We start from the raw sequence: 61,674 nt of genomic DNA on the forward strand, positions 1-61,674 counted from the left end.
AGGCACAGGCTAGACCCTCTCCAGAGAAGCTGAATTCTGCATTTAGATTCTCAGTGTGGGGGGTTGTCCTTCACAAACAAGCTCAGTGAGACATGAGAAATTGCCCAGCCTCTCTGCAGCAAAAGGAAAAAGGGACAAAGGAAATCAAGCCTGACGAACCCTGCTGACAGTCCCTGCTGAAATGCCTTCCTGGGAGCCCACAGAGCCCCTGGAGATGCTGCTGCCCCCAACAAAAATGCTGCCGAAATAGAAAAACACAACCAAAGCAGGTCCAGTGAGTGTGCAGCTGGTTAATCCCAGGGAGATGCACTGGACCTGCTGGGACACTGGAGGTGGCTTTTTGCCTGTGTAGTGTCATGGGGGAAACATCCAGCCCTTCATGCATTTGCCTTGAGCATCTGATATACTTGGAGAGCAGTTGCTGGGACAAGGACAAACTCGCCAGGTGCTCGCCCACTTCCTCAGGGAGGTGTTTGGCCAGTGGTGATCCCTGTCCTGCAACAGCAAGGTGAATAGGTGGGGGATGCTCAGGTGTGTCCACACAAGCTGCAGAGCTTCTCCAGGTGGAGGTAATCTCATTACCCCTCAGTCCTGCCCTTTCCTGGCTTTGTCATCTGCTGTATCTCAGCCTTTAAAGCATCAGTTCTGGGCGCACTAAATAACCACAACCCACAGGGCTGCATGAAAGATCAGCTTGGCCAAAGCAGTGCCATTTATTTCATTTACAAAACCCCTTCCAGGAGGCCAACACACCCCAGGTTTGCTGGCTGCAACTGGACCCCCCTCAGCCCCGTGGGGGACAGGCACTTCAGCCAGCAGCAAGGACAGATAGCATCCATCCCCGGACTTGGAGAGCTCCCACCTCTCCTGGCAATAGGACAAACACAGTGCTCTGGGCACAGCTGAGAGCCAAGCATGACGAAGTTCAGCTACGCAAGGACTTGGCATATCAGGTCCATGCCACAAAATTCACATTTTGTGCAGCCAGGGGAGCCCTGGGGCAAGAGGCACCAGGTACAGAAGGTCTGCTGCACCATGGAGAGCAGCTACCTGCCCTTGAGTTGATGGCAGTGCTCCTTCAGAAGTGTCGTAACAAGGCCACACCGGGAAGCAGAAGTGAAACTCATTCTCTCTCAGATTAGTCACCCGGAAGTGTCCAGTCCATCCTTTTTATCTGCAGGGAGCAGAGGGAGAGCAGCCCCCACAGAAATTAAATCAACCTGAGACAGGCTCTGTGTCCACCTCCATCCTTTCCAGCTCCTCAGGGAGTTTGTTTAGACAATACCCACATCCAAAATGGGCATTGCTAATGGAGAGAATCCACCCAGAAAAGTAGCTCCAGCCTGAGGAGCATCTCCTTGCAAAGAGAGAAAACCTGGATTAAACAAAGGACACTGGACCATATCCATCCTGGATTCTGCTCTCCTAATACCCATGACTACAACAATCAGCAAGAGTCAGATGGGACTTTGTTGGCACGCTGCATTTTCTTGTTGGTCTTCAGATCTGCAGCATTCAGACATCTGTTGAAGTGTTGTGAAATAACAGAGGTGCTGAAGGAGGGAAATGTCTTTGTGGGGATGAAATGTACCTGGCAGTCCAGAGCTAACCTTGGCTCTGGGGGTTCTCTTCTGTTCCCAGTGAGGTGTTGTTGAGATTTCCCAGGCAATGGCCCTTGCCACACAGTCAGGATCTCTGGTAAAGCTTCATGATATTCTCATCATGAAGCCTTTTCCACACCTGCTTCTCCAGGTTGAAGTCATGGTTAATGTAGAAAATCAGACGCTTCCACTCCTTGTCATAGTAGTGATCCGAGTACTTCTCGTGCCCCTCCGTGATGTAGCCATAGGCACTGACCTGGGAAAGACGCAGGGGTACCAGGGATAGAGGGAACAGGTGAAAGACAGGACACAGCTCCCAACCAGGGAGTGAGCACAGGACAGAGATGCCAGTTGGGGCTTCTCTGGTGGCGCTGTGTGGGGGTCCAGAAGGACCAGACTGTGAGCACTGGCTCCAGAGATGCTGCTGTCCCCTCACTGCCTTCCTGGGAGATCACATGCTCTAGGTCACAGCAGGCTTCACCACCCCTGTGGGAGCTACTTTGGGGCTGTTTCTCATCTTCAGTCTGCTCCTCCACAGCTGACAGAAGCCCATATACTCTCGAGGCAGATAGCAGCCACCCCTGCTCTCCTCTGTCCCACGTTCCCACTTCCAGACAGCTCTGGGTGCAAGAATCACCCTGCCCTTACCCGGTCACAGAGGTGGAGGGCAGTCAGCAGCAGGAAGGCCCCTGTTGTGGGTCTGTACAGCCTCCAGTAGTGCTTTTCCAAATTTTTAGACTTTAAAAACCTGCAGCAGGAGAGAAGAAAGCACTGAGGAGTTGCTGGCTGTGGTGTTTCAAGCAGGGCACACCTTATCCCCCTGTGGCCCATGTGGCAACTTCCTTCCTTGCAGCAGCTTGGGGCCATATGAGGCATTTCAGAGAAGCCACGAGTATGCCCAGAACTCTCCACCACCTGCACTGCGACCTAAGCCCAGCTCTGCCCCAGCTTTGTGGAAGTGGCAGGTCTTGAGGCAGTGGGGATAAAGAGGGGATGGATTAAAGGATCTCGTAGGTTAAAGCCCACTACTGTTAATTCTGTCCTTTGCTTTGCAGTGCAGAGGTGGCTTTGAAGCTCCCTGGTATATCCTGCTCCCCCATCCACATCTAGGAGTGAAACGAGACATAGGGAAGGTGCAGAGGAGCATCACAAAACCTGCCAGGAGCTGCACTGTGTTATGCCAGGAGTTGTTAGGAAAGTAGGAGTAAACACTGGGAAAAAATAGCATGGAGTCCTCTTGGCCTTGGAAAGGACCCAAGTCAGAGGGGGGACGGCAGAGCGGGCAGGGAGTGCCGGCCATCTGGCTCCAGGGAAGGCAGCAGCTCTCAAGGAGACTGAAGGGTAAAGGCAGCCAAAGCAGGGCACAACAGGAGCTCTTGTTCCTCCATCTCTTGGTCATGTGTGGCCCACGATGGGCAGATCTCGTGGTGACCGTGGCTATCAGGCTTGTGAAAAGGGTTGGAGAGGCACGGAAGAGCAGCAGCCAGGCTAGGCAAAGGGGATGCTGAAGAAGGGCCCATTGTTGCACTTGACAGCACAACCAACTTCCTGAGTCTAGAAGCAATCTCTGGAGAGAAGGTCTGTTACAGAGCCTTCCTCCAAGGCTAATGGGGAACATGAAAGGCTGGTCCTGAACTAGAGATCGACTATTCTGGCACTTCAGCAACATTCTTCCTACACCTAAAGTTGCAACTGGCCCTGGCTCTCTTTTGGATGCAGAAAACCAAACTGTCTGATGGCAGTTGCTTCTCCAGCTCACAGATTCTGGATGTTTACCCACCACTAGCATCCCACTGCAGCACCACAGAGAGTTTCAGCCGAGATCATGCTGCTGACGCCTATCCCCAGGCTGCTGGTGTGGCTGAACTGTGGTTACAAGGGAGGAAGCTGGGAGGAGAGGCCAGAGACAGAGAGAGATGGTGCTGGCCAGGAAAAACAAGCCCATTAGAGCACAAAACCTCAGCTCACCTGTTTTTCATGTATCTGAGGAAATCAGGGTGAACCACCAGGTATTTGTCCATTGTGAAATCTGTATCGAATTTCTGCCGGGGCTTCTGCCTAAGGACAGGAATGAGGAGACTCAGGACAAGCTCCTACACCTCATCACAGCTGGAAAGGATCAGCCCTGATGCACTTGGTGTACTTGGTGCTAAGAGAAGAACCACAAACACTGTGAAGATATTCTGTAACATTTCCCACATCATGACAAAGCCTCCATAGCCTGTGTGCATTGCAGAGGAAGAGATCAGGGAGGAGAGGCAACAATAGGAGACAGGAATATCAAAAGCATGTGTTTGTATAGGTAAAAATTGGTGAAACCAGGCCTTCATCCATGAGCAGGCAACACCAGACCAGCCAGCAGCATGTCTTCATCCCCAAAAGCCACAAAGCTTTCTCTAAGCTCTGGCCACACATCATTGAAATCAGCTACCTCTGGGAAGGAGGTGTATTGACTACAGCAGTGCTCAGAGCTGCGGAGGAAATGAGAGATTGCATGCAAGTTTGTCAGGGGAGGGAGGCTTTACCCTGCCTTTACCCTGGCCTGGTGCTCCTCAAGGCTAAGCACTGTGGACAGGAAAAGAGCACAACAGAGAGTTCCTCACTGGAGGAGTAGAGGGGACTATAGTTGGTTTTACCCGCTGAGGTTCAAGAATCCTTTCCTCATGTCCTTGTTGAACAGAAGAGCATCCAGCCACTCATAGTCTCTCGCTCCCTCCAGGAAGTGAATGTATCTGACATGCTAAGAAAACAAGTGAGCATTAGTGAACAGCACTTGTTAAAAAATGCAAGCAGGCATCTTGGCTCGCTGAGTTTCTCAGACACACATCTTCAGTCTGCAGCTCTCAAATGGCCCACAGCAGCAGAATGGAGATAACATCTGATGTGCAGCTCCTTCTACATGCCACAAGGCTGGGGTGGCACTGACACAAGCTGCCACTGCAAACACTCACTCTGAGCCAAGGCAGTGCAGGTTCCCTCACTGAGGGTAATGCTAAAGGGCTGGCTCGGCCCCTTTGCTCCTCATGGCAAAAGCAGAACTGAAGGTCACAGTCAAACAGCATCCTGTCAAAGCTGTGCATGCACACAGCAGGGACCTCACTTACTTGTTCCTGTGGGATGTTGCTGAACCCTCTGCGTCCCAAGATCTGAAGAGAGGAAACCAGGGAGTAGGCTGTGAATCCATAAAAGGAGGTTTTTGTTCCCACATCTTTTTCATAACCCTTGATTACAGCTCCGCTCACCCTGGCCAAGGAAATCAGAAGAGCAGAGTTAGGTGACCACTGAAACCCCTCACACGTACATTCCTAATAGGAAAAGACAGTGCTAGCCTGGAGGAAGGGAAGACTAGGCCCATTCTGATTGCCACCTTGATCTGCAGGAGAGCCCCTGCTGTGGAGATGGCTCTTTATGGCTCATTTGCGAACACAGGCTTTGGATATTTAGTAATTTTCCAATTACTTTTGGACTTGTTAACTCCTGCCGTCCATCATTTTGGCACTTGGGAATGAGTGGAATACTAGAAGAGATGAAGTGGTCCAGCCACAATTAGGGGCTAGCCACAATAAGCTAGCTGTGCATCTTCTGAGAGTGAAGCCTGCCTTACCTGAAGACGTAGTCATGGGAGTCAATCTCTTGGCCCATCCCAGAGTTATTCAGTATTCCTCCATTCCCCACGACAGCACAGCTGATACATGTGGGCACACTGCTGTCACGGTTGGCCAGGAGCAGCTGCTGGTGGGCATTTGGGGGCAGCAGGGATATGACCTCCTTTACCACTGTGAAGCAAACACAGTGGTGAGTTATCAAGAGCCTTTGGGATGGACACAGTGAAACCACCAGAGTTTCCACCATGAGATCCTCCTAGACTGATGCCTTTGATGGGGAGATGCTGCAAACCTCCAGCTACTCAGCATAAGGTTCCTGTTAGGAGTCTGAAAGTCCCATCCTGACAAGCCCTGAGTGACTCACATGAATAATTCAGGTCCATGAAGCCATAGGGGGGTATAAAATGCTCCAGGCGGCTCCATTCACTGTCACTGAAGTATCTCTTGTCTATGAAGAGTGTGATGTTGGGCAGGAAAAGATCCCGCAGCCAGTCAGACTTGGCAGCCCTGGCCCTCACTGATTCAGAGCAGGTCTTGAAAAACAAAAAGGAAACAATAATGACTGATGAGCAGAGCTGATAAACCTGACTGAGCGCCAGTGCTTGTGTGCCTGTGTGTGACAGGACCAGAAATACAAAAACTCCAGTGGTACCTCATCCATCCCCCTCAGCATCCCCATCACCAGGAACATGAAGCACAATTTTAGCACTACATCCATAACTAGCTGGCGAAAAGTCACCTACAAGGGAGCCAGGATGACTCCAAGTCTCTGAGACTTTCCTCTTCAGAACAACAGGCCTGTCATGCTTAAATGTTTAATTGGCTTTGGGCCTCATTAACTGATGCAAATTAACATTTGTAATAGGTCTAACCTAAATGTATCAAATAAGGCTGTTTGCATTAAGAATGTGCTACAATAATATATATATCTGGTATAATAAGCAGTCCCTGTTGGCAGCACACATCACAAGGTCCTAGGAGTGCACCCAAGGAAACACTGAGGAACATATGAAATCAGATCACCATTGCCACTCTCTTTAAGGGTAAGAAAAAATTTGCAAAACTTGTTCAATGTCATAAATAAATCAGTGAAATGTGGAGCTGAGGAGGAAATCCAAGCCAGCTTATCCTCCAAGAGGAGTCTCACTGCAGCTGGTGAGAGTGAGGCTGTGTGTGCAGGTGGAAAGCAAACAGCTCCACTACACCGAATTTTCTGCTGAGTCTATTTGGGCTCTACTTTTTTAGACACCTTCCCCAAACATCTCCTGAAAGACAAAATAGAAGATCAAGTGGACCCTCATTCCCAGCTCAAATCCCCAGCAATGGCTGCATTGCCAAAGCCTTGCTAAGTGCTCCATGGCTGAGCTGGGCTCTCTGCAGTGGATGAGGATGACAACCCTGCCACACCCTGAGGAGACAGCCCTCATTCTGCCTGTCACCACAGGAGCACACTGAGGACAACATCGTCAACGGTTTCATGGTGGCATCATTTCACCACAGCACATTTCATGTCCAGAAACAGGGACATTCCCTTCCTGCCCAAGCAGGTACTGTCCAAGGCTCGGTACTTCTTGTGCCTCCAGAGCTAGGCTGGATCAGTACCAGAGGAACCAGGGAAAACTCTGAAAAGTAGGAAATTAAGGAGGGCGCAGTGCTTCTAGTGACTCCCTCTCTCTGCAGAATTACAGATCAGGTTTGGGAGTGAAACACAACATGTGAGAAGGTGACCCACCAGTTCCAAGCCTTCCAGAAACAGGGGTGCCAGGGAAAATTGCTCTGGGTGAGCTTTACAAAGAGTTACCAGCATAGGATGGGCGACAGAGACAGTATGAGACACCACAACCTGTCCCATCTGCTTGCTGAGAACTTTGCTGTAGTTTACTACTTTCCTAAAGGCCCTGTTCCTGGACACTAGTAATTATGAGATGCTCAAATTTAATTAACCTGAGTCTTCATGTGAATGCAGATGTTGTTTATAGAGGTCTTCCTGTTTGGGTCCCACCAGCATCTGCATATACCAATGGGTGACCTACCAGCTCTGAAATCATCCTCAACTGCAAAGGGCACACATGCCCAGGGGCCAGCAGACAAGGATGTCAATGGGGAGGCACCATTCTTGGTGACCACCCACACCATCCCACCTACCGAGGGTGGGGATGAGTTATCCAGCAGGTACTTGTCCTCGAAATCCCACCGCGGCTCAGATGTGAAGTTAGCAGCGCTCAGTTTCCTCTTTTGTGTCACTGCAGCAGCCTGAGGAGTAGGTTTTACACTTTTCATTGATGCAGGAGGCTCTTTGGGTTTTGCTTGGTCTTTGGATGTGTTGTTCTCATGCGCTCCCTTCACCCCAGAGGATGGTTTCACTGTTGCCTTCTTGCCTCCGTCCTCCCTGGGAAGTGGTTTCACTGTTGTCTTTTCCTTAGCTTCTTCCACCCGTGGAGCTGGCCTCATTGTTGTTTTCCCCTTGTTTCCCTGCACCATAGAGGTTGTTCTCACTGTTGTCTTCTTGATTCCCTCCAATTGGGGTGATGGTTTCACAGCCATGTTCTCCTTTGCTTCCGAAACCCTGGTAACTGGTTTCATCGTTTCCTTCTGCTCCTCCTTTCCTTTCCATCTTGATGTCTTCTCCACCACATCTTTGAGTCTTGTGATGTGTCCTCCCAAAGCCTTTTCTAAAATGCTCCCAGAGTTCCCATTATCAGAATAGTTTAAGCCCTGTTGCTCTTGGGTGTCCATTTGTTGCGTCTCTGGGGCACGTTGGGAAACGTTCAATTTCCTGAATGCAACCAAAAGAAAAGCAGACACATCACACACACTTTCCACTTAACACTGAACACCCTTCAGCCCATTTCTAGTGCTCTTGACTCTGAGCCTCTCTCTGTGCTTTAGAGCAATTTCATTTTGAACTTTGCCAAAATGTTATTTAACTTCCTACACCATTCTAGCCTGAATACTGCTTATCTCCCCCCTAGGCAAATCCCAGAGGCACACACACTCCTCTCCTCAGCACTTGGCACATGAAACATTCACACTGGCAATAACAGCCAACCAGTACAACCCAGCTTTGCCACGCACTGGGCAGGCCCCCTGGCAATGTCCCCAGAGCACTGCGGGAGTGGTTTGGAGATCCTGGGCTCAGGACATGGCACACACCATGGAGGCAGCCATCTGCCTCCCTCCTCTGCCAGCAGAGCCCTGTGCTTCAGCAACAGAGCATGAAGATCTTCCAGAATTAGGAAGGGAAGTCTAAGAAGAAATGAAACTCACTCCTTTACCCTACATCACCTCTTGAGCTTTTGGAGCCATAGGGCACTTCTTTCTCTCCTCCTCGGCCTTAGGTAATGCAAGGGCAGCACACAGCGCTCACCAGGCACTCGTGTCTGAAGCTATTAAAATGCAAAATCTCTACATTTTCAGCACTTGCCTCTAACATTGCAGCTGCCCTGATTCAAAGGCACAGGCAGGTACAAGGTCATCACAGGAGGACACATCTGCCAACAGCAGAAGAGCCACCTGCAACAAGACCGGGCTGAAACCCAGCAAAAAAAAATCAAGGCAGAAGTGGTGGGGGTTTGTCCTAAGTATTCCCTCTTCTCTGCACATGGCTGGAGGGTAGAACAGGAAAAGGGAAGGTGAACAATATCTGCAGCTGAGCTTTTATGTACAGAAACGCAGCATGGTTGTGGCAGTCTGATTCCACACTCACGTTCAGCCTTTGCATGACGCACTTGTTTCAGAACGCTGTGGATCGCTTCTGAAGTGATAAATGGGGAAAAAAGCACTTCTGAAGATAACAGGCTGCAGATAGCAGCTCGGTTGCTGCTGAAATTTCATGGATGTCATACCACTCTGGAAGTGTTCAGGAAATTATCGACTAAGGAGGCTTTAAAAAACCATTTCATATCAGATAAATACGCAAACCTTTGCAAGGCTAAAAAAGAGAGGTTGTAGCAAATGGCCTATCAGCTCTCCCTCTCTCATAATCATTAGCCAGTTTCAACCAAGTGTGCAGCGTGTGCTTTCCATCATAGTGCTTCATGTATAAACTTGTGTTACTGTTTACTGCCCAATAGGAGGAAGGATTTTATATGGACACTCTAAACAAAAAGAAATTTGGTAAGGTAGCTCAGGCAAATCTTAAATCCCTTGGTGAATTTCTGTTGTATTTTTAAGATGATGTTTAAAACTTTGAGATTAAAGGGCAGAGAACAAATGAAACAGGACAGTATGAGAAACCATCCCCCCTCCAGTCTTGTCCTAGGTGCTGTCTTGCAGGGCAGATTCCACTCCAGTCTATTACACTTTAAATTCAAATGCTGTGCCAGAGACCAAAGTGTAAAACCGAGGGCTCTCCACATCCCAAAGCTTGTGCCCTGCAGTCAGGCCCACACGGCCAGGCACTCATGCTTACACAGGACCCCGCTCTCCTGACCAGCATTTTAAATCCAGACAAATGGTCAAAGCAGCTCAGTGAATTTCAGGCTCTAGAGTCCAGCTGGCAAACAACTGCAGAAGCTCAATGACATTTACTGTCATTTTCCTCCCCTTTCACAAAGCCCAAGGACAAATAGAGGATAAAGCCATGAAAATGCTGCTCTGTGTATTCTACGTGACATACAAGGTACAGAAATAGAACTGCCACACAGACAACCACACACAGCTCATACCTTGTTGTGTTTTATTTAAGTTGTATAAACACAGGCATTTCCATTCTCTGAAACTACAGCAGAAGAAAACGGCTTCAAGCAGTGGATATGGAGAGTCACTTCTTGTTCCAACTCTGCCACTGATGGGCTCTGAGATCAAGGACAACTCACTTCATTTCTCTACATCTCCTCCTTCTCTCCTTCCCTCCTGCTTCCCTTGGGCAAGTTCCAACCTCTCCAAATTCATAGCTGTCCTCAAAGTGTGGTCTCAAGCTGCTAGAGCTGAGCTGGACTCAAGTCACCTCCAGAAGAGCCGCAGATGTTCCTAGCCCCACTCCTCCTGCCTGCCCCCACAGCATCAGCCCAGACATCCAGCTGAGAACCAACCCAGACAAGCCAAGCCAGATGAGCTCACTGGGAGAGCTGGGACCAAATGAGAGTGGTGGGGAGGCTAGGGAGTGGTGCTTCCTGCACACAGCAGCAACACATCCACGAGCCATACCTGTACTGGGAAGGGCTCAGGTGTCTGCAGGGCTCATGCAAAGAGAAGTGCTCCCTGCCAGTGATGCTGGAGACATTTCACTGCAATTCCCTCCACACCCATTCCTGTAGGATTTACTTGACCATTTATATAAAATAGATATCAATATCATGTCTACATGACATTGGTGTTCCAGTATGCAGCGTATTTGTGTTAGGAATCAGCTGCTGAACTTGCCATAAATTCAAAGCCATCCCACCAAATTCACTGTCCAGCAATGCAGTCTGGATTAGGGCTGAATAAGGTCCTTCTGGGAGCCAACAGGAAAAGCAAATACTACGTAGTGCCAAAGTATGAAAACAGGTAGAATTAGTGAAGCAAAAGCTGCTCTAGACAGCTACCAAAGGATGCCCTGGAAAACAGTGAGCCAAGAGAAGCAGGTTTTTGACTGTGGATCTTCCAACACCATACTCTGCTAAAGTAAAGCGGTCACCTAAATCAGATCAGAAGGGTAAAAAAGAGAGAGACAGAGAGAGAAAGTGAGCACAAACACCCAAACTAAGCCACGGAGAAACAGGTCCCTTACCTGAGAAACTTCATCTTCGCCAAGTCAAACAAGGAGCTGTAATTGGCAACGAAGAGGCAAAACTGTATTACAACAATGAGGCAAATCAGGGCGTTGGCAATTTTTGGGAGCCTTATGCTGAAACAGCGCATGGTGAGATATCCGTGATTGTCAGAGGCTCTGCTGCCGCTGCCCAGGGGCGCTCGCCAAGCACTGCCTCACCAAGGAGTGTGGAAGGACCGGGCTGGTCTTCCCTCTGGATTTCCCTATAACAACGTGCACACCCTGTCTCCCAGCATTCCCAGACATTCTGCACACAGATCCAATTTCTCAGGCATCAGTTTTGTACTGTTCCTGGCTATCGCCAGAAACTTATTTAACAAAGAGTAGGGAAAGGAATGCTTTTTACTGCAAACAATGGAAGTTACTTGCATTTTCCTGAATGATGTAAATCTGCCCTAAAAAAGGAAACGCTTAATCTCTAACCCGGTACACGTATCACTGGGAACACATGTGAACTACAGAAGTGGCCATAGTTACAACCCAAGAAGCTTTCAAACCACCACCTGCCCAAAATTTTAGACATAACCATAAACATGTATTCTTCATGCAGTAATTGCTTGCAGCTCCAATCCAGAAGCAATCGCTGCCCCCCAAAAGCTGATGGCTAGATACACATCCATTATACCTTGTGGTTGGTTTGAAACAAATCAAAGTAAGACTTGGTGCAAATCTACCACAGAAAAGAGGAGTTTGTGTTATGATAATTTCCAGTCAGTGTGAAATCAATCTGGCAATCCAGAGTACATCACTCCAGCAGCAGAGGGAAAGATTTGCAGAGATGGACACCACAGCCAGAGAAAAGTTTATCTCTACCAGAGATGTAGTTTTACAGCAAAGGGCTATTTTAACTTTTTAAGTTGTTAAATATTAACAACTTAATTGTTCAAAGGGAGAAAGTTCAAGGGGAGATGGCCATATTGTTCCTTATGCATAGGCTGCTTTTGTACAGCTCTTATAAAAAAATGAAGCTCAGATATAAAAAAAGCTTTTGCTGACAGTATCTCAAATCTCAGAAGCACTCACACTGTTACTGAATACCCAGAGAACTGAAGGTTCCTGTTTTATGTCACAGGAAAGCCAGTCAACAGGTTTCACAACCACAAGACCTTTTTTGTTAATAGGGTCCCAAAGGGTGATTCTGGAGGCAGGAAACATTTTCCTTCAATCTACTCCATGTAACATTACTGTGAAACCGAGAGTCACAAGGGGTAGAAAAATTCCTACCAGCAGAAAAATACGGATTTCCTTGCTTTTAAGAACTGCACTGATGCTTGTGGAGAACTCGTCTGTAGCACTCTCTGTTCAGGAAGGATTGTGCTTGGGGGAATATCCAAATTTCTGGCAAGCACATTAGCCAAAAGCAGGCTTGCTATGCAAAACACAGCTTTTCACCTTCTTGGTGTAAGAAAAGAAAACCTCACCCCCCCGTCAGAATACTGACTTTCACTTCCTCAGAGCATCGTTTCTTCATCATCCACCCCCATTGCTGAGATCAGTCTGTCAGAACTGAGGCAGCAAGGCTGGTTTGCTCAAACATGAGGTCAGATTGGGAAAGGGGGATGTATTGGAACTCTCCAGGGATGACCTGGTGAAAACTGAGGCCAAGAGCAGAGGTGGTCTCTTAAACAGCTCTATAAGAAGTAAGATTCTTGGGATGCACAGGGCTCCCAGCCCGCAGGCAGGAAAATACAAAGCAAAGACTGCACAATGCACAGGGCCTGGCCTCTCAAGGGCCACAGCATCCTTTTCCAAATGCATGTTCCTCTGGAGTCCTACCTGCAATCGCACCTGCAATCCCAGGAGATGCTGCTTCTCTTACGGTATAGAGACTCTGAGCCCAGCACTGCTGGGGTGTCCAGTTCTCAGCATCAATGCCCACAGCAGAAATTCTTCTATTCTTCAGTACCGTAAAAACAAGATGACTTTTTTATTTAAGCAAACTGCACCTGGGATCATCAAGTGAAGATGGTTATCTGTCAGCACTTTTTGACCTCAAATAGGCCATTTAATTCCACATCCACTTCACTACATCCTTAATTACATCCTGGACACATAAAAGGCAGATTTGCCTGGTTTTGGTTTTTTTTCTGTTTAATTCATAAACAAACTTGACTGCCAATAGATATTACACTGTGTGTGTTGAGGGTGTCAGCTGGAGTTAGAACTATACCATAAATTTATCTGTGTGCATATTCTTCACAAGGCCGTGTATCAAATCTTGTTTACTTGCCTGTGCCCTTTGTGCTTTCCACTCTCCCGTGTCTCTGGTCTACAGAACAGGACATCACAAGATGTGCTCTAAGAACAGAACTGTCTTATAAATTGATCTGTCTTTGCTGCAGGATAAACTTGTCTTTCAGTGATGTCTACAATCTACCAAAACCAGTATTTGACTGGAAGCCAGTGGAATAAAGCTGCTAAAGAAGCTGGGGATGTTTGGACATGTTCACAGTATTATTTGATGATATAAGAACTGAGTTATAAGTGGGGGAGAAAAAGAATGACATTGTCTGCAGCATGCAGCTGCTCAGTGGTCATGCCTGGGGGCCAGCAAACTCTTGGCTTGGCAACCTTAGGTTCTTGTTTTCCCCTCCCTGTTCAGCAGTCATCTTCAGAAGCAGATGCTTTCAGGCTGGGATCTGGAGGGGAAGAAATTACAAGAGCAAACTCTGCACAGCTGTTTGTCTTGCTTTCACAAATAACACTGATAGCCCAGAAACTCCCAAGCTTGCCATAATTCCACACTCTTTGGCCATTTTTCAGCTAGTTCCTTCCCTTCTGCACCAAATCTTCTCTCAAAAACTAATCAAGCACCAGAGACAACAGCATTTGTTGAAGCAAAGCTCCCACATTTTCGACTTGCAAGAATACCCAGAGTTCTGTCACAGAGCAAAGCCCCAGAAAACTGTGCCAGAAGTGAGGGAACAGCTTAGTGAGCCAACTGTTCTGTGTTCTCCATGGGCTGAAATGCCCCAGGAGGGAAAGACACAATGGTTTTGATGGTGGAATGAGCAAGTGGCTGCTCAGTGTCCACACAGCAGAGCTGCAGAGAGTGCAAACCCTGTCAGGCTTTCCTCAGTGCTCATTTGTGTGCTCGGTGTCCAGCCCCACCCAGCTTATGCCCCCATAAAGAAACTGCCTTGGATCTGTGTAGGAACAGCAGATGACATGGGTCCAACCTAGAATATTTCCCCCTCTTCCACTTGGTAATGGGACCATGGGCAGGTTCCTCCAGCCAGTGCCCACACACCATGGAATGTCCTTGCCTGGAGCAATCACTGGGAGATGGGGTCTAAGTGCTCTGAATCTGGCCCAATTACAGGCTCTGGTCACTGGAACTTGTTTTAGATCTTTCTGTAAGCACAGTTCCCTATGACCACAGCTCTGGATGATAATTAACCTCCCTGAACAGAGAGGAGCAGACCAAATCTGCCATCACATAGCCTTTCTGCTCCTCAAGCTCTTCACATTCACCCCATCCCACTGAAATGCTCTGCTCCCAGCATTCCTTCCTCAGACACACAATGCTGAGAAGACTGACGAGCCTCTTCATTTGAGAGAATTTTTAAAAACCACAGAAAAATACACTCCCAGCAACAATGGCTGGAAGCGTCAGCTGGAGTTACACAGGCTGGAAAGAACCAGGGATCCTTTATCCAAATGCCTCCTTCAGCAGCCTTTTGTCTGTGCCATCCCAGCAGGAAGCCTAACACATCACCCCAGAGCTGACAGACAGAGAGACAAACTGACACCACTTCAGGGGTAAGATGGAGTTTTTCCCCCTTTTAAAAATCTGTTTGATGGAAAGGAAGAAAAAATTATGTTCCTTGACTGGGAATCCTTCAGAGAGCTGGTCCCCCAAGGAGTAGGGCAGCACTGCAGACAGGTGAAGAGGTACTTTATTAAACTCATGGCTAGTTGGCCTCCCATCAGAAAAGCAGCCTCTCCACGTCCTGTCCCTGACAGCTGCCAGGAATAGGAACGTTCAAGGACTCTCCACTGCTCCAGAGAAAGAAACACAAGAATCACAAAGCCCAAATTCCTCTCTGTACCCCTGGCAAAAAAAAAAAAAAAAAAGCAGGCATATTATCTCAGCATGTCACATCTGGCAGCAAAATCCAGGCCCTGCACAGATACGAATTACAGAACCACATCTCTGTGTGGATCTACTAATTTTAGAGCCAGAAGTGAAACATGTCTTGGTAAAGGTCTTCCCCATGCTCTTCCCATTGACTTAACATCAGAAACTATCCCTCTTGACATCTCTGGCAGGACAAATGTGCCATTTGGCATCCTTTGGGGTGAAAAGTGCTGCAGGGAATGCAAGATGTAAGCCTGCTTCTTGAGTGGTATAAATCATCCTGTTCCTGTCTTACACTTGGGAAAATGTGGCCTCATAGTGCTTTCCTCTCTGTTCCTGACTGACAGGAGCATCAGAGAAGTGCAGTCACATTTTTAGCTGCAAGAGTAGAACAGCCACAGGATCCAGCGAGGACCTGCTGGAAATCAGATGCTTCTTTTCCCTTCTCTCCCTTTTGTGTATTGTCTTCTCTGTAACAGTTCTTCTCCTGCTTTATTTAGATACATACCCGGGGCTACTGATCTCCATCCTTCTCCTGTTAAATTGACAGAGGCTTTTGTCAGCCATGGAGAAGAGGGAATTCTTTGCCACAGCAGATGCACACCACCTATCAACCTCATACTTGGAAACCCCCAGGCAAAGTAATTGCTGGGAAGGTGAGCAGAACTGTGCTATTGGAGTGGAAATGTGAGATCCTGGTGCTCAGGATGGGCCACACATTCTCTCCTGATTCCCTAGGAGCTGCTTAGCATCTGTTCAATCCGGGTTTGTCTCAAAGATTCCACGAAGGACACCTCTGTTGCAGTCTCAGCCAGAGCCAAGAGGATGAGCCAGCCTGTTTCTACTAATGATGTGCAATGACATTCCTCATTCCCTCTGTGAGCTGAACTTGCAAAGGATGGAGAAGGCAGGACATGGACTTCCACGGAGAATTCTGGCAGGAAATACACTGAGTGTGTTTGTTCCCAGCTCTGCAGCTTGCACCTCAAACCTTGGGTCCCCACTTGCAGTTACCAAAGGAGAATGATCAGGCCTACAACAGAAAGAGTCTAAGCTGCGTTGCTTACACACGATGTCAAATTTGGGTGCCATTACCACGCCATGATTCCAAGCAGATATCAGCTGGGTCCTGTCTATCTTTCAGTGCTTGAGCTTTCCCTCCCTCTCCCTAAGCAACCTCCACCACTGCATCACACTCTGCTGATACCCTTTGCTCCACACCACCTGGCAGCTTGCTCAGTATCTAAGTTCATATTTACTCCCTGATATTGTAACCATAAGTAAACACAAACTCAGTTAACTAAAGTAACATCTTAAATGCATAAAACAATCAAGAGCAAGAAGACACATTGCTCTGTATTAAAATGAGAACTATGAGAAGTTATTCTGCTGGTTGTTTAACTGCGTGTGCTATCTGTGAAACCATATGGTAAAGTGCTCTGAGAATCACTGAGAAATAACAAGCCCTTGGGCTTATAAACTTTGTGTAATTTACCCTAAAACACTTGCAAATTATCTTACTGTGGGTCCTTCAGTTGATGTGGAAAGGCAGTCCTGGCTGTGAGGAGGATGAGGAGCCATCCTACTGCATCAAACCCTTTTCCAGACAGAAGACCTCTGAAATGAACAGAAAGGAGACAGAGCAGTAAAGGCAGTTAATCACATCAAAATTTAACCAGGATGGTGCCAACAGTTCTGCTTTTGCCCAAGACTGCATGGGTAACTTTTTGCTTTCAGCTTTATCTGTCAGCTTTTATCTTTTGTGACTCCACCACAACATCCTCAGAGCCGTGATGGCTGAAGCCACCAGGCTCCAACAGCCCACAAGTCAAAGGTGAAGGATTTATTTGGCCACTGTCAAAATATTTCACCATTGTTCAGGAGACCAGTCTATTAAAAACATGTTGATACGTCAAGTACCCTACAAACACATTAAAATAACTGCACTGTTTAATGGATGGAAGTTCATATACAATTTGATTTGAGAATTAGCTTTATCTCACATCTACAGAATGCAGATCGTCTGTTCCTCTTCCAAGATAAATGGGTGGCACCTTAATTGTGGAATTTCCCATGGTTTGCTACCTAATGTAACCAGGAAAAAGAACTTCCTGTCATGTGGTTAGTCTTTGGGTTTTGTGTTATCCTGTTGTGCTGGTTTGGACAAATTTGGAGGAAAAATATCCTCTGATAGAAGGCAGGTTACAACCACCCCTTCCCTACCAGGTTCGGGGAAAAGGACATTTTCCTTGGAGGAAAGTGAAAGAGATAAAACTATTTATTTAACAAACACATGCGAAAAGGATAATGATGCTAAATAATAAAACCTCTCACCGTGGAGAGAGACCTGGGGAAATTTCAGTCCTTCTGTAGATGTAATCTCTCTCCTCCTCCTCGGAGCTGGGTCATGGGCCCACCTCCAGGACCTTGGTGGGAAATTCCCCCGATGTGTTCTGATGTTGAAACAGTCCAGAAGAGAAGAAGGGAAAAACCGAAGTTCCAGGAAAACATAGTTCAACTCTCCATCTCCCTGAGGAGAAAAGGAGCCGAAAGCTGGCTGAAAAGCAAGCAGGGTGCTTCCTCTGCTCTTGCTACTGCAGCAGGAGAACACAGAGGAGTGTGTGTCTTGAACAACTGTTTTGAAAAGTTCGTTGTTTTTTTTCCTCTCCTCCCTCTCAGGCTCAGTTTAAAGGCACAGAAAGGCACAAAATTAATCTCTGGGCATAGAGCAGAGATAGGGGATACACATCATAAAGTCACCCCAAGATACCTGTGAAACAATTTATTCTCTAGGGCTTGCAGCTGAATTGAAAGTCAGTTTCCCTAGAAGGCCACTTCCTTGAATTGTTTACTGTTCCCTGTAGAATACTGTATTCAGCCAGCCTTGTGCTTCTCTTAATACCAGAATTTGACAAGGTCTGGCCTTACAACTTCAAGTAAACAAGAAGCCTGCAGTTTCATTTATCAGTGCATGCTTCATCGAAAAGGACTTGGTGGTCACCAAGACTACCAGGGCTTCCTGCAGGCCAAACTGAGACACATTCATGCCTGCAGACACTTGGTCACCAGTTTTATTAACCTGGTTTGACTCAGAGCAAAGCACAGGTGATCAAATTTTGTTTCAACACTGCAACTGGCAAGTGGAATTGATACCTAGAGAAGAGATAAGCAGAACTGGCAAACACATCACCCTTACACCATCCCTTCCTACATGCACCTAAACTTGATTGTTAATAACCATGCTAAGTGACTGTTGACTCTCAGAACCCCAGCCAGCTTTTTCTCCAAAAGCAGGTAAACAGGGCTATTTTTGTCCTGTTTTGTGCTCACAAGGACAAAGATCTCCTGTCCTCTGGTTGGTTTGTTTAGAGAAAGAAGGTTTGTACAAGGCGGTCTTGGATAACACCACATGCTGATGACCCCAAAGCTGCTGGGACAGAACCCTGCCATTACCATCACCACATGCTCTCCTACCTCACAACAACGTGGTGGATCAGTCCTGGGCTCCCAGACCCCAACCCCAAGGATGTGCATGTCTGTGCCCCCACGAACATTGACACAGTCACTTCTCCTCAGCTGAGTCAGCCACTCTCTGTGCAGAGAGCAGGATAAAGCCCACACCATTTTGAGGCTCTCTGCCTCATTTCTTGTTGCAGAAAGGTGAGCGGGGACATCAGCCCCATCATCACGGGCTTGTCAGTACAAATATCACCAAACTGTCATGCACGATGGAGATCACTCCTGGGTGCAGTATATCCATGTACAAACAAGGATAATCTACCCTTTAGGAAGAAAACATTTGCCACAAAAGGCCATATGAAGAGCTGGCTGGCAAAGACAGACTTTTGTCATAAAGCAGCCTGGGAGTGGACACCTATGTAAAGAATAAACGTTCTGGATGCAGGTCCAACATCTTCTCTGCCTGAGCACTCAAACATTTTAAGAACAGGCTGCTCTAGTGTGGATCCCCCACAAGGTCATGTGCTCCTCTCTCACGTGCTCCATGAGCACGGGCTCCTCTCTCCACAGATCCGCATGTCCCTGCCAGGATCCTGCTCCAGTTCAGGCTTCCCACAGCCTTCTTTCAGGCATCCCCCTGCTCCAGCGTGGGCTCCTGCAGGGGCTGCAGGTGGATCTCTGCACCCACATGAACCTCCATGGGCTGCAGGGGCACAGCTGCTTCACCATGCTCTGCACCATGGGCTGCAGAGGGACCTCACTCCAGTGCCTGCAGCACCTCCTCCCCCTCCTTCTCCACTGACCTTGGCATCTGCAGAGTTGTTTCTCTCACATACTCTGATCCCTCTCTTCTCTGAGTGCAATTACCTCTGTGCAGTAATTTTTATTCTTTTTTAACTATGTTACCACAGAGGTGTTTCTGCCATCACTGATTGGTTGGCACTGGACAGTGGCAGGTCCATTCTGGAACCAGCTGGCATTGGCTCTGCTGGACATGGAAGAAACTTCTGGCAGCTTCTCACAGAAGCCACCCCTGCCACCAAAACCTGGCCATGCAAACCCAACACAACCCACAAGGATCACCAAGTGCAACTCCTGGCCCTGCACAGGACAGCTCCAGAAATCCCACCCTGTGCCTGAAATCGTTGTCCAAACACCGCTTGAGCTCTGTCAGCTTTGGGGCTGTGACCACTTCCCTGAGGAGCCCATTTCCCACCTCAGCTGTGCTGGCAGCAGTTTTTAAAAAGCAAAGGAGGTGTGTAGGACAGACTGCAATTTCCTCAGGAAATTTAGGGAACCATCCCATCAACCCATTCACAGCACTGCCAATTTAATGGTGCCACTGTAGGGCTATTGAAACTGTCATAGTCTACAAACAAAATGAGGCCCAACACTGTTGAACAAGCTGTTCATGGGCAGCTTGAAAACAGGTAGAAGATAACCCTCCCCCAAAAAAACAAGTTTTCAGAATGCCTCTGCTCCTATCTCAAGGTCACTGGGTTCAGACACAGAAGCACTCCCCTTCTTCACTAAGGTCATACAGCTCTTTCCTGCCACAAGGACATGAGGCACAGGAAACCTTTACTGCAGGACAAAACCACAGCCCACAGAGGAGAAAGAACTGGCAAACCCAACCTAAAATTTTCATGTAGTGCTGCCTGAAATAGAAGTCTTCTTGCTCATGCCGAAAGTCAAACTTCACCACTCCAAAGTTGATTTAAGTGCGTGGGTGTGAAAATTTCGGCATAGTCTGTACAGAGGAAAGCTGGGGTTTCTATTTTCTCCATTTGGTTTCTGCTGGTCTTTCTACTGCTGCTATGCAGATAACACCCTGTGTAACTCATCCACAGGCTTCACATCACAGTGGAAAAACAAACAGAACAAAGAGCATGGAAGAGGAACAGAGAATATCTGCTCAGACCCTTTAAAACTGAAGTACATAAACAAACAGAGAGGAGAACTTCTGACAAAAAGCCAAAACAAACAGAAAGTTCAGAAATCAACAGGTATGAGTCTCCCTCTCAGCCATTCTGACCACATCTTGGAAGTATTCAGAAACTGTAACTCTTCCATTTTAGCTCTAACTTTTAATAAAGAGTCAGATGCTGGGACAAGCCTGAGCAGTCAATCATTCCATCTCCTTGCAAATGTTTCCCCAGGCAGTCTGGTTTATCCCTCCAGTCCCATCTTCACTAAGTCCCTCTTCCCACCAAAGGTCACAGTCATCTCCATTAGCTGCTGGGCTATGTTTCTCCTCCAAAGTTAAACAGCTGGATTTTTCAGTGGTCCTTGCTGACATGGAATGACATGCTCCACATAAACAGAGGAGCAGCAAAAGGGAATTCAGGGTGACAGGAGGAATTAAAAAGATCCTGTGCTTCAGTAGGGAACCACTACTGTTTTCAAACAGGTTACAGTAAGATGATAATTTAAAGCATGAATCTGATGCTGTTATTCATCTGAGGTCAAGACTTGCTTCACATACGAACCACTGGCATCTCAGAGTCAGACACTCCCTCTGCTGACCTCTGCTTTCCCCCATGTTGGGAGCAGCCAGTCTCTGTTAGGCACATCCTGCACACAACCCGGACACCAGCTCTTGCTTAGCTCACCACAGCTGCTGCAGGGAGCTGGGACCAACACAAGCCTGGCCAGGGACACCAGACACAGCTCTGAGCTGAGCCAGGTGCTCTCACACAGGGGGTTCTACCTGTACCCAATGGACTTGTGGTGGTCATCAGAAACAGCTGCTGCCAGCAGACTGCAGCTTTCTCTGCTATGTTCTGCTCTGCTACCAGAATTTGGGGTATCTGCAAAGAAAGAAACTGACAGCCAGTCCTCTGATGCTGGAAGGCACTACAAAGTCAAAGCATCTCTTTCCAGGAGAGTTACTGAACTACTGAGACCATCCTTACTTACTACAAACTAAACACTTTCACTACTTCTTTACCACCCTCCCACTTCCATAAAACCAGCAATTTGAGTTAATTTCTACCTCCATCAATTATCAGTAGTAGAACTGAGTCACAGGCAGTGACAAAACAGTATCTTAAACCGTACAGGCAACTAGTTTCTTCTCTGATAAGAAAAAGGGTTATAACAGTGTTGACAAGGAAGACAAATGACAGAGGCAGTGATCCACAACGTCCTCTCCTCCAGTTACATCTTTATGACAGAGTTATAAAACAAAACAATAAAGTTCTGAGACCATTAGAACAAGGTCACAGACATTACAGTAGGAAATACTTATTTCAGATTTTATCTGGAGCTATGAAGGCAAACAACATTCAAACATCAAGATCCTGGCCTCTGGAATGTCATGCTTCCTCAGAGGCATGTGCCTTCTCTTCCCTCACAGGGAAGTTTAATCAAGACTGAAAAGAAGCTTTTTTTCCCCCTGTGACTCCAGCCCAGCTCAGTGCACTCCCTCGAGCCAACAAATACTCATCCCACAGGTGAAACAGAGCTTAACTCTTGGGGGCTGGGGGATCGAGGGAACTCTTAAATAAGATGTTAAAAAAACCTCCTGGTCCTGACCAGGAGGAATTGCTCAGAAAATATGAGTTTCCTCATCAGCAGTCATAAGCTAAGTTTAGCTGGTCTCAGGAATGCTGGAGAACAGGTGGGTCACAACATACAGGATTTGTGAGAGATCTGCGAATAGGAAAGGACTGAGCACGTCCTTAATCCTCCCCGGAGCAAACAGCACCTAAAATGTTCAGATCTCTGCGGGCCCTCTCTGCTGTTTGTGCAACACAACAGCACCATCCAGAGGATAAACAGTGCTGGCTCTGCCTCTTCCCACCGCGTTCCCTTTCCCCACATTTACAGGAGCTTTATTCCAATTGGGAGCACTGTAGGGCTGCGTTGGGTAAGCAACCCAGGAGGGCAGCAACAAAGATCTCCAAAAAGAACCCCACTTTCCACTGCCAGGCAGCACCACCTCTCCCCAAGCGTTCCTTTCACCAGAGCTGCAATCTCCTCACCACTGTAGAGGAGGAAAAACTGACGGCACTGTAAGGATTCATCATCCCTCACCTTGATTTATCACGGGCACAGCCAGTGGTGGTGCAGTGAGTCCCCAAGGTGCACGTGGAGGAGGCTCACAGCCTCCCTGCCATGCCTGGCCCAGTAACACTGCCAATTTTGGAGATGTGGTGAGGCTGTTTGTGCTTCCCCAGGATGATGTCAGCCGGCTGCCTCATCTCTCTCTGCAGCAGCATCCCTAACGACTTGGTTCAACGCCTGAAAACAGTCGCAATCCCCACAGCAGGTCTGGCACCAGCTTCTCATGGAAAACAAAATCAATTATCCCCTTCCTTTGAGACAAATTAAGATGAAACAAACTATGAAATACTTCCACTTTGTGTTTATTGTTCCCAGTGCAATTTAGCAGCTGACAAACGGGAGCATTCCCAACAGCTGAGCACTCTGTGACTCACTACAGCACATACCTCAATGGCTGCATTCCTGACCTACTTTGGGAATTAAGAAAGTATTTCAGACAGGAGAATTCCCCCTTTAGGCAAAAAAAAAAAAAAAAGTGTCTTACAGCTATTCCAGAAGTGTTGGCTGGGATGCAGTGACTGGATGAGCTGAATAAGATCTATTCAAATTAAAACAAAAACCAAAAACAAACCAACAAAACAAACCACAGGGTCTTCCATGTTTTGCTCTGTTCCTGTCCTAGTACAAAGTCTGATTCAAATCCATGGCACTGGCACTCCATCCCCATCTCCTGAGCCTATCCTTAGGAATTCTTATCATCTAGTGCTGCTTTCAGGACTCAACCTCTGCTGCTTCATTTGATATTTAGAGAGGACTCACAAGCAAGCTGATTCCTGGGACACATCAAAATCCCTATGAACACTCACTTTGGTGAGAAAAACTTTAGTCATATTATGGAGAAAGAATTACAAAACCCAAAATACCATTCAGTTGCCACAACCAGAAGGTAGCAGACACCACTGCGCATTTTCCACCACCTCTGAGGCTATGTTGGTCAGAAAACTTCCAAAGAAATACAGGGAGAAAAGGCTTCAGTGCTGAGGAATACAGCTTTTTATACAGCCCTTATATCAAGACGTGATTCATCAACAAAAGTGGCAGTAAAGGTGAAGCTGCTTTCTTAGCATAGGAGCTGCTTGTGCCCCACACTCACTGCTTGATTACTGCCCAAATTCCCTGTAGGCACCAGATACAGTAACTTTCAGAATGAGTTATTTCACCTTCCAGAGGAGATTATACCATTTAAAATGGATTATTATCCACATGGTTTTTGAACTTTGTTCCTTTGTTCTTATGGGGATAAATCCAGACTATTTTAAATTAATTCCCTGCCTGCCAACAGTGACTAAGAGACACAAGGGACTGGAAAGGTGAGGCAGGAAAGAAGGAGTGAGGTGTTTTTTCGTGTTCTAACTCCAGAGCTGGTCTGGAAACTCCTGCTTGCTCTCCTCTGGTGGGTATTAGTGAAGAATTTTGCCTTTAGCTTATTCTGAGGAATTTATTTGAAATATTTGACATAGTTTGCAAAAAATCCTAGAATGCCCCTGAGCAGTGAAGAAGGCAACACAAGGTGGAAAATAACCTTTTAGGTGCAAAAAGCAAAGGGTTCACGGTGTGTATAGGGGGCCACACCCTTTCCCATCTATAACTATTCCCACTTTCTTCCAAGAAAAGGACAGGGCAAACTCACATCTTCTCTTTCAGAGACTTTCAGAGACAGCACGGATGCACTGGGACAAGCCCAACTCACTGAACTGACAACAGCTCGAGGTGGGGAAACACCTGCAATCACATCATGGAGCACAAGGTCCACCAATTCCAGAAGCAACCCGTGCAAAAAGCTCATTTAAATGGTCTGTAAAGAAATCTGAAATCCCTATCAAAGCTACCTACGGAGCCAGAAGGGAATTTTGCTCATTTTCTCCTTCCCCTGCCTCCACCTCCCCCAACTACTAAAGTTTCTTTATTAAATCATTCCAGTTTTTTTTTTTTTTGTTTTTTTTTTTTTGTTTTTTTTTTTTTAACCTGGATCTCTGATAGATGTGGATGATCTCTTCAAGATCAATTACCTGTCCCCGGGCGGAATTTTCTCACCTTTTGTAAACATAACTGATGTCGTCAGGTTAGGTAACTTTTGGTGACTTCTACAGCAGAAGACGCTTAATGAAGAAAAGGGAAACTTTTGTTTCTTGTCCTCTAAGATTCACCCAAATAAAGCAAGCATTGAGTAAAATTACATCACCCTAATAAATGATGCATTAGGTAGGCAGAGAATGTGAATTAGGTAGGTGGGTTCACACGAATTTTACTGCATAAAAGAGGTAACTTTTTGCCCCTTGGTGTGCTTTGTTTGTAAAGACCCCCACCTCACACCTCGTGCACAATGAACAGGGTCTCCTTCCTATCTTCGAGGTAGATTATCTGTCCCCGGGTTGAATTTTCTCATTTTGTAAATGTAAACTGATGTCATCCGACCACTTCTACAACAGAAGCTGCTTAATGAACAAAAGAACTTCGTGTTCCAAGATCAGCCACCCAAATAAATATGTATTAGGCGACTTCATGCGAATTTTACTATATAAAAGAGGTGACTTTTCACCCGTTGGACGGTTTGATTTGTGGAAACCTCCCTCGTGCGCTCTGCGCAAAATAAACAATGTGTCCCTTCTCAGCCGGACTCTGTGTCCGTGATTAGAGAGCTCCGAAAATCGGGGCCCTCCCGGAGCCCTCCCGGGGCCCTCCCGGAGGCCTCACGGAGCCCCCACGGAGCTCTCACGGGGCCCTCACGGAACCCTCACGGAGCCCTCGCGGGGCTCTCACGGGGCCCTCACGGGGCCCTCACGGGGCCCTCACGGTGCCGCCATCGCTGTGAGGGCGGGAGCGGCCTCCACTCAGGTAGCGGCTGCATGACGTCACAGCAGAGAGTGACGTCACCCGCCGCGCACGCGCGCTGCCGGGTAACGGCCGTCCCGGCGCGTCTCCTGGCCCCGCCCCCGCCGCGGCGTTTACGGCGGGCACACAGGGACAATCCGAGCCCGTTCCGCGTTGCCGTACGGGAGCCCAATGGGGACATATCAGGCTAATGGCGATCGTCCCTTGTTGCCATGGCAGCGGAGGCCCGCAGCCGTGGGGAGCCCACAGTACCGCCGTCCCCTCACGGGGACTCCTCAGTGCAATCACCCCATCATGGGGAACTCCTAATATCGCCTCCCTTGACCGGGACCCCCCATTCCCGCCATCCCCTCATGGAGACCCTCAGTGCAGCCATTGGGGCCCCCCAGTGTCGCTGTCCCCTCATGAAACTCTCTCAGTGCCATTATCCTGTCATGGGGATCCCCCAGTACCGCCATCCCCTCATGGAGACCCTCAGTGCAGCCATTGGGGCCCCCCAGTGTCGCTGTCCCCTCATGAGGATCTCTCAGTGCCATTATCCTGTCATGGGGATCCCCCAGTACCGCCATCCCCTCATGAGGGAGCCGCAGTGCTGTCATCTTCTGGGGACCCCCAATGCCTTCGCTCCTCACAAGGATCCCCCCGTGCCACCATCCCCTTTTGGGGCGGGGGTTTGGAACTAGATGACCTCTAAGGTCACTCCAACACAAATGAGTCTGTGATGGATTCTGGGATTCTGTGGTTATTTCGAGGACAGTACCCAGAAGGGGAGATGCTGCTGCAGCAGCCGGTGAAATTTCCTGTATAAAGGGGAGATCCTGCCATAGCAACTGGTGAAATTTCCTGTATAAATATTGATGAGTCCCGCAGCAAAAGAGCCTCAGAAGCTGCCCAGTTAAGTCAGGACATCGCCCGTGGCTGCAGGTCCCTCCCCACCACCTCCCCAGATTCACTCAGATGTGTCCAGCAGGATCCTCTTCATTACAACCTTGCCAATGCATACGGAGGAATGCCCTGCTCAAAACCCATGGGTTTTACATCTTGACACCCCTTCGTTTCATGTCTTGGGCAGAGCCTTTTTTATTTATCTTCATTTCTTTCTTAAGTTTGAGCCTAGTAAATAACAGGTTTTTTACTGCTGTTCTGTCATCAGCAGCATCTGAACATTTTGGTGATGGTGCTCGGAGCTGCTATGGACAGGACAGGTTTAATTCCAGCTGCTCTCCTTTGTGCAGCATTATCATTGCTGGCATATTCTGAAGCTGAAGGGTTTGAAGAAATTTTTTTTCTTCCCCAGAAATGTTCCTATTCAGAGAAGACCCAACAAGAAATATAAAAATATTTTGGAAATAAATTGTAAAGTCTGCAAGACAAAGACTAAAAATCAACTAAATCTCTCCTTTGCTTGCTTTCATGAAGAGTTTTGGAAAAGATCCTGATTTCAGTTTTGAGCTAGGGACAAGCCCCATAGACAAATTTTCTACATTACTCCTTTTGCACAGCTTGACAAAGGAAACTGTGTCCTAGGGACACAGCTAGCTAGCATGATGTTCCACATCATGGGACTCCTTTTCCCACTTCATTCATTCCTGTTGAATAAGAAGAGGTAATTTTGAGACATTAAATTTATATTAAGCCATGATTGGTAGTAAAACCAGCTTGATCTTGTTATAAATATGCCTTGATCTAAGTGAAAACAATTAGAAGATAAAATGATTCTTAGAAGTCTAAGTGTCTGTTGTTATAGAACACACTGTAGTGGGAGACAGCAACCAGATAATGAGATATTAGGTTTCTCGGACTGAAGAGGATTACACAAAATAAAGCAAACCTAATTTTTTACGTGATCATTCCCTACAACTGGGTCAGAAAATGTTGCCTCCCTTTGTGAGCAGTTATTAAAGCCAAGAAAATCCTTCCTGATAAGAAAGTATTTAACAGGATTTCATAGGAGAGATAAGCACACCAGAAGACATTTAGTTATAATTAGGAATGCTCATTGATTTACTCTATCCAAACCACCAAAGGCTGGTCAAGACTGTTCAAAACACTTGATAAATCCACAGAGATTTCCTAAGTATGTAGCTTCCCACATAATTTTGTATGAGAAGAGCAGGATCTGAGGTGGACACAACCATCTTTGTAATAAACCCAGCAGCCTTTCTGCGCTCCTTTCACCCGTGTCAGGAGGCGAGGAGATGTTTGTGTTTCCAGGTTGTGGTTTGCTGCTGCTTCCTCAGGCGTGAGGATGAGCTCAACGAGGTCAGCCGGAACCGACTTGGATTGGTTTCACAAAGCCAGCATGAAGGAGGATGAAGTGTTCCTTCCAGGGAGATGAGAGGCAACACGCCCCGGATCAGAGCACTAATGCCTTTGGCTGTTTGTTTTCTACCTGTAGGGTTGGAAGCCTCCCTGCCAAGAGAGGTTGTGCAGTCTCCATCTCTGGAGCTTTTCCAGACCCAACAGGATAAAGCCCTGAGTAACCCAGCTTGGTCTCACAACTGATGCTGCTTTTAGCAGGAGGTTTGACTACAGGGCCCTTCAACCTGAGTTATTCTATGATTTTAATGCATTTTACACTCTTCATCTTTGGCTTTCTTCAGATATCAAACTGAGAAAGACTAGGCTTGAAAGTTCATTTGCATAAAGCATGGCCAGAAAAAATGTTGTGGGTTTAACTGCTTTGTAGGACTGAGACATACGACCCAGCCAGAAAGAGGTAAAAATCTCTGTACGACATGATAGCTCTACAAAGAAAAATGGTTACAAGTCTGAGGAATTACAAGTCTTTTGAAATACATATGACAGGCCTATATGTGTTTGCAAAACAAACTGGAACTGCAAGGTAACTACTGAGACACTTTTAAAGCACTACAGCCTCCAGTGTCCTGCATAATAAGGGCCAAGATGGCTTTTGGGCACAGCCTCCCCTGGCTGCAAGGTTATATATCGTACAGTCTGAGCTGCTCCTTCATGTCTCCTTCAGACATCTCTCCAAACGTGTCACTTTTTTCCTTCATCAGTCTGAAGATGGCAGCCAGCTGCTCTCTCTGAACCCTGTCAAGAAGAAAAGGAGAAGTAGGAATAGCCAGTCCAGGAGCAAGAACACCACGGTCAAATGAAACACAGAGCCAAAGGCAGGTTGCTGTACAAACCTTACTGGCTGCAGGAAATCTGTCTGTGGGAGATAAGACAGAGATAGCCTCTGGTTCTCCTTCCTCCCCCTTCCCATCTATCCCATCATCCTGCACGTCTTTCTGCAGCTCCTTAAACGTGGAGATAAACCAGCCTGCTTTAACACCAGCTTTGGAGTTCCTTAGGGCTTATCTGTGCTCAAACTTTCAAGATAACTCGACATGTGGAGTTTTGTAAGACCAGCATGTCCCAATTCAGCAGACTCCATAATGAACCTGGAGTAAGATCCAACAGCACAGTGTGCTTTCCTTCTGTAATGAGAGGATGCAGATACAGAGTAATTCAGGAGTAGCTATTAAATTTTAAATGTATATCCTAACTTAAAACTAGAGAGCCAGTGTGTGTACCTCCCAGTGTGGACATGACTTTAATCAGCCACTGGAAGATAAGATCACAGAGGGGAATTTGCTTGGATTCGAGTTTGTCTGCAATGTCAAATGGTGAGATGGACCCAGGTAGCCAGTCCAGCAGAGAGGTGGTCTCTGTACGGGCAGAGGCTGACCAGTGGACCACCTGGCCTGGATTTTTAATCCCCAGGCAGTCCCCTAGTAGATGATTAACACCCTTCTCCCCCTAACAGGATATCCTGATTTTTCCATACCCTGAACCACTTAACCACTGTACATCCTGTGAAGATTGGTAACTGTGACAGGGCTTTATTGGGGAGGGCAGCAAAGGAATGTAATTTGTTTGCAGGTAGCTCATGAACTGATGTACAGAATCCTCTTTTAGGGCAATGAATGTGCTCCAGGCAGGGCAGGCTGAGGGATGTAATGTTCCCACTGCCACACTCCTACCTGATTGGGATCAGGCTGCTCTATTGCCTAGCACATCTCATTCCTGACCCTCCTGTGGGAGATGAAAAGAACTAATGAGGATGTGGTGCTTTATGGCTGTAACAAGGCAGATGTAGCTCCTGTTACTTCAAGGCTTATTTTGTCCCTGCATGAGTGTGAGGCCAGAACTCAGTAACAGCTCAGAGCGCAGACCTGCCACAATCTCAGCTCATCCTGCTTGTTCAGCACCCTTAGACCTCCTGTGGGCTAAACCCACAGAATCTGGCTTTTACTCCCACGTGGCCACCCTGTCACCTCTTTCCTGCCACAACCATCTTCCCACACAGGACTTGAAACCATTTAATTAATCCATTTAAATGCACGCTACTGGATAACCTGGGGTAGTCTTCCTGCAAGGCCTGTGTGGACGAGCTATCAGCTGTTCTGGAAACAGAAGGGGCAGTAATAACTATTGACAGGCAAAATGGGGACACAATCTTTGCTTGAAAGAAAGGACAGCATCAAGACACCAGCAGCCACCACACCATGAACAAGACCAGTGGAAGAGAGTCAGGAATGAGCAGAGGAACCTTTTTTCCGTGCTCCTGAGCCCCTGCTCTGCATTTTCCCGTCTCCTGGGCTAAGTCCCAGCAGAAGCAGGAACAGCAGCCTGTCCTCTCAGCACTGCTGAAGCAAACAGGGCAGGGAAAAAGCAGATCCTGGCTAAAGCAAGTTCATTTGCCAGTTCTTTTCTATTGCAATTAAAATGCAATGGTCCTACGACCAAACATATCCTGGTAATGATGTGGGATCTTTTGGTTATGGAAGCCTGAATTTGTTTGTCTCTTCTAATGTTTTTTCTCACAGGAAGAGCATCCAGCTGCCCTTTCCAGACGAGAGGAAGGGAAGCAGGGTCATTAGTGATCAATATTTTATTGTAGATCACCGCTGGGCACCAGAGGGCACGTTGCCAGTCTGGTGTGGAGAAATTCAATACACAGCTTGGCCTCCCATGTCTGCAGTGCATCCCAGCTGGGAGTGCTCACACAGGTCTGCATCCCTCACTCCTTATTTCACAGATATCAGCACTGCTGAAACCTCTCCAGAGGCTCATTTCCTTATCTCCAAAGTCAGGATCACAGACAATATTCACTCTCTTTTTCTGAAGCAAAACATCAATGCATTTTGGCTCTCCCTTCAAATTTAAATATCATGACTGTGCATTTGGAAAACAGAAAAAAGAGCTGTTACTGCTGTTACTTCTCTACATTCCATAATCTACTACAAAGGGACAACAAAACAAAGATAAAGAGAGAAAAGAGCCTGGGAAGGAAGAGTAAGGCACCACAAACATGAAACTGTGTTTGAAGAGGAGCTTCTCCTATCAGAGGCGACCTTGCAAAACAGCTTTGTAGTGCTCCAGCTTGGTTTGGTTTTGGATGAGTTCAGATCAAACATAACCCATTCACAAAGAGAATCATTCTGCCTTCTCATAAATGCTGTCCTCAAAACTACTTGGATTCAGGAGGTCAAACAGGATTTTACTGATTGCTGACAAAACAGATTAATTAAGGATTTTTGAAGCAGCCTAATTCTTCTTCATAGGCAATTACATTTGCATACTTAGCTCCCTTAGGCTCTTTTTAGACATTTTAGTCCAAGTCTCTTACAGTTAGTTTGGGGCAGTGAGCCATAGGTATGTTAGCGATCTGGGGTTTAGGAACTGCTACGCACCCGTGTCCACAGCAGCTGAAATCCTGGGCAGAGCTCTGCATTGGGAATGTTGTTAATTGCTCTGCAGCCAAACAAGACCAGGATCCTGCTGCAACACTGCGTTGCTTCAGCAGAAAAGAAGGGAATATCCCTGATTTTCCCTCTGATCATTTATGGGAATGTAATCATTTGTGGGGTAAAAGTCATAGGAGGGCAGAATGTACCTCTAACCTAAAATCCAGATTTTCAACACAAATCTCTTGAGGAAGAAGTTACAAGCTGCTGGAGGGAGGGAGAACAAGCACAAACCAAATAAACTATTCAAAGGTTTATTGGACCAAACAAAGGCAATTTTTACAGATTCAAGCCACTAGAGTTACAGTCCTTTGTATAAGAGCCACCATCAGATACAAAACAAACAAACAAAACCAAACAGAAGTAAAAAATACCCAGACAGCCATTTGAGCTGAAGAAAGAGTTTGACTTGCTGCCACTAGCAAAAATCTGGACTTAACTACCAACTTTGCTGGATGTACATCTTGCCATGTAACTTAAACACAACGGATATAAGGCATTCTTTGCATAGTTGGGTGCTTGGGACACAGTCAGCCAGCCAGCACCGAGGGGACACAGTGGCTGTACCAGCGGGATGTTGAAGCAGAGCGTCCAGATGTGCCTAAATTCATATGCAAACCATTGAACACGCTTGCAGTTGTCGGCTGGGAAGGGGCAGCCCAGCCTCTTCCAAAGCTGAAGCCTCCTGCTGTTCTTTAAACGAGCCCTTTTATGAAGAGTTTGCCAACCCCAGGCGCTGGAAAGGACAACTGTGTACAAGGTTTCAAGTATTGTCTGCACAGGAATTAAAAAGGGGAAAAGAAAAAAAAGCAGCCTCTTGGGTTTCTGATATGTTTGCAGCGTTAGCCAAGAGGCAGTGACAGAGAAGCTTTGAAGGGCACATCCCCACCCAGCCTGGTGTTTCTACAACATCACTAGAGGACTCGGACCCTCTTCTCTCTCTCAAAAACCAGCTGGGTTTGATTTAAAACCGAGCATGTGCCCAGCCAAATTCATCTGCTCTGTGTGACAGAGCTGAGGGGCAACGCTGAGCTCTGGCTCGCGTGGACCAGCAAGAGAAGAGGGCACTGGAACAGCAAGCAGGCAGAGGAATGGGGAGTGTGCCCCTCCCAGGACCTCCACTATCTCATCCTGAGCCAGAGGGAACCCCTGATGCGATTGCTACCTCCTTGGGTCTCTCCTCTTGGGAACTGGAGCAGGGAAAAGTGAAGATGCAGATATTAACAGCAGCCAAAGTGTGGTCTCTCCACCGCAAGCAGAGCAGCTAAATTATCAAGCTTCATCACTTCTTGAGTCTCCTGTCTACCTACAGAATCAGCTCTCTGCTAAAATAACTACAGAAGCAAGATTTGAGTCAGCCCAGCCATCGTCTGCCATCCCTCACATGGACCCCACTTTGTCCCTCGGAGTAAAGCAGCTTTGTACAACATTGGAAATCACAGGCAGTTCCCATCCCCCAGCAGTAAAGAGGAGTTTGGCTCCAGGGTAAAACAACTCAAGAGTCTGGTACAAGATCCTGGCTGGTCTGAGAGAAGAGCTATGGTTTGCCCACCCCAGGAAAGGAACAACATGGATTTCATGGCCTAATACATGGAACAAGCACAACTAATAGACTCGCTGCGTATTTAGCGTTCACTTTGGGTTTTGTTTGTGGGGAGAGGGAGGAAGGTTCTTCCCAGTCCCCCAAACACAACTCAAGTCACTGCTTGGGCCCAGCCCCAGTCCATGGAGCCACACAACAGGATCTCCTCAAACTTGACAGGAGTTTTTGAAGAACTCAACTTCAGAACAAGAGGGGATCCCAAGTTTTGAGGGTTTATGGATTTCTCTTATGGGTGTGTTTGGTTGGTTTTGGTATTTCTCTCAAGCCTTTAAAGATGCCAAGGGATGCCTTTAGGAGGAGGCTAGGGACAACTTCATATAGTCTTCAGGTCTGCAAAGAGAAAGAGGGAGAGAAATCATTTCAGTCATTCTACTCCTCAGGTTGGTTCATTATTATTCACACAAACGAGCAGGGGGAGCCCTCGGTGTGTGTGTTGGGGGGAAGGCAAGGCAGCTTCCCCCTCAGGGCAGGACAAGTTGCTGTCTGCAAACCTCATGCCTCTAAGAAGGACTTTGCTTCATCAACTGCAGCAGGATAGTCGAAACCCAATCAGAAGTGCAAATCCTCTTGTCTGGCACCAAGCTAAGTTACAACCCTTCTGAGCTACTAATAAGAACTGGAGAAGCCCAGCTAATTAACTCCAGGGGTTACTGCCTCAATGTCCTGTGCAGAGCCTCCTGGGGCTGCTGGCACCCTTGTCCAGCCTGGATTCCTCTTCCCACCTGTAGCCAGATGAGCCAGGAACAAGTGCTGATTTCACAGGGCAGTGTGCCTGAACAGCTCGACCTTTCTCAATCTTTCAACACATGAGTCTGTTCAAGGGAAGGAGGTAAAAACCCCAAACTCCCTGCAGGTCACTTCCTTTCGATGGGAAGCTCTGCCGGTGCCCCAGGGAAGGAGGGTGAGATGAGTAGATGTGTTTTATGTGTGGGGACATCCAGGCACTCCCTCCAGGTCTTGTTAGCAGAACCAGGGGCTAAAAAAGGTGGTCACTTGTTCTCAGCTGGAACCTTCCAGACACTCTGCTCTTAGTGCCCCAGCATCTCTCATGGGTGAACCATCCACATCAGGAAACAGCCGGCAGAAGGCTGGACAGCTGCCCATGCACACAGAGACCTGCACTGGGGTACAGGGAAGCTACAACACACATCACCTACCCTACAAACACAGACAGACACACCCCAGCCTCGTTCCTCCTGGATTCAACAGGGATCATGGTCCATAACACATGAGCCACATTTGAAAGTCCCCTACTCCTGCCAGCCACAGTGTGAGGGTGAGGAACAGCCTCATTTCTTCCTCAGTCTTCTGCCAAATCTTGCCCTCTCCAGCAGCCGTCTGAGCGTGGCCGGTGACCCGGATCCCGGATGGGAGATGCCGGGGGAAGCATCACATGGGACTGGGGTTACTGCAGTGACGTTGCTGAGGCTCAGTGGCCATCCCATTAGGACAAAGAAAGGAAATTTTCCGGAGTGGATAATCACTCTACGGGATTCGCAGCGCTGAGGAGCGGATCATCCCGCTCAAGTCACGCAAGCATAATCAGATTTCATGTGTGAGGGCATAAGCTCGTTGCCACGGGGGCCCAGGAGGGGATGTCCCCTCCAGCGTGCCACAGCTGGAGTGGGGAGGGATGGGGGACATAAGAGAGGGTGGATGAGTCCCTCACAGGGATACTTATCTCCAGCACAGGGCCAGGCTGACAGCTGGGGTGAGAAGATCTCAAAACCAGCATGACCCTAATGGAGGGTGCCCATCAGAGCCAGAAATTCCCATCTGCACAACAGGGATACCCCTTTCTGCTCCTGGAGCAAGCTGTGAGGGGAATTGGACTAAAGAGCATGAGGCTGTCTGGGACACTGGGGCCATATAAACCCCCTGGCTGAGAAGCTCTGGCATTGCTACCATGGAACCTGAAAGTCTTAATTAGCTTGGGATGGAGGCTCAGAGATTTGAGCCACTGCTTATGCTTGGCTCTTCCCTCCTTTCCATTCTCCTTGGATCTGCATGCTTGCCCGCAGCAGCTCATCAATCAAACCAGGTTAGGGCCTTCTTTTGCCAGAAGCTGTATAATTTCTTCTGATAAAGATTATCCAGGTATCTCTGTTCTTGCCCAAGCCAATGGCCAAGTCATTGAATTGCATGATTTGTCAGCTGGACATGTTCTGTACAAAGAACAGCTGGAGAAAAAGGAGCCCAGACAAAAGCAGGTCCTGGAATATGAGGGCGGCTCAGGAACTGAAGGTCTCAAAGTAGCATGGAAACTGTGTGTCTTGGTGGCCTCAGGAGCATTCCCTCACTCCAGCTCAGCCACAGCATTGCCACAAGGCTTCTTGCTTTTGAGAGCAGACAGCACCTCAGCTCTGAAAAACAGGAGTTACTGGTGGCATTCCCGTGTGCATTTATCGCTCATGTGTGCAAAAATCCACAGCCTGTCAGGAAATCTCTACCCCATTCATAGACTATGGCTTTCCAAAGGAGTCCTGACTCACTCTAAGGAGAGCCCAGAGCATCCTACTGTAACCATGCCTGGTAACTGCTTGTGCCCTTTTCAGGAGTACTTTCACTCAAAAAGATGATTTTCAGAAGCACGGAGCATTCCCAGCTCCTTTGCCTGGCTCAGGACCTTTTCAGGACTATGAGTCCTCTGCTCTGAAATCATGGCAAGAAAGGTGGACAGCAACCTGGCTCCAGAATCTTCTCACTCCAAACTAGGATTGACCCTTGAGGATGAAGAGCAGGGAACAAAAGCCCTTAGTGCTGGGCAGACCTGGCAATGGGTGGTTGAGTTCTCCCCAGGAAGTTCCCTCCCATCTCACTGCTGGGGATGGTCCCATCGCCATTGTCCCTGTTTCTTTACCATCTCATCTCTGGTGGTGACTATAACCCAGTCTTGAGGTATTGCAGGAAGACTATGAGGAATGACACACTAAATTCAAGCTTTCCTGGTGCTCCCAAAAGTGTGAGCCTATTGCTTCAGCTGATCAGTAAAACACAGAGAGGACTTAAATGCAGACCAGGGAGACAGAGCTTAGAAGACAGAAGCGTGATTGAGTGAGAGGTACCAAAAGGAGCTTCATCAACACAAATCTGAAATTCCTCCAGTGGGACAGAGAAGTTGAAAGGTGCACTGGGCTTTGGGAAATACCTGCCAGAACCAGCGTGACCAGGGAGCACAAGTCCCATTGCCTTTAGGACAGGGCTGGTGAGGAGCGGGAGTCAGTGGGATCGGGGGCTGTATCACCCCCAGCAGACCTTGCCCGCAGCTGTTTCAAGGCAGAAGCTTCCCACATTTCCCAGCCAGAGCAGCAACAGCTGAAAAGGCCAGAACAGAGCCAGGAAGGTGGCTTGTGCTCCTGACCAGCTCATCCATCAGTCGTGTGCCCATTCCCTTGCAACACTCCTGACCACCCCAGCCAACACCACAGCAGTGGGAAAAGCCACGGCCGGGTGGGGCTGCGCTTTCCTCCATCACTCGGTGTTTGTTCTCCAGCTCGCTGAATACCAGTTTGCTCCCAGCCTGGTGAGATGCCCCAGTTCCCTGCGACCCTGGGTCTCTCCCAGCTGCAGGGGAGCCCAGGGCAGGCAGAGCAGGGCTCCCAAGGAGTTAGCAGGCAGAGAACAGCCAGCTGCCCGTGCTGCACAAGGTTAAGCAGAAGCAGATGAAGACAAGTCATGAGCGCTGGGTGAGGGAGACACAGAGAAGCAGCCACAAGCCAGGACAATTCAGGACCTGAGCCAAAAAAAAAACCCCAGGAGCTCAAGCAGAGTTGCTGTCTCAACTAAAATCTCATGCCAAGGCAGGGTCAGAGACTCACACCCTGCAAAGGCTACGGGGGAGTTTGCAAGGGTTTCCTCTCTGGGACAGGAGAGGAGGAGATGAGGAAGGGGCTTCCTGGCCTCCCGTTCCCTGGCTTTCTGAGGGACGCACCCTGAGTTACTCTGTTTTTAAAGCTTTTGGGGATTCATGACTCAGTCATGACTATAAATAGGGCCAGGGCTCCAGTCCACTGACAGCTCATAGGTCAGAGGACGTTTTCCCGGTGATATGGAGGCAGGGAACAGCTCCAGGCCACCAGCAGACTTCTGCCTCATCCAAGTGGAGCTGGGCACCTACAGAGTGAGCATGAGGGGGATCTCAGCAGGGATCCCCAAATATACAGTGCCCTTTAGTACAAGAGGCAGGTGGGAAGCAAACACACCTCATGCCCTGGGTGTTTGGCAGCTGAAAGCAACCTTGCCCACGGCTGGTGCCATCCCTGTGGCTTGTGGCTGTGGTGAAGCAGTGGCCACCCTGCCTTGCAGAGTCCCATGGCCCTGGGCTCTGCACCCCTTGCTGCTACTCCTCCTCCCTCAGCCCAGGACGACTACCGTGCTGCAGAAGATGAGAAGCAAACAAATAATAAACCCCTCCCCAAAAAGCCCAAACTTACCAGCTTCCCTCATCCAAAAGAAGCACCATGCTGGACAGGACAGGACAGGACAGGACAGCAAAGCACTGGGTGGGGGGAAGGTTAGCAAAAGAGAGGGAGAAGAAAGACCCCATGCAGTATGGAGGGGGGAGTGAGCAGGCAAGCCAGGGTTATGTGATGGCAATGCAGGGGGTGGACAGGGACAGATGCCAATGGACAGCTCTCCCGAAATGCAGCCTCCCCCAGCCCTGTCCACCCACCTATTTTTGGAGGGCCACTAGTGAAGTGGTTTGAAAGAGGTCAAGGTCTGTCAACACAGTCATTAAGCCCCTGCAGCTGCTTCCTGCCCTTGTGTGCTCCAGAGTTGTCATCACCAACATTGTCTCATTCGAAATTCCAACTTCAGCACGGTTGTCCCTCATGCCACAGCTGCATCCCACATTGATTCAGGATGCCTTGCAGAGCAGGGAAAGGTCTCTCTGCCATTCCCTAGAAACAGGGTCTACCCAGGACACTCTGCCTTGCTGAAATTCCAGGGTCCAAGCCCAGTTTTTTTCAGTGCCTCATCACCAAGAGGCACTCTGAACCCAGCTGGGGAGGAGGCAGGTTTCCATTGCTAAATTTCCACCAAGGGCTGAGCTTGATATTTACAGCCATCCAATTCCCCTTGCATGAATTCCAATTTGCAGTTGAGCCCTAGGCTTAAACCCAGTCTGTATTCAAACAGTGTCACCTCAACCCATCTGTGGCTGGCCAGGAGGTGAGAGGAGAGGACTGAGAGGCAGGAGGAGAGTTTGCTCCTTGAAAGGTTCACCTGCCTGTGGGAACTGAGCCCATTAGCCAGGGAAACTGGGCAGCTATCCCTATCTTCCCTGCACTCTTCCAGAGGCTGACAGTGGTCTGGGGGATCTCCTGCTCCACCCAGGAGTGCCCCTGCCAACAGCAGAGCATGTCTGAGCAGTTTGGTGCCATTCATTAGACCCTGTTCAAGTGATCTGCCATGGGGCAGCGTCTGGCTCTTCACCCCCACCTCTTCCTCAATTCCAGACACAGGACAGAGAGGAGAGACCTTTCTAGAGCCTGTCAGGTGGGATCTGCTCTCCTTTCTCCTGCCAACACACCTAGCCAAGAGTGACAAGGAGAAAGCACAGACAGCTCAACCCCTTGACATCATTGAGGCCAACCAAGGCTTGGCTGGGACCTGCTTTGCCTCATGGAAAGAGAGAACTGAAAGCAGAGGCCCAAGGGGGCCATTTCTCCCATTGTTTTCTCTTTTATTATGAGTGGGGCCTTGTTGCAGCTGTCAATGCTCAGCAGAGTCCTGACCATATTCATTTCTAACAGAAAAAATCCCCACTAACCTCTTTCAGCCTTAAGGGAGGTTTGAAGAGCATCTGGCAGAGACCACTCCAAGCCATCCATGAGAGCCAGGCCCTGAAGGCACTACTGGGGAGCTCTTCCTCCCTCCTCCCTCCACAGGAGCTGCCCAGCCAGGACAGCACCACCTCTCAGGCAGCCTGGCTGTGTCTCACACCCACACCTCAGCCCTGTCTGAGCAGGGGCAGCTGCACCACCACAGCTCACACTTCCTGAGCTACAGCTTTGCACCGTGGCAGCTACAGCTGGCAACAGACGGCCAAAAGCCTCAGGTGCAGAAGAGAAGGATTTGGGAATAAGCTGTGCTGGCTGGACCAAGGGCTGCATCCTTCCCCTGCACTCTTCCCCTTCCTGCCCAGACTGTTTTTCTCCCCCAGGGAGGCAAAGGCTACGTGCTTCTGTTCTAGGATTGGTGACCCACCAGGTGTGATCAAGCACAGCCACCACCCCAGCAGATGTATTTACCAACAGGATTTACTGTCCTCCTCCCTCAGTAAACACTCTAATTTTTAAGGCTGAAGTCACTAGAAGCAGGAAGTTGCATCACTCAGTAAAGGTCACATTCCTTCCCCTTTTAGTCCAGATTTAGCACCAGTTGGAAGCCACAAGACTCAAGTGAATTGTAGGCAGGACAAGCACAACTTCTTCAGGGATGCAGGTTACAACAGAAGTGGGTTTTTTGCTTAAATAACCAAACCTATTGCATGCCTGTACTCTCCTGTCTGAAGTCCTACAGCTCCTCCTGCAACAGGTGAGGAATATTTTCCATGGCATCTCCAAAATCAAGGAGTCCCAAAATTCAGACTTGTGAACTACACAAGAAGTAGCCTCTGAGGACCCACTTGCATTTTTGGGATGTTGCTTACAGCTGCTTCCCGTGGGAACCTGTTGGTTCCTGGGAAAGCTGGAGGAGTGACAGGGCTAAAAGCAAACACTAAACCTGTCTCAGCTTTGATAACACACCTTAGGACTAACCACCCACTCAGCAGCAGCCCCAATTTCCTAAATCAGTATGAAGAACTGGCTGTGGGATGTCCAGCTTCAGGCACCCAAGATGGAAGAGGTGAGCATCCAAACCTGAGAGTCCCCATTCCCCCTGGAGTGCTCATGGAAAGTGAGATGGAGGCAGAGGGGAGCAGACTCATTAATCTGTTATGAGGAGGGAAGGGCAGGGAGGTGGGGAGGGAGGTGGGACAGGCAACCAACTGCAGCTCAGAACAACCCCTCCCCTGGAAAATAACCCGAAAGCAAAATAACCCCAGACATGAGCAGGTGTTATCAGTGGTACCACTACCTCTAAGCAGCAGCGTGTCCTTACCAAAAAGATTTGCAAGAATATTTGTGGCCGAGGACCTAAGGTACTTGCTACAGAGATGTGAGATCAGAGGTCAGCTCAATCCTGCAACATAAAGGTGGCAAACCCGGGTCACAGCAGGTCAGCAGCACGGTCAGGGCGCATGGAGTGGGGGAGAGGGATGGAAGGACAAGGAGAAGGATGCAGGACAAGGCTGAGCCGCTGTGCTCAGCTCGCCCAGCTTACCTGGCAGCAGCCCTGCCCCCTTGCACCACCTGCGAGGCCTGCAATGAAAAGCTGCTGATGCCGCAGTGAAGATTTGAGGGGGGGGAAAGTAAGCCAGCAACAAAGCAAGACAAAAAAACATTCACAAAGCTGCCTTAAAGAAATGAACAACACAAATATGGAAGAGAAGAAAATAAAGGAGCAGTAGGAAAAACATGTCTGCCAACGGCCCTCAGTGGGGAAGGCTGCTGAGAGCCTCCGAGGGACACGAAGCCCAGGCACTGTCCATCAGTTCCAGGTGCACTGTCCTGCTCTGGGACTGCTCCAGACACACAAGAGCAGAGGTGCCTGAGCGGTGCCATGTGCCCAGGACAGGTCCATCACCCCCTGGAGCCTGTTCTACAGTCCTGAGTACAAAACCCCCATCCCACCACATCCTTAGGCAGTGTCCCCTCAGTGTCCCCAGGTGACAAGGGCATTTTTTGCCACACAGGAGCCAGCCCAAGGCCCTGCAGGAGTCCTGGCCCTGAAAACCTGAGCAGTGATTGCTCAGCTGCTTTGGATGGAGCTGCTGGTGCAAAGGGTTTGAATTTACCACCTGCAGGTAGATTTTTGCATTGGTGTTTGGCAGGATCCTGAAAAGCAAACCCCATCGAGCCCCATGGGTGTCCCTGGCATTCACTCAGTTCATCCCACCACCACCCTTCCCAAGTGAAAAATACAGTGACACTCACAGCCCTGCTCAGCGATTTACAGGGTGGGGACTTCAGGCACAACAAAGACACATGGAAAAGAAGAAAGCAAACGTTTTTTCCTGATGCCACCAATGCAGAATCAACCCCGTGCCAGAGGAAACCAGAGCTCATTTCTGTTGCTGACCCCAGAGCAGGGCAGGTCTCTGGATTTACTCTGCCTACCACAATGCCCTACTCATATCACAGAGATAAACCTCAGCCAGCCCAGCTGGTGGCATCACAAAGATGCTGCCCAAGGGCCTCAAGGCAAGGTTTGCTAGCAGGAGATGCCTGAGCCAGGGGTGAGCTGTGATCCTGTGATCCCCCCATCCATGCCTTCCCTGCTGTGCTCAAGTTTCTGCTTGGTTCTTTACACCAGGCCAGCTGTGGTGGTACTTAGACCATGATTTGACAGGCAAGGGGTAACAAACACCCCTAAATCACTCTCTGCAAACCTCTGGGTGGAGAACTGGGTCCCACAGCCGTCGGGACAGCAGTGGAGAGAACACCATCTCCCAGGCTTGTTGAGCCACCAGTGGGAAGTCAATTCCTTGGAGCTCGTCCTCAGGGAAGGGGTGTGAGCTGCAGGCACTTGTAAGGGAGCAGCCTGCCACAGAGCCCTCAGCTGTGGGGTTATTCCTTGTATAGGCTGGGGAATCTTGAGCCAGGAAGCTTGTTTTAAGTGACAGGACAGGTTCGACCTTTCTTCATGCAGGACTCAGGAGGACACTTCAGCTAAAAGTGCAAGATGGACAATTCTCCATCTCTACCAGGCCCACTACTTGGTAAATCCCCACCACGTCCAGCTGAGGAGACAGCCCTGGGGATGGACACTTCCAGTATCGGCCCCATCTCAGCGAGCTCTAAAACCTCTCACTCCCTCACTTTGCCCCAGTACTGCTGAGCTGTGCCCATGTCCTTGGTTGGGAGGCCATCCACAGGGCCAAGGGAGGGGAAGTAACCAGAGATCAGATTCTCAACAGATACGTATCAACGCAGAACTAATGGGATCAGGGCAAATACACCAGCTGCATCCGCTGGGAAATTTGGTCTAAGCATCCAGAGGAGCTCCAAAGGTATTTAGGGCCATCTCCTAAATCAGTGTGACTTTATTTGTTCTTGTGTCTTCCTGGGTGGGAGAGTTCTGGAACTCCAGAGCAATGAGATGCTGAGGGCAGTGTGGGGAGAGAGGTCTGAGCACACCCAGCTTGCTCCAAGGGCATGTCAGCCAGGTGGGCTTGGGCAAGAAAAGGAAGGAAGCTCAACTTACCTTTGTTCTTCCTCTAGTTCTTCTTTGGACATCATTGACTTGTACTGGTTTCCCCTCAGCTTTCCAGGACTGTATTTAAAAGAAAACGTCTCATCTGCAGCTGGAGAGGGGAGAGGGGAGACAAAAAAAGAGCAAGAAATCTGTGAACCAAAGACCTCCCGAGAGCCACAACCAACAGCACTGGGGTTGTTCCCTTGGGGTGCTCTCTGACCTCTGCTCCTGCACCCCAAATGCTCTGGCCACCCCAGCACACCTCCTGAGTCAGCTCCAATCTCCAGAAAGCCTGGGCAGTGGATCGCAGAGGAGAGCTAAGGTGCTGCCAGCCAGAGGATGGCAGGAGCCGGGCCACAGCCAGCACTGCAAACAGTGAGGACTGCTGAGAGCGAGCAGCCTGCTGGAAGCAGATCCCAGTAAATCCTCCAGCACAGGAACCATATGCTGTTTTTCTCCCTGGATTCAAAGCCTTGCAGGCCCATCTTGGCTTATCAAGGCATGCTAATCCTGCCCTGATTAACTCGCAGCATTTTCCGCTTCTCCTCTCTAGACTTGCATTCCTTCTCCCTCCCTCCCTCCCTCTCCTTGTCCAGGGGCCCTCTCCCAAGCTTGGGACTCACGGATGGTGTCCCAGGCCATGCAGACCTGCAGCTCTCCTGCAGCCCTTGACAAAGCTTGTGAAAAGAAGAAGATGCCACGAGGCAAATCCCAGGGCTGCAAACAGCACTGAGCCATGGCAGCCCCACGAGCACCAACACAGCCAGGTCCAAGGCCCTCTGCCACCAGACCTGAAGAGGAAACCAAGGTCTCCTTCTCCTGGGTGCTCTCCCACCCGGCTCACCAGCCTCAGCCCTGTGCTAATTAGAGCACCAAAGCTCACAGACTCTGAGCCAAAGCCGATCCTTTTCCAATCGGATTTTGTTCGAGCACTATTTGCTTTTAAAAACCTCTCCCGTGCTTTATCTTCCTACAGATGGGAGAAAACAACAGGAGGGGAGGTCAATCCAAGAGGCGGCCCAGGAGGAGCTGCTGCTTTGAGTAGTCGCCTTTGTGGGTTATCCGTGGGCTGCTTATCTGAGAGCCTTTATCTCCCAAGGACTGCAGGACTTGGCTGCTTCACATCCAACCATCCAGCACTGCTGTTTCCACATTCCCAGAAACATCTGCTGCTTCCCCCGACCCTCAGAGCCCTGGGGATGCTTCCAAGGGGTACACAAAAGGAAGATGTTACTTCATCATCTGCATGGCCCTGAAAAATTGCACATGATCCACAAACCAGTATCCAGGATACCTACCAGCTCCAGCAGGACCCCTAAAGGAGTCAAACCCCTGGCAGGAGAGAAAGCCCCAAGTTGTACGTAACACATGGATGGATCCTCTGTCCCCATTAACACATGAAGCTCCTTCCCATCCTCTCCACTGCTATTGTGGCCATATTCATGATTGTCTCTCCTCCTTCACCTGCCCAAATGAAAAACCCCTCACAGCTCCTCCCCTCCCTTCCTCACACCCAGGGTTCAGCAGCAGCTTCCCTCTCTTTTCCAATCAATACTGACTGCCCTTAAGGATTTTTCTCCTTGTGTTCAGTACCTTGATTTCGGGATTTCTCCAACCCCAAGCTCGTGCCCACACTCAGCTGCTGCCAGACCTTGGGGACCCCCTCATAAAAGGCAAGTCAGAGCCTCATCTGAACCAGATCCAGAACCAGAGATCTCAGAAACAAGCAGTGCAAGGCTTCCCGGGGAGACACTGGAGTGACCATGCCTGGGAGTGGGATGGGAATTTCACAGAGACCTCCTCCCTGCTAATGCCCACATTTCCTCACTTCTTTACATCTCCAAGTTCCTGATCCTGGGGAGCTTCCCTGGGAAGTCCTGCTGAGTTACTGCTCAGTTACTGATCCAGAGTATTTCTCTAAGCCTTAAATGCCATCGGGGCTCCCAGGGGATGCAAACCCTTTATCCAGCTTTGTCACAAATGTGTGAACGCAAGCAGCCCAAAGCTGTGGTCTGCAGCCCCAAACATTCAGCTTGGCCATATTCCACTTCCCTCAGTGGGAAACCCTCTCCACGGGCAAACAAACAAACCTGGCCAGCTGGAAACAAGCAGTAATGCTGCAGCTTATCAGCACTTTGGGTGACCATAAAAGTGCATGGAAAGAAAATTCAGCTGGCTGCTGCTTTGGGAGATATTAGGAGAAAGAAAAAAAAAAAAAAGAGGGTGTAACATCCTGTTCCTGACGCTGGTGCAGAGCAGGAGCTGTTAATTACCTTTGTAAAGCTCGACTGATTTCAAGGACAATTAAGATTGTTTCCTTCACGTGGTTTTCAGCAAAATCAAGTGAGATTAGGGATTTAGACTGGCCCAAAAAGAGTAGCTTAGTTGCCACCTCACCAAAATAATAAGGGAGGAAGGAGGCAAGGAAGGTCCCCATCTCCCTGCCCACACGGTGTGATTAAAAAAAGGAGACAGTGTGTGGCTTTGGAAACCTCTGGCTGTTTTTTGAGCTCAGGAACTTTTTTGCAGATTGAAAACGAACTTCAGGAAACACACAGAAAAGGGGAGGCTGGGTTTTCATGTAGACAGGGAAAACACTACAGGAATAGGAGGTGACCTACTTACTGAGAGCCTCCATGAGTTCATATTAAAGAAAACATTTGTCTTTCATCTCTGCGCCTTCGCCTTGCCAGTGCTGTGACCCTGAGCTGGCAGGGTGAGAGCAGCCCCAAGAGTGCACCTCTCCCCTGAACATGCTTGCTCTGGCGTGATCCACGTGTTATCCCTGCCAGCTCCCTGCCCAAAGTGTTGGGAAGGCTGCTCCCTGGTTTTGGTCAGAGGGCAGCATCCCAGGCTGGTGACAGATGCCTGCAGGATCCCCACATGCCCCAGGGGAATCTCTGCTGGTGGGTTAAGTGGGGCCAGCACACACAGGAGACAGGGAAGGAAGGAGCAGGGCTGATGCCAGCAGAGCCAGGGCACTGCTGGCATTCCCAGCTGCATCCTGCTGTCTCCTCACCAGGCTGGGCCATCTCTTTGCTCAGCCCCACCATAAAACACTTCAGAAAGGGTGTGAATAATTCAGGAGAGCAGTCAGGGGCTGCCTGCAGGACGTGCTTAGGGAGGACACAGTGCTAGCCAGGACTCACAGCCAGGGGCCATCATCTTCTCCTGATCCCAAGTCACAGCCACTTCAGAACGATGCCCTGCGCTGCCAGGGCAGCCCTGGAACAGAGCTGAACCCACAGAGGCAGACACCGGCAGAGCAGCATTACTGAGCACCCATTTGGCAGGATACACCCATCAATCCTCAAACCAGACCTCTCACAGACCCCACGGTGACATCCCCAACCCCCAGTGCTGTGAGGAAGCCTAGCGGGGTGGAATGAGGGTCTTTTGGGAGCCCCGTCTCCAAAGGTGCTTCCCCCACCTTGCAGGAATGGCACCAGGATTAAAATTTGATTCTCTGTGGCATTAGGCATAATCCATCCTCCCGAGCTGGGGGATTGCACACAGCACCTTCAAACAGCCAGGCAGAAAGTGGGGCAGGGAAGGGAGAGCACCCCAAGGCCTCCTGCTGCCCCAGCTGTCCCCAGCCACCCCAAGCCAGGACTCCTGGGGACATCCCAGCGTCTCAGGGCTGCTCAGGGGAGCAGAGTCCCCTTCAGACACACATTCCTGCTCGGCACCATCTGTTTCATTGTCTTAGGAGTGCAGCAGTTGTCACCCCAATTAGTCAATTAATCATTTTCCAATCAACTAATTGGCTAATCAGTTAAACGTGGCTCTGACTAAAGCCCCTGGAGATTGTCTTGGATGCAGGCAAGGAGCTTTTGGAGCAGCTGCATCACAAAGCTACCCCATGGCAAACAGCCCAAGGGCACCTGGGGAAGGGGTAGGAATTTCCTCAACACCTCCTGGAGGAAGGAGACCATTCCCAAGCACTCAGGGCTTCAGACCTGTCCATAATCTCCCTGCAGAGTTCTGGCTTGCTTGACACTCACCATCCTCATCCTCCGGCTCTCTCACCACCAGCTTCTCGCTTTCTGAGTCCACCTCTTCCTCCTGGAGGAGTTAAAAACAGAGCAGCCATGAGGAGAAGGTGCTATGCTGAATAACCCATGCTGGGTTGGGCCAGGGCTGGGATGCAGAGCCTGGAGCTCCTGTGCAGGGCTGGGCACCCCTTCCCTGCTTCCTCCATGGAACAGGACAAAAGGATGCTCGCTACTGGGTGAGGTTTATTCATCTTCTTTCCTCTCACTGGTCAGTCACAGGGATCTGGCCCACCCAAAGCTGTGAAATGCAAATGCCTCCCCATAACTGAAGAGATTAAAGTTTTTAAGAAGAGCCTTGTGCCTGAGCACCCTCCTCCCCACTGCACCCCCACCACCCCTCCTGCCCAGGGACAGGCAGGGGACTGAGCCAAGAGCCATGGGGACATCTGTGTGCCCCCAGGCCAGGCTTGGACAGACTGTCCTGGCATTAGGAAAAGGTGGATCCCCAGCCAAAGCCCCCCTGCAGCTGAAGCACGGGGACGTTCACCAGTCGGGCCCAGTGGTCGAAGGCAGCGCTGGGGAGTTGTGCTGGGACCCCTCCAGGAGCCATCCACAGCCTGGAGCACAGGTGGGAGCAGCAACAGCATGTTTTTGGGGGTTTTTTTTAATGCAAAGCAATTTTGGAAGTTTTGGGGTTCCCTTCTACAAGGTACAATGCACTTAATGAAGCCCAGATTCCTTGTCCTGTTCAGAAACTCCAAGCAGGGAGAAAGGGAAGCACTCCAGCTCTGGCAGAGCCCCTCCATAAGTGATTTCCTCCAGCACAGCCCTGTGCTCCAGCTGCAAACCCCTGTGAGCCAAGCCCAGGGGTCACCAGCACCTTGGGCTGTCCTCCTGCATCCCTGGCCCTGTGCATCCCACGGGCTGGCAAAAGGGCAAAGCACATGGCAAGAGAGGGGAGGAGCAGCATGGAGGGAGGCTGCCAAGCTCCACATCATCAAGGGACACATGGGAAAAGCTGGGGTGAAGGAGACCCAAGGGAAATGATGCTGACCCAAGAGGGACCATGCACAGAGTCAAGTGCTGGCTTTGCAGTGCAGAGCTTTGGAGGAGCTGCTGGAGCACAGCCCCGGCCCAGAACTGGGTTAGTTTGTCATCAGGGTGGAATGTGCATTATTCACAGCCACTTGGCTTCCTCTGGCCACTCTGTTCCCCAGAAGGAGATGCCACTGGGACCCCCCACCCGCTGCAGCCATGGCTATTTTGGGCCACAATTCCAAACATGGGCACTTCCCGCTGGACACCCGGACTTTCCCTGAGGATGGCTGGGGAGGCACCCAAAGGAGTGGCCTCAGGGAGGGGATACTCAGCTCTGGTGACTCGGCTACAAGCCCAGGGCAGTAGTTCCCCATTCTATCCATCTTTCCCTGAGAGCTGGGACATCCCCTGGGAGACCCAACCCTCCGGGAGCAGACACAAGGAGGGGGATTTTAGCCTCTTCCTTGCCTGGGCATTAGGAACTGAGCATTTAACATTGACAGCAAGCAGGAAATTTGGGTGGCAAACCTCCAAGGAAGGAAAATGTATCTGCTCCAACACAGAGGAAGAGGCACTTGACAGGAGCAGAGAGGGAACAGCCAGGGATGCCAGGCTGGCAGGCGACAGCAGCGTGCCGGGGCCGTCTGGGCCCCCCTGCTCGTGGCAGCCAGGAGCTGCCTACAGCACAACACTTTTCTGCTTGGATGGCTTGGAGGCAGATGCCAGCACCTCCCTTCCCCCCCGTGCTGTGGCCCCAGACTCCACATCCCTGTCCCTCTGCCTTCCTGGGGCTGCTCCCTCCCGCAGCCATTGTGGTCCAGCTGCCTACAAGGGACCCCCCTCACTGACCCCCATCCCCGGGGCATTGCTCCCTCCACCTCCAAGAAGTACACCTGCACCTGGAACACCATTTCTTTCTGTTTTAAATGGGGGGAGTCATTAAGAGGCCACCCAACCCCACCAGGGGAGAAGAGCAGGCAAGCTTTGCCCCCTCCCCATGGCCACTGCCACCCTGGGACAATGTCCCACCCACACTGTGTGCTGTGCCACCCTCCCCAGGCTGGCTCTCCCTCCCACGCACCTCTGCATGGCTGGAAAGTGCTGCGTGGCCACACGTGTCCTCTGCTTGTCCTGTGTGCCCGAGGCTGGATCCAGGCGAGGCACCCAATGGTGGTATCTGGAAAAGGGCAAAAGCTTTGAGCACAGACACCCCCAGCTCTCTGGATGTGGCCAATAGCCCACCTTGCCCCATGCCCGAGCCTGTGCTGCCTCTGATCCATGTCCCAAGCCATGGCATGGCTGCTGGAGTGAGGAACACCAGAGAGCTCCAGTGCCCAGCCCTGGAGCCAGGGTTTGGGGCTCATGAGCTGCTCTCTGCAGCAGCCCCAGCCCGTGGGATGGCACCGGAGCAAGGAGCCATCAGTGAGGGGGGACTGGCTCTGCTGGGCTGCCCGTGTGTCCTGGCAGGGCTGGAGGCAGCGTCCCGGGATGCTGATGCAGCAGATCAGGACTAGCAGGAAGGGAGAGGACATGCTCGGTTTGTTAATGCTCTGCCAGCTGCCTTCTCCATCCCAGGGAAACACCCCCTGCAAACCCCTCCACCAATCCTGGGGCGGGGGCTTCTCAGCCCTCTCGGTCCCACAGCAGCTGTAGGTGGCCTCGGCCCCCGTGCACAGCCAGCTTTTCCTGTCCAAAACCTGCTCAGATGAAGGTTTCCCTGCTGTGCCTGGAGGGCTGTGGAGGAGGATCCGCGTGGGCTGGGAGCAGGGACACCGTGTCCCTTGCAGTGAAATACCAGCGCCGGGCTGGGAACAGCCTCTGGGCTGGCTGGAAACGGCAGCAGGGACAAAGCCCAACCTCGAGCCTGGCTGTGCCCCTGCGAGCCAGAGAGGGGAGAGCCCTCTCTGCCTGGAGCAGCCCCGAATTTCAGAGCTCTCAGCCCTGCCGTGGGCGGTGGGTGCTGCTGTCCCGGCTCCATCGCAGCCGAGGGATGCTCCGAGAGGAGGGCAGCGCCCTGCAGCCAAAACAGGGAGGGGGGAGGCGTTGGGACAACACTGGGAGACACCAAAGAGGACATCGTGGCACCCCAGGCACTGCTCTTCCGCAGGAAGCACAGCCCAGGGGGAATGCAGGGAGACGGTTTTGAGCAGCTGGGAGTGAGGGAAGGAACAGCTGGAGAAGGAAGGACCTGAGTGCTCTGTCCAACAGCCCACAAACCAGCATCCCTCCGGTGCGCAGCGGCCACGAAAACCTCCCCGCAGGAAAGAAAGAAGGCGAGAATCAGCACTGCAGGGAGCCGTGCGCGTCATTATCCGGGAGCATCTGGAGGAGACTTGACACGGGCCGCCCCGAGCAGCTGCTGCGGCGAACAAAGATCTCATTGCCGAGCCGAGGGGACGCGTTGGGCGGCAGCTGCCTGGCCCCGGGGCCACGCAGGGCTGGGAAGGCTCCCTGCCCGCTCCTGCCCGCGGGCGGCACGGAGCCAGCCCAGCCCGCAGCACGTCCCGTGCCCCGGTACACCTGAATCGGACCCGGGCACAGCTCGCCCGAGGCTCCGGAAAGCCCAGGGTTAAAATCCAGCAAGTCATCCACCTTAAATAACAAGGCGGCGATCCATCTGCCTCGGCGTTTGGCAGCTCCTGGCTGCGGAGCCGAAGCATTTGTTGGATCATCACAAACGTGCTGCTGCCCTTTAGCTCCATGGCCACGAGCGAGATGCCCGTGCGAGGCTGACTCTGTCAGCGGGCTTTGGACCAAAGCAGAGCCAGGACAAGGCTTCGGGGACATTTTGGACACAGTCAGCACTCACCGTGGACAACCCTGAGTCTCCCAGGGGAGGATGGCTCAGATAGAGGAGCTTGGCATTGTGACCCCAAATCACCCCCTCATGGCTCTGCCACCACTGAACCCTCTCTCAGCCTACGGGAGATGGGAGCCAGGCTTCCCACCACAGCATCATCTGGTTTTCAGCTCATTTCTGGCCATTTCCTCCCCACTTCCTCTCATCCCCCATCCAAACCCCACTGAGCAATGGGTTTCTTTCTCAGAAAGGACAAGAGGAGACTTTGGGGGTGGTGTGTCCCTCACCCTTTCTTCAGCTGAAGGGACAGCCCTGGCACCTATGGGCAGGTTGGGGCCAAATAAGTGCCCTGTTTCAGCTTCAGGAAAAGGGAAGATCCCAGGCTGCAAAGCAAGAGGAGAAAATTATCTTGGATTAAACTCCTGGGCCCTGTGTGTTGCCATTTATGGCTGCACTTTCTGCTCCAAGCCTGATGCAAGACATTGCAAGAGGGAAAGAAAGCAGACAGGAGAGAGCCAGCCAGAAAGAGAAAAGCCAGGAGAAAAGGGGAATGAAGAAACCTTTACAAAAGACTAAAAAATAATAATGTGGGGCAGAGTTTAGCAGAGCAAAGCAGCTGCTCTGTCGGCAGCTCCCCTTCACCCACCACTGGGGCTCTCCGTCCTCCCGCTGGCCAGAGAAGCAGCTGCTACAGAACAAGAGCAGTTTTGCAGCCCTGGTGATGCTCCTGCCAGCTCTGGGGTGCCTGGAGAGGATGTGCCTCAAGGGGAGATGGCGTTTTGCAGGTCTGAGCCCCGCAAAGAGTGGGAGCGACTGCTCCTGCCACTTCCCCTGTCACCACTACGGGCAAGGACAAGCCACAGAGCGGGCAGAGCATTTCTGAAGCTCCGGGACCATCCAGCTCTTAATGAGGATCAGGCAGTGCCAGGGCTGATGAAGAAAACACTGGTGTGTCCCTCAGCAGGGTGCAGAGCCCAGCTCAGCAGCACCCATCCCTGCAGGCACCACCACATCCCAGCATGCCTCCCCAAGGATCACATCCAGCCGGCTCATTCCCTTTTTGCTACAGCCTCTGGGAAGCAAACACCACACACCAGCACATCCCTGGCTGCCCAGATGAGCTGGATGGCATCCTTGGGAGCAGTGGCAGGCAAAGCTGGCCCTCACCTGGCAGCCCTTCACATAGGTGGGCACTTCAGGAGGCAAAGAGTCCTCGTGGCCTCTGCTCCAGCAGCACCCCAGCTCTGGCACAGCTCCCAGGGCTTTACCCAGCCCAGCAGGACCTGGGCAGCAGCCCAACCTCCTGGACCATGTGGGGGACTCAACACAGACCCCAATGCCACGGTGCCCCACACCACGTCCCAGCACCAGCCCCATGGCTGGCATTCACGGGGGCACGACACGTGCACAGGCTCCCCGGGGTGTGACACACGTCCTGTCTCACTTCCCAGTTTCCAGCCACTGCAAGAGATGATGCATTTGTCCTTGGCACAGGCTGCTCTGGGTGAGAGCTGGGCACATCTGAGCAGTCAGGGATCTGGGTGGGGAGCCCTGCATTCCCTGGCAGTGCTGCTGCCAAGGCTGTGACAAGGGGTAGCACATCACCACATCCCTCCCCAGTGCCCTGTGGGACGGTGGAGCTCCTGTCCCAGCCCGCTGGCAGTGCAAACACAGCCTGAACAGCTGCCAATTACAGCCAGACTTAATTAGACACCCTCTCCCCTCCAGCACAGGGAGGGCAGGCAGAAGGTATTAGAGGGGGAAATGATGACTTTTTAAATGTAAAGAGGGCTCCTGGTGGGAGCGGGGTGGTTTGTGCTGCCTGGTGTGTGCAGAGGCACCGGGAGCCCCAGCGAGGCGCAGATTGGGGTGGGGGGCACAGGGGAAACGCACCAGGAGCTTGGCAGAAGGGACAGATGAAGCCTTTGTGCCCCTGCTATGCAGGTGACAGCCCCACAAGCTGCCCTGCTCAGGCAGGGTTTGTGTGTCCCCTCTCCCCACTGTCACCCACTTGCCACTGCTCTGTTTGAAGCCCTCAGCTGCAATTAACCCTTGGCCAACCAGCCAGGCTGCCGTGCCCAGGCACTGCCCACTCACCCTTCCCATCTCCAGAGCATTTTGGCCAGGATGGCATCCCGGCAGTGCTCTGGTCCAACACTGAAAACCCCGCCTGGTCCCTGCCACTTCCAGGACAGAATGGCTCGTTAGAGAGCTGAAGTTTGTGAGGGTTTCTCACAAGAACCACGCTGCACTCCGCAGCTCCAGCGCCGCTGCCGTTCCCACCCAGCAGCTTTTCATTAGGGGATTGCTTTGACAGCACTGCCTCATCCGTTAACGAGCTGGGGATGGGGATGAGAACAGACAACGACAGATTAATTAAGTTTTTTTCAGTGATGGGAGCCAGCAGAGACAAGGGGAACTACTACCAGCAGTTAAGGGAAACAAGGACTCTTGAGCTCCTTTTCCTGCTCTGCCGCTGGTTCATTTCGTAGCCCTGAGCACGATGCTGCAATGAACTGGTCACTGCAGAGAAGGGCAGGGAGCCTTCAGTTGTAGCGATTTTACCATCCCTGCAGGAGATGGAAGCAGGAGGGAGGCTGGGACACACAGCTACCCCAGCAGACCCCAGTTTGCACAGGCAGGGAGCAGGGAAGGAGGAGGCAGCGGGATGCACGGCTCCAGCCCGTCATTAACACACCGAGGCTGCTCTCCCTGGGCGGGTTCATCCATCGGCATTTTGGTCGAGTCGTTAATGGCTGCGGGGAAGCCGATCCAGCCTGGCACAGTGCGTGCTAAGCAAACAGGGGGGAAAGAAAATAAATAAGGAAAGCAAATAAATAAGGAAAGCAAGCTCTCCGGGTGCCGAGCACAGCCCTCTGCTTGCTGATGTACTGAGAAGCCCTGAGCCTGCAGGAGCCAGCAGCGGGACAGGGGCTGGGAGCTTCGTCTGCTGAGTCACATCAGGGCACCGCAGCCCTCGGCCGAGCCAAGACAGGCTGGAAAGGGAATGATTCCATCAGCAGCCGCCTGCAAAGCACTCCCTGCTCTGCCCAGGGCCAGCCCCATCCCTGCCTGTAATATCTCCTGGGCTTGGGTCTGAGTGGTGCTGGAGGAGGAGAAGGATGAAGCAACTTTGAGAATGTTCGTAGGGAGCAAAACCAAGGAATCCAGGGAGACTCTGCAGAGTTGTGGATGGTCTCTCCCACTCTGCCCACAGGACCACCCCTTGGATCAGCAGGCTGGGCACTGCCACACGTGTGTGGTGCCTGCTGGAAGCGCACGTAGTCCCTCGGCCGTGCCACCCAGCCCCGGGGCCGGCCAGCCTGGCCAGGCAGCGCTGGCAACCACGGGGTCATGCGCGGGCCACAGCTCCCGAACACTTACTCAGCAGCGAGAAGCATCGCTCCCCCTCCCACTGCTCCCCACCACCACCCAGATCACACGTGCCTGGTCCCTGTCCTTCCCAAAGGGATGCTGCTCAGGCCCAGGGTGACTTGTTTTGCCTTGCTCCCACAGTGAGGGAACGATTTCCCAGGAGGAAAAGCTGGCCAGGACCTTGCTCAGCTCCAGTGCCCCCTTTGCTGCAAGAGGGGCTGAGAGCAGTGAGGGGACCCAGTCCCACAGAGCCCAGCTGGGCCTCTGGAGGACACAGAACTCCCCGTTTCTTGAGTAAGAACTCATTCCAGGCACACAAAACCCTGTTACTGCACCTGTGCCGAGAGGGGATAAAGGACCTGAGCCCTTCTCTGAGGGCAACAAGCACTGCAGCAGTGGCTGTTCAAAGAAATCAGGGCTGAAGAGCAGCCAGAGGGGAGGAAAACATTCCCAAGACTTGAGCTAGCCGCAGAGGAACCTGTGGGCTCCGGCAGCTCTGGATCCGGCCGTCTGTCCCGATAGGTGCTGCACCTCCCCAGAGAGCAGCTCCAGCCCAGTGGCCAAGTTCGGTGCTGAGCTGGCCCAGCCAGGACCCAGCTGGTTAATGGTGGCCCAGGAGTTCTCCAGAGATCCTGATACTCAAAGGCACCAATAAATCACACGACAGAGAAACAGATGTGGTTTCCAGGACGCCGGGACAAGGGATGGGACTGCTCAAGAGCTGTAGCCATGGCCAAGGGGCACCAGGAAGGGGAGAGGGAGAGCTCCGAGGCTCAGAAACCACGAGAGGAGGTGCTGAGGAGCACAGGGAGGCAGAGCCACATCCCAGCCCCGAGATCAGGTCAGGGCTCACCCCGGGCTGTTACAGAGCACCACAGCGCAGAGCAGGGTGTGCAAGCCCCCGGGACCTGCCCAAGGCCATCCAGTGAGTCAGTGGAGATGCTTTCCAAGGCGAGGGTTGTCTACGCACTGCCCGGCAGCCTGGATACAGTTGCTGAGGATTACAAATGCTGCTAATAATAGCCAGGAGGCGACTGGGCCCCAGCCCTGCGAGCCCCGGCCCAAACACGCTGCCGGCACACGGTGACGCTCCCGCATTCCCGAGCCACCCCAGCACTCCCTTCCTGCCTTTGGACAAGGGGCCACATGGGAGAAAACCACCAAGGCAGGGAGTTCAGGCACCTCAGGTTGTCACCGAGTCCCATCCAGGCTGGGCAAGAGCAGAACAAGATCTTCCCACGGACATTGGGTCACCCTTTTATCTTTAAACAAGATCCGGTGGAGGAGGAGGATTTACCGGGCGTTTATAGGAATCGCTGCCGCCCCCAGCCCCCCCAGTTCAGCCAGGGGTCAGAGCTTGGGGCCAGAATCCTGCTGGGGCTGGGAAGGAGTGGGGCGGTCCCTTCCCTGGGGCAGGCAGGGACAGCGCAAGGAACCTGCGCTGGCACGGGGACAGCTTGCTGTAACCCACAGCAAAGGGATGCGGACGGGAAGAACAAACACATCCACATACCCCAGCACCTGGATAAGCCCTTGGGGAAAGGAAAAGACTCACAGGGGTTAGATGTGCACACAGGAGAGGCTCGCACTGACATACGCTTCTCTTCCCTTAAATCTTCACTTTCTTGATTATTTTTAGGAGCATTCCTTGGGGAACGGGACTGGGAAGCAGCCAGAACCGCCCACCCCCCCCCCCCCCCCTCCCCAAACCGCTGCCTCCCTCGGGGACAACGGGCTTGTCCCCACCGAAGACAAAACATGGGTTTTGCTGGACCGCTCTTATTTTAGGGAAAAACCCCGGGCGCTGCTCCCTCCCCGCCACCCGCGGGGACAGAGGGCTGGAGAAGGGACACCACGGGGGGGGTGGAGGGTTGGAGGGACCCCGGCTGCGGGAACCCCGGCGGTCCCGGGTGAGGCTCCTCGAGGAGCCGGCCTCACCTTGCTCTCCGCATCCTCTCGGTGCCCGGGCTGCTGGGGCTCCGCAGGATGCTGCCGGGGCTCCTCAGGATGCTGCTGGGGCTCCGCGGGCGGCTGCCGGGGCTCCGCGGGCGGCTGCCGGGGGATGCTCTCGGCCGCCGCGGGGCTGGGCTCGGCCGCGGGGCCCGGCTCCGCCGGCGCCTCCCGCTGCTCGGCGACCGCCTCCTTCCCCTCGTCGCCCGCCCCGACCTCCTCCACCGGCACCCGGCTGCCCTCGTCCTCCGGCCCTTCGGTCGCTGCCGCTGCTTCGCCCCCGGGGCCGCCCTCCCGAGCCGGCTCCGCCGCGGGCTCCTGGGGCCGCTCCGCCGCCCGCTCGCCGCCGCCTCCCCGCAGCCTCAGGAAGACGGAGGCGAGGACGAGGGCCAGGACGGTGAAGAGCAGCGGGACGGCCAGGTACAAGTCCACGGCCAGGTCCATCCTGCCCTGCCGCCGGAGCCCGCCCGACCCGACTGCGCGGCCGCGGGGGGTGCGCGGGCAGCGCTCGGCCGGCGGCGGGGCTGGGCCGGCTCTCGGCCGGCTTTACCCGGCGTCATCCGCCGGCCCTGCCCACCGCCCCGGCCCCCCCGGCCCCGGCACCCATCTCCCGCTCCCAGCCGGCAGCCAGAGCCAGGCCCCGCTCCCTGCCCGCCGGGGATGCGCGCCCGCATCCACCCGCACCCAGGGGTGGGATTTGGGAAGGGGCGACCGGGAGAGGAACGCTTGGGCTGCGAGCAACCCGGCTCTGCCTGATGCGAGAGCCCAGCTTGGGAAAAGGGGATCGTTCATCAGACACGGCCTTATACCCACAAAATCATTCCCAAGCTGCTCGGCAGTCGCTCTCATCGTCAAATCCTAGAATTATTTACATTGGAAAAGACTTCTAAGATCATCACCCCTTTCAGTGAAGAAATTGTTCCTAATACCCAATCTAAACCTCCTCTGGCGCAACTTGAGGACATTTCCTCTTGTCCTGTCACTCGTTAACGGGTCCCATTCGTAATGATGGGAAGGTGTCTGTCTCCCGGGATGCTGCCTGCGGGCGGGCAGGCACCCAGGGCTTGGTGAGCTCCGGCACACTGGGGTGTCAGCTGGCCTCCGGGCAATGTTTAATGACCATCTGCACCTTGTTAGCCCTTGGCTGGGTAGTGGAGGGGCTGGCAGGGCCAGGAAGGCTGTCCTGACTCCCCTGGGTGAGCAGCATCTGGCAGCACATCCATGCCAAACTCCAGAGCATCACTCCACCTTCCCCAGAAGCTGCAGGCGATATCAGTGGCTCATTTGTGCCATGAACTGCTGTTGTACCCACCAGGTAAAGTTGGTGCCCAGAGCAGCTGGGCTGCCAGAGCCTCCCCCCCGAGCACCTTGCTGCTGGGAGGTCTGAAAAGCAGGAGATGTGCCCAAAAGCCATCACAAGCTGGCAAAGAGAGTGGCCAAGGAGTTGTCAGGTCCCTCCAAGACTCTGCCACTGAGGATTTCCTCTCGAGACCGCTGGGAGGATTAGCCAACCTTTTACAAAGCAGGCTGAAATTAGAAGGCCTAAACTATTGCTGCCAGGGTGAGACCAGCACGGAGCTGGATGCATGCGAGGGGAGCAGACATGGGAATTCACCCCAGACAGTTTCTTCGAGGGAAAAGGCTCCGGAGATACCACCAGGAGCAGAGTTTTTTTATTGACTGACCAAAGACAAAACTCAAAGAAAGATGGGATTAAATCTCTGGGTAGGAGGAAGGAAGTGAAGCCATGATCCTCACCGCGTTTGTCTTTATTGGTAATCCTATCAGGCAGGCAATCGTTAGCGTATGGATAATTGTATTCTTAGCAACAACCAACCACGGTACTTATCTCCCCTTCTCCCGCAGAGCTTTGCATTTCCTGGGTCCCGATCGTCAGAGCTGCTCTAGAGCTCAGCCAAATCACCCGGAGATTGGCAGCATTACAGCGCTGTTTGGTTCAGCAGCTTTTTCCATGAGTGTTTGGTCCCTTCTCCCCCCTACTTGCCCAAATCCCAGTAGCCATGAAGGCATTGCCCCGAGTCCAGTGCATCACTTGCTTTCGGAGGCTTCCCCTGAGCCCTGGAAATTGCTCACGGCCAGAGACAGAACCAGGGGGGGGGAGCTCCAGGGACTGGGTCCTTGCTCCTGTGCTCAGTGGACTGTCAGTTCTGGGCACCAAAAGAAGTTCTGGGTGAGACTGACAGACACTGGCCACTGTGAGCTGCTAATAGGGCGACACGGGGTGTTCTGGTGTCACACACATTTCCAGCTGTCACAGTGCCCTTGATTACTGCCAACACCCAGGACACCTCCTGCTCTTTCTCCCTGGCAGTGTAAATTTTCCACGGCTCTGGGTTGGAAGTGTGTTGGAGGGTGTTTGCCCGCTCAGGAATGCAGCAGCATGTGGCTTGCATTAACCCAGCACAGAGACTGAGCACTTCAGCCAGCACCCTCCCAAGCAGGATTTATCACTGCCTTAAAATAAGAGAAGCTGGTCCTGACAGCTTCTGCTGAGGTTGGAATCCCTGACAAGGGAATCAACAGGAGCCTCAGAGGTGCTCATTAGCAGCTCCTGGCTCTGGACCTGCAGCGATTCCCTCTCAGGTTGCTGGAACCTGTGGCACTCACAGGAGCTGCAGGGTTTGGATGTCTGTGAAAAACAACACTCCTGGTCTTGAGAGCAACAGCCAGGAACAGCAAGGACACATCTCCCAGAAGAGCCGCTCTAACTGAGCCAAACTCATGCGGTAACGAGGTGACAGGATCAGCAACAGAGCTCAGCTCCCCATGCCCAGGTTTCGGGTGAAAGCTTCTCCTGCAGAATGTGATCTGATGGGGATGATCCCCCAAGCAGAATTTGGGCCCAGCAGGTCCCGTGTGATGCCGACTTGTCCCCTCCATGGCTCTCAGAGGGAACTGATGGAGTAAACTCGGCCTGGTCCCCGGCCAAAGCTCCCGCTGGGAAGCACAGAGGTATCTCTGGGGTTCCCCTGTCAATTTACAAGGCACGATTGATGCCTCCGGCTTTGTCATGCACGCTGCGGGACAGGAGGGGATGGATTCACTCACCAGGTCAGCCAGGCAGGCTCCCAGCCAGGGATCTCTGCCCTGGGCCTGCCCGCCAGCCCCGGGAGAGACGAGCACGGAGTCTGCTGGCAGGGGGGGCTCGGGGAGGGTTTCACCTGGGCACGGTATCCCCGCCCCAGCCCCAGCCCAGGCTCGGGCTGAGCCCGGAGCGGGACAGCAGCAGCAGCAGCGGCTGGAGCGCGCTGCCCTCTCTCGGGAGGAGAACCGCCCTGCAGCGCCCGGCGGGCCGGGATGGCTGGGGACGGTCCCCGAGAGCCCCGGGCGGGCCGGGATGGCTGGGGACGGTCCCCGAGAGCCCCGGGCGGGCAGGGGATGGCTGGAGACGGTCCCCGAGAGCCCCGGGCGGGCAGGGGATGGCTGGGGACGGTCCCCGAGAGCCCCGGGCGGGCCGGGATGGCTGGGGACGGTCCCCGAGAGCCCCGGGCGGGCAGGGGATGGCTGGGGACGGTCCCCGAGAGCCCCGGGCGGGCCGGGATGGCTGGGGACGGTCCCCGAGAGCCCCGGGCGGGCAGGGGATGGCTGGGGACGGTCCCCGAGAGCCCCATCCGGGCGGCTGAGGATGGCAGGGAACCGCTCTCCGAGAGCCCCGGGCGGGCAGGGGACGGTCCCCAGGAGCCTCGGGCGGTCAGGGACTGTCTGGGGACGGTGCCCAGAGCCCCGGCCCCGCACAGAAGCCGCTTTCACACGGCCGCCAGCTCCGGGCCGCAGCGGGGGAGCCAAGGGCGGCAGCAGCTGAAGAGCTTTGCCAACAAAGGGGGATTCAGGAGAGCCGCGGTGACAACTGCTCCGGGAAGCAGCCCCGGCACGGAAAATGCTGCGCTGCAAATCTTCCTGCGGGAGGGACAGAGCCGGGCTGGCTCCTGCTGCCCGCGCCACTGCGGGTGGCAGCGCTCCCAGGATGCAGGAACGGGGTGTGGGACAGTCGGGAGAGCCTTCTGGAGGCACAAAAAAGATTTGGTCTAACACACCGCATGTTCAGTCTCTGGCTACAGGCAGGTGCTGTTCCGAGGTCCTCTGCTTCCCTCCCACCCAAAGCAAGGAGGGTCACTGAGCTCCAACACCGGCCTCTGCATCCCAGCCATAACCCAAGCGTGGCTCCACAAGACTGTGCAGTGAGGTGAGCAGATACATGCTGCTTTCCAAGGGCAAAAGAAAGGATTTTATGTTCCCAGATCCTCCCAGAACCCATTTTCCCTCACATAAAGTTTGAGCACAGACCAGTCTTATAACTGGTCCAAACTCAGATTATTGCTGCAAGCCCCAGTCACGCTCCCAGTCACGGATATCACTTTTTCCTTGCCAAGAACACAGCCCTCTCCATCTTGATGCCAGAAATGAGAAGCTATCCCAAGAAATGCCCCTGTACTCGCTGTTCTTCAGGCTTGGAGGTCACTCCCCTACCTGGCTGGCTTCTCATTTGCCTTCTCACACCTGGCTGTGCGCTGGCTCGGGGAGCTTTGGGTTCAATCCATGAGTGGCAGAGCTCAGCCCAGGGGTGGAGATGGCTGTACCTTGCTTCCACCGAAAGGAATGGTCCAGCCCAAGAGCTCTCCCGGGAGTGTTTGTTTCTAGACCTTCTCCCTAAGCTCCTGTCACTACCCCCTCTGCTTGCGAGGCCTCTGCTCTCGCCCATACAGCTCTTCCAACATCTCAGTTCATTTTACAATCTAATCCCTGAGCCAGGGCAGGCTCTCAGTGATTGTTGAAGGTCTTCAAAGTCTTAAACTGGTACAACTGGCCTTGCCCTTGACAGTACACTGATACAAGCTGATATTCCAAAAGCTCCTGGGTGCTGGCAGCCATTCCAGCCCCAGCTGCAGTGGAACAGCTGAGAAATGACACAGCCTTGGGTCTAAACAAGGCAGTGCTGCAGCAGAAAAGCAATTCCAGAATTCTCCTGCAGCCCCGGTCCGCCTTTCCCTGTCAGCACAGCTGGGACACAGCAGCACATGGCTGCTGCTGCTCCAGCTGCCCTGCCCCTCCTCCTGCTCCGGGCAGGCTGCATGGATTTGTTCCGGTGGCAGCCCCCAGTTCCAGGCCCCTCTGCTGAAGGACAGGACACACACGGTCACCAGCATCACACACAGGTGTGTGTGACCAGAAGGGACAGGCAATGATTATTTCCCTCTGAACACATTCCCAACCAGCTCTACCTGCCTCGATCCACACTTCTCCAGAACCAGAGGAGGTGCAGCCCCACAGAGGAGTCTTTATGCACCTTGAAGGAAAAAATGTGCTGCAAGCCTGTTCATTCAACCCCAAACCAGTCTTAAACATGCAGCTGCTCAGTGCCATGCCTGGCACTGCAGGAGGGACACAGCCCTGCTCCATGACTTGTTTTCCAACTGCCACAAAAGAAAAAGCAGGGGTTAATTTGCTTTTGCAGCAGACTGGAGGAAAGGAGCAGGAACACTGGCAAAGGTGCAGCGCAGGCCATCCAACCTGTGGGCTCCCCAGCAGTAATTAAATATCAGTGTGTCGTCCTCCTTTGCAAGTGTCATGAAGAGAAAGATGTGTAGATAAATCAAGAGGAACAAAAATAAATCAAGTCCTGATTGCAAAGGCCACAGAGGGACTGCAGGAGGTACCAGCAGTACCTACAAATGAGGAAGAACAGTGAGGTTATCTTGAAGCACCCTAAATTGCCTGTCCAGGCTGAAAAGCAAGAGAGATCAGTTATAAAAGCATTTCTACAGTGGCTGTACACAGTTTTCAGCCACCATTAGCTCACAGCATTTTCTGGAATTGGGGCTTGTTAAATGCCAAGCACGGACACACCCGGATCATCCACAAGGAGAGGAGGGGCTCATTTGTTAATTGTGCAAGAAGCAGGGGAGGTGAGCTGGGCATGGGGAGAGCTGCTGAAGGGCAACTGGAAAGGAGAAAAAGAAAATGCTTTATAGGTGACACTAAATAAGAAGGATGTTTCCAGCAGTGTCTGGGAAGGGGAGGACAGAGGTTTATGTGGAAATGAGTGAGCTGCCTGTCTGCTGCCACAAAGCCATTTCCTCTTTGAGGTGTTTCATTTTACAATATATTGCTATAAATATTTCAAAAGCCTCGGGGCTGCTGTCCCACACTCTGTTCCAGCTTATTTACCTACAGTTACAGGTTTCAACAAAGCTCACTGACAAAATATATGTTTTTCCACTTTCCCAGTCCTTGCTCACAGCCAAGCTCCTTGAGGCAGCTCTGCCCCAAACCCCTCTGCTTGGACTGCAGCCCTTCTACAGAGCCCCTCTGCACTGTGGGGCCTATTTAGAATCATGGAATCACAGAATGGGTTGCATTGGATGGGATCTTAAAGCTCATCTTGTTCCACCCCTGCCATGGGCAGGGACACCTTCCACTGGCCCAGGTTGC

At 51.6% G+C, this 61,674-nt stretch overlaps 2 protein-coding genes across 11 annotated transcripts; both read right to left on the reverse strand.

Moving 5' to 3' along the window:
* Window positions 1-689: 689 nt before the first annotated feature.
* On the reverse strand, window positions 690-17,625 carry ST6GALNAC1 (ST6 N-acetylgalactosaminide alpha-2,6-sialyltransferase 1). Of its 2 annotated transcripts, XM_048323961.1 has the most exons (10): window positions 17,377-17,625; window positions 16,564-16,659; window positions 7,352-7,982; window positions 5,571-5,739; window positions 5,206-5,377; window positions 4,706-4,844; window positions 4,238-4,341; window positions 3,570-3,659; window positions 2,250-2,349; window positions 690-1,857 (listed from the first exon to the last, which is right to left on the reverse strand). In XM_048323961.1, the coding sequence occupies exons 3-10, from the start codon at window positions 7,940-7,942 to the stop codon at window positions 1,687-1,689; spliced, it is 1,536 nt and encodes a 511-aa protein (XP_048179918.1). In that variant the 5' UTR covers window positions 7,943-7,982; window positions 16,564-16,659; window positions 17,377-17,625; the 3' UTR covers window positions 690-1,686. The 2 variants fall into 2 exon arrangements, with proteins under 2 accessions (XP_048179918.1, XP_048179917.1); XM_048323960.1 differs by lacking the exons at window positions 16,564-16,659; window positions 17,377-17,625 and adding an exon at window positions 10,920-11,487.
* Window positions 17,626-27,381: 9,756 nt separating this feature from the next.
* Window positions 27,382-55,752, reverse strand: MXRA7 (matrix remodeling associated 7). 9 transcript variants are annotated; one of them, XM_048323504.1, is made up of 7 exons: window positions 55,213-55,752; window positions 48,181-48,276; window positions 46,071-46,131; window positions 42,076-42,175; window positions 40,093-40,146; window positions 39,871-39,951; window positions 31,399-33,093 (listed from the first exon to the last, which is right to left on the reverse strand). In XM_048323504.1, the coding sequence occupies exons 1-6, from the start codon at window positions 55,666-55,668 to the stop codon at window positions 39,918-39,920; spliced, it is 801 nt and encodes a 266-aa protein (XP_048179461.1). In that variant the 5' UTR covers window positions 55,669-55,752; the 3' UTR covers window positions 31,399-33,093; window positions 39,871-39,917. The 9 variants fall into 9 exon arrangements, 8 of the variants coding, with proteins under 8 accessions (XP_048179458.1, XP_048179461.1, XP_048179462.1 ...); XM_048323505.1 differs by having other exon boundaries at window positions 40,093-40,143; window positions 55,213-55,751; XR_007207517.1 differs by having other exon boundaries at window positions 32,993-33,093; window positions 40,093-40,130.
* Window positions 55,753-61,674: the final 5,922 nt, after the last annotated feature.

The sequence above is a fragment of the Corvus hawaiiensis genome, chromosome 19 (genome assembly GCF_020740725.1).
Source record: "Corvus hawaiiensis isolate bCorHaw1 chromosome 19, bCorHaw1.pri.cur, whole genome shotgun sequence".
Classification (NCBI taxonomy): Eukaryota; Metazoa; Chordata; class Aves; order Passeriformes; family Corvidae; genus Corvus; species Corvus hawaiiensis.

Bases quoted from the DNA above. Each gene is read 5' to 3' on its own strand.
- ST6GALNAC1 (XM_048323960.1), bottom strand. From the start codon at position 11,050: ATGCGCTGTTTCAGCATAAGGCTCCCAAAAATTGCCAACGCCCTGATT. The intron at 5,740-7,351 runs GTAGGTGGGATG...TTGTTTTTCAAG, and splicing joins ATAACTCATCCCCACCCTCG to ACCTGCTCTGAATCAGTGAG. The intron at 3,660-4,237 runs GTAAAACCAACT...TCCTGTCCTTAG, and splicing joins GGATTCTTGAACCTCAGCGG to GCAGAAGCCCCGGCAGAAAT.
- MXRA7 (XM_048323501.1), bottom strand. From the start codon at position 55,668: ATGGACCTGGCCGTGGACTTGTACCTGGCCGTCCCGCTGCTCTTCACC. The intron at 46,132-48,180 runs GTGCGTGGGAGG...TAACTCCTCCAG, and splicing joins CACTTTCCAGCCATGCAGAG to GAGGAAGAGGTGGACTCAGA. The intron at 42,176-46,070 runs GTGAGTGTCAAG...TCCCCTCTCCAG, and splicing joins AGAGCCGGAGGATGAGGATG to CTGCAGATGAGACGTTTTCT.